Below are 72,089 nucleotides of genomic sequence, written 5' to 3' on the forward strand. Positions count from 1 at the left end.
GTCTCAGTAATATGACCAAGTCGATAATACCAAAGAAAGGTATTATTTATATCATCTCTTTTATGCTTTCTATTTTCATCAACATGAAAAATATTATCATTCAAACATAGAGTCAACAAACCATTGTTAAAAATGCCATGACAAATTATTTCATTAGAAAATTCAATCGAGCAACCATTGCTCGTTACATATATTTGATAACCTTGTTTTATCAACAAGGGCACAGATACAATATTTCTAATGATCTTAGATATGTAATAACAATTTGTTAGCTCTAAGATCTTCTCAGAAGGAAACTTCAAAGTATTTGTCTCTATAGCTTCTGCTTGGATGGACTCTCCTCCAACATTGTAGAGCTTAAAGTCTTCCTCCTTCAAACTTCTAATTTTCTGCAGCCCTTGCAATGATTTGTAGATATGAAAACCACAGGCGGTATCCAATACCCAAGAGTTTGATATGGAAGAATCCAATGATAATATTGTATGTATCTCATACATACCTTTTGGTGCATTATTTGCACCAGTCTTCACAGTTGCAAGGTAAGCCTTGCAATTCCTTTTCCAATGACCTGCCTTGCCACAGTGAAAGCAGGTCAACAGTTCGGAGGTCTTCTTTCCTTTCTTCCTCTTATTTATGCCACCTTTAGGGTTCAGCCTCCTTTTAGAACCCTTTTTGCCTGCCTTCTTCTTGGAGATCCCATCCAAAAGAAGAAGAGGAGCCTTATCCTACTTGATATGGCTCTCTGCTGTCTTGAGCATATTTAATAGCTCAGGCAAGGAAGTATTCAGTTTGTTCATGTTGTTGCCCAGCTATGCAACCCAAGAGGGGGGCTGAATTGGGTTTCTAAAAATTTTAAGCCCAACAAATAACTTATGAAGAACAAAATAATGGCTTTAAATCAATATTAATTACCTAAAGTAGTATTGCAAGGATATAATAAAGAAATAAGATAAAGCGATAAAGCACACCACAAACACAAGGATTTATAGTGGTTCGGTGCTAACCTTGCACCTACATCCACTCCCCAAGATCCCACTTGGGAATTTTAATCCACTATCCTTTGTATTCAACCCGAATACAAAACGTCGGAAACTCCGACACTAGCTATCCCAAGCTAGAATACAAGACGTCGGAAACTCCGACCCTAGCTATCCCAAGCTAGAACACTTATTTTCCGGGTACAAGCAAACCCAAAACACTCCGATTTCAGGTTCGGATCAACCTTTCCTTGTTTTGGAAATCCTCCAAAAACAAGAGCAAAAACTCACAAAGAGTAAGAATATTTAGAGCACAGATGAATACAATAACAGCTCCTTAAATGAGCAAATATAACAATAAAAGCTTTACTCAAATGAAGAACCCCTTTTTCAGATTTTCTCAAGATGAATGAACGGTTGAACGCTTGAGAAGAGGTTGATTGTTGATTGAAGATCTCTTGAAAGCTTTGAACGATCTCTAGATCAAGGTTGAAACGATAGGCGTGAAGAATTCTCTCCTTGAAAGATCTTCCTTTTCTCTTTCACAATCTCTCTGGTATATTGTGGATCCTCTCTCTTTTTCTCTATGGATATTTCGTTGATCTCAGACTTTTTCTTGCAAATTTTGGATCCTCTCTTCTGTTCTTCTCTTTTCCCTCCTTTTTCTCTTCTTCTTCTCTTCTTGTTTGATTTCACGTTTGATCCGCTATTTAATCTGCAATTTCTTTCATCAAATTAAGCATTTTGTAGCATTAGAAGCAAGAGAAAACAATTTAGGCAGATAAAGAGCCGTTAGAGGATTTTTAGAAAGCATAAATGACAATTAAAACAGGCAAAAAAATAGCCGTTGCTGACATTTCCCATCGCAGGGGTCGACTCATGAGTCGACTCATGCTTCAGGGGTCGACTCATGAGTCGACCTCTGTTGCAAAAACCAGAGAATGCTTTTCTGGAATTTCTTGGCTCAAATTAGCAGGGGTCGACTCATGAGTCGACTCATGCCTTGTGGGTCGACTCATGAGTCGACTCACAGGTCGTGCCAAGCCAGAAAACTAGCGTGCCAAGGAGAATTTTTGCATGCCAATCAGCTCACAGTGCCATGAGTTGACTCATGAGTCGACTCATGCACTTCAAACCTTCATAACATCAAAAATATAAGTCCAAACACAATGAAATTTTCACCAATAGATTTCAAATCATTTGTTCTACCAAATGGTACTATCAAATCAGGATTTCAGTGAAATTATGATTTTGCCCTTGAAGAGCATAAGGACTTTTTCATTTTAAAATATTGTATCCCTTCAATCTGCTTTGTAATCATCAAAATCAATCTAGGAGCAACAATCTCCCCCTTTTTGATGATGACAAAATATATGAACAAAAATATTTATGTTAAAGCATTAATTTCAAAAGAATCCATTATTGGTGTATATGCTTGAAAAGAGTATGATTCTTTTGGCATGTAATATAAATGCAAAAATAGTTTGTCCATTTTCTTAAAGATTTGAAAAGGGTATTAGATTATTTTGAGTTCAAGATATATCAGAGCAAGAGAAGATAAATAACTTTTTCTATGCATCAGAGCAAAAATAATTTTTACAATGATATCAGAAAAGATTTTATAATGTATCAAAGCAAGAAAATTTTTAATGTATCAGAGAAAATTTCATACAGTATCAGAGCAAATGTTATAATATATTAGAGAAACCTTCACACTGTATCGGATCAAATGTTATCATGTATCAGATCAAGTTGAAAGAAATTGTAGGATGTATCAGAGTAAAACAAATTTCTTATTGATGTATCAAGGTGAGTAAAATTTCAAAAGCAAGTTTGAATATCAGAGCTTATATATAAAAAAATATTTATTTGCATTGTACTCATGATTTTGCTTTTGATGGATAACTTTTTGTTAAAGTTCTGTCTGATACCAAATTTTGATACCAAAATTTCTCAAAGTTTTGTTTAATCTTTCAATCCTTGTTTTTGTCTAATTTCTCCAATATTTGTTTAATTTCTTCAATATTTATTTTAATTTAATTTCTCCCCCTTTTTCTCATAATTTACCCCCTTTTTCTCATAATTTAGGGTTTTGCTTTTTGTCTAATTTCAATTTTTGTTTAATTTTAATTTCTCCCCCTTTTTGACATCATCAAACATAGTTAACTCTTTCTTTTCTTTTTCTGAAATATTCTTTAATTTCTTCCTCTTTAGAGATTTTCACAGATGTTTGCTCCCCCTTAATATAGCAATTATCAATAGCAAACAACAACAAGGAGAAGATAATATTTCAATAGATGTATCAGAGATTGAAATATAACCAAAATATAATCATTACAAAGATATAGGTAAAAGATGATTTCATTAATATCATAATTGTTTCAATACATAAAATTCAACCAGCTAAATGTCAATACATGGCCCCAAGGTATAGATCCTAGAACAAGATACTAACTCCTAAGATCTAGATAAGTCAATGATCAGAGTCATCAGATATAGGGTGAGGAGATGATGGATCAGAAGTTCGTCCTCTACCCTGTCTGCCTCTGCCACGAGTAGGAGAACGAGATGAACTGGGTGGCTGAGAACGCTGAGATGCTAGGGACTGAACAGAAAGGGTGAGTCTGATAGAATCAAGTACGTTCAGTGCTCTGGAAACAGATTGAAGTAGAGCAGTGAACTGGGTGGTAGCATGCTCACTCGATCCTCTGATCTCTTTCCTCAGTAGCTCATATCCACCTTCTAATGCTCCTCTGAGCCTTCCAGCCTCTGCAGTGAGGTCTGTGACCTCAATAGTAGACTCCTGTGGCTGGGGATGGGCCAATGCAAGAACTTGCCCCTGCAAGTCAAGAACTCTGCCAGTAAGTCTCCAGACTGTATCCTCAAGCTGCTGTATCCTGACGGACTGATCTGAAATCATCTGAAATATAGTGGAGATGTGGGGAGTAATGGTCTGATCAGAAGAAGTAGCTCCAGGTGCAAAAGAAGTACTACTCCACTGGCTAGACAACAAAGAAGCCACACGCTGAGATATATGCTCGATCTGATCATCAGCCAGTCTGAACTCTGATGGAGGTGCTCTGCTCTCTGGCTGATACACTGGTGTGGGCATCCTAGTAAACTCAGAAGGGCCAGCCTCAGTATCAAGAATGAACTGGGTATCTGGTGAAGCTGCCCTGAAGTCATGTACAGGAGAAGATGGACCTTCTTCTTCTACTCTGCCTTCAGTTCTGTCTTCAGCTCTTTCCTCAGCTCTCTCCTCAGCTCTTTCTTCAGAGCCCTTGATCCAACCACCGACAGTCTTTGTAATTCCCATTCGGTGCAGGCTGTGTTGGTTGAAAGTGTCCATATGTGAGAGCTTGATAGGTGTCTCCCCCTCACAGCTAACTCCAAACCTCCTAAATACTCTAGTAAGGGCCATACCATAAGGCAAGTGTGCCTTGGATCTGTTCAAAGTTTCTCTCATGGCCTCTATCATAAGTGCAGGGAGGTTTAGGGGGGTCTGAGTGATGATATGAAACATGACACATACATCTCTGCCAGATAGTAAGTCATGTCTACCACTCCTAGGAAAGAATAGTTTTGTCATAATCTGATGCAGGACCCTCTTCTCAATGGACAGTAGCTTTGCTTCCAATCTGTTTAAACTTCCTGAAAAATCTTCTCCTAAGATAATTCTGATCCCTTCTTCTTTAATTGGGAGTTCCATATATGAGTATCCTTTACTAGGCAACTGAAGTATCTCTCTCAATATCCTAGAATCCAAACAGATGTCAATCCCCTTTACAGTTGAAGTCACAGACCCGTTTCCATAATTTAGGTTCTGGTAGAACTCTCTGACTAGATCAACATAGGTGACTTCCTTAAGAGAGTAATAAAGTTCCCATCCTTGATTTTTGATCTTGGTAGCAAAAGTAAAGCCTTCTTTCTCAAAGAACCGAAAATCTATATTTTTCCTAGTTTCTACTTTTCTATCAGAAAGAAGATTTACACTGGGGCTTATGGAGGATTGAGAGGGACCTTGAGCAGGTACTAAAACTGGATTGGGAACAGTGGAAGACTGAGCATGCCTTTTCTTTCGGACAATTTCCTCAGGCTCTCGGATTGATTTCCTCCTTTTGGGAAGTTTCATCTTTGGAGCCATATCCAATAAGGTAGCAGACAAGAAGACTTGAATTCAGTGGAGGAGGGATCACAAAAGAGTAAAGAAGAATTTTGGTGGAGAAAAGAAGTGGATTTTGAATGAACGGTGAAGTTCTAGGGCACGTTCCACCCGCGCCTATCACTGCGATAAAGCACAAAAAAGTCCTTTTCAAGGAGGCGATTTTTGGTGGAGAGAAGGAGGGAGAATTGCCTCGAAATTGATCCTTGGATTTGGAGAAAACAAAAGTTTGAGAGGACGGCTTTCGGAAGGAAGACGACGAGAAGATGAGTCGTCTCATAAACAAGGTTTCCCGTTTTAAAAAAAATAAACCCAATGGAAGTTGGTGGGATTTACAAGTTTGCCATTGAGTCGACTCATGGGGATCGACTCATGAAGTTCAGAAATTCAGAAAAAATGCAAATAAATTCCAGAAAAATTTGAAATTTTGGGAGAAAGAATTTTGCTCAATGATAAGTTTTTAGAGAGATAAACCTGAGCTTTTGGGACCAGGATAGATGTTAAAAATTGAGCTCTAAGAGTTTTTGACATCTATTCTTTGGAAATTGAGAAATTTCAGACAAATGGATCTAGAATTCCTAGATTTCTCCTAATTTCACAGAATCTTTCCTCACTAAGGGCCTTTGTAAAGATATCAGCTAATTGATTTTCAGTGCAAACATATTCAAGAATTATATTTTTATTTTGAACATGTTCTCTTATAAAATGATGTCTTATTTCAATATGTTTGGATCTTGAGTGTTGTATTGGATTTTTAGATAGATTTATGGCACTTGTATTGTCACATTTTATTGGAGTTTCATTAAGTTTGATTCCAAAATCTTCGAGTTGTTGCTTAATCCACAAGATTTGAGCACAACAACTTCCGGCTGCAATGTATTCGGCCTCAGCCGTAGACAGTGCCACCGAATTTTGTTTCTTGCTAAACCATGAGATTAGGTTAACTCCAAGAAATTGGCAAGTTCCACTTGTGCTTTTTCTATCTAATTTACATCCAGCAAAATCAGCATCAGAATATCCTAACAAATTAATTTGTGAGTCCTTAGAGTACCATAACCCTATAGTTTGTGTACCATTTAAGTATCTAAGGATTCTTTTAACAGCATTCAAATGAGATTCCGTAGGATTAGATTGATATCTTGCACATAAGCAAACACTAAACATGATATCAGGCCTACTTGCAGTTAGATATAATAATGAGCCAATCATACCTCTGTAGTATTTTAAGTCTATGCTTTTACCTTCATCATCCTTGTCAAGCTTACTTGAGGGACTCATTGGTGTGCCAATAGGTTTGCAGTTCTCCATTCCAAATCTTTTGAGTAGTTCCTTGGTGTACTTGCTTTGGGTGATGGAGATTCCCTCTTTTGATTGTTTGATTTGGAGTCCGAGAAAGAAAGTGAGTTCTCCCATCATGCTCATCTCAAACTCTCCCTGCATAAGCTTAGCAAAGTCTTGACAAAGGGATTCATTAGTAGACCCAAAAATTATGTCATCAACATAAATTTGTATAATTAGCATATCATTTTGGTTTCTTCTAATAAATAGGGTTGTGTCTACATTGCCTCTTGAGAAACCATTATTTAGTAGAAATTTGCTTAGCCTTTCATACCATGCTCTAGGTGCTTGTTTTAGACCATATAAAGCTTTATTTAATCTGAAGACATGATTGGGAAAAGCATGATTTTCAAATCCTGGGGGTTGTTCTACATATACTTCTTCAGAAATATATCCATTTAAAAATGCACTTTTAACATCCATTTGAAATAGTTTGAATTTCATAAAGCAAGCATAAGCAAGTAGAAGTCTAATGGCTTCTAATCTAGCAACAGGTGCAAAGGTTTCATCAAAATCAATTCCTTCTTCTTGATTATATCCCTTAGCAACCAGTCTTGCTTTATTTCTAATTACATTTCCATGCTCATCTAACTTGTTTCTAAAGACCCATTTTGTGCCAATTATTGAATAATCTTTAGGTCTTTTCACTAAGGTCCAAACATTATTTCTTTCAAATTGACTGAGTTCTTCTTGCATAGCATTAATCCAGTTATGATCATTTTCAGCTTCTTCAAAAGTTTTAGGTTCAAGTTGAGATACAAAAGCACAATGATTAAGTACATCTCTAAGTGAAGAACGTGTTTTTACCCCATGCATAGGATCACCGATAATTAATTCCTTAGGGTGGTTGTGAAGATACCTCCATTCCTTGGGTAAGTCATTTGTACCTTGAGGTTGTTCTTGAATTTCTTCACCTTTCTCATTTTGTTCATCTTCTTGATCCTTGTCTTCTGGAGTTGCTGAATCTTTCAGAGTGATCTCCTTCATACCTTCTATTAGTGGATCTGCATCATCAACACCCTCATTCTTCCTTGAAGGAGGATCGTTAGATTCATCAAAGACAACATGTATGGACTCCTCAACTACTAAGGTTCTTTTGTTGAACACTCTAAATGCTTTACTAGTGGAGGAGTAACCTATAAGGATTGCTTCATCTGATTTTGCATCAAATTTACCAAGTTTTTCTTTGCCATTATTTAATACAAAACATCGGCAACCAAAAACATGAAAATAGGCAATATTTGGTTTTCTTCCTTTCCAAAGTTCATAGGGGGTTTTCTTTAAAAATTGTCTTATTAAAGCACGATTTAAAATGTAACATGCTGTGTTAATAGCTTCCGCCCAAAAATATTTTGGAAAGTTGCTTTCACAGAGTATGGTACGGGCCATTTCTTCTAAGGTTCTATTTTTCCTTTCAACTACCCCATTCTGTTGGGGTGTCCTAGGAGCAGAGAAGTTGTGGCCAATTCCATTTTCATCACAAAAATTTTCAAAATCATGATTTTCAAATTCTGTTCCATGATCACTTCTAATATTTTGAATTGAAAACCCTTTTTCATTAGTGACTTTTCGATGAAATTTCGTGAAAATTTGAAAAGTTTCATTTTTGTGAGCTAAAAAGAAAACCCAAGTAAAACGAGAGTAATCATCAATTATTACAAATCCATATCGTTTTCCTCCTAGACTAGTGGTTTTAGTTGGTCCAAATAAATCCATATGTAAGAGCTCTAAAGGTCTAGAAGTTGAAATAGTGTATTTGGATTTAAATGATACTCTAGTTTGTTTACCTAATTGGCATGCATCACAAATTCTATCCTTTTCAAAATTTAATTTTGGCAAACCGAGAACTAAATCCTTTTTGATTAATTTTGAAAGAGAATGCATGCTAATATGTGCAAGTCTACGATGCCACAGCCAACTAGTCTCATTTATTTTAGCATTTAAGGAAACTAGGCATTGCATGTCTAATTTAGTTAAATCATTCAAGTCTACCATATAAACATTGCCATGCCTATGTCCTATAAATTTAATGCCATCGTTAATAGGACTCGTCACAATGCATACAGATGATTCAAAACTTACTTTATACCCTTTATCACAGAATTGACTAATGCTGAGTAAGTTATGCTTTAAACCTTTAACAAGTAAAACATTCTCAATGTATTTGGAGAGAGTGATACCAATGTTACCTATCCCGATGATCTTTCCTTTGCCATTATCTCCAAAGGTGACCATCCCTCCATCCTTAGCATCAAGCGTGATGAATTGTGATTCATCACCAGTCATGTGTCTCGAGCATCCGCTGTCAAGATACCATTTCCTGTTTCCTTCTTGGGATGCTAGACACACCTGCAAGCACAGATCAAGTTTCTGTCTTAGGTACCCAAGCTTTCTTGGGTCCTTTCAGGTTAGTCAGAATGGTTCCTTTTAGAATCCATATTTTCTTTGTGTTTGCATATTTGTTAATAAGACATGTGTATGATTTATGTCCTATTCTTCCACATTTAAAACAAGTAATATTTGTAGGCTTTTTGCTTGAATAATTTGCATAAATATTCTTCAAAAATTTTTGTTTCTTCAGGGGTTTATAACCAAGTCCAGCCTTATCATATATAGCTTTCTGATTATCAAGGATCATATTTAGCTTGTTTGAACTTAAGGTGAACTTATCTACTATAGATTTCAGCCTGTTAATTTCATCCTTAAAGTTTTGATTTTCTTGAATCAATGTGAATTTTTCAATTGAAAGAATTTCAGCTTGTTTCACTAAGGACTGATTTTCCAATTTCAGCTCTTTGTTTTTCTTCCCTAGTTTCTTTAATTCATCAATTGAATCATAGAATGCTTCATGCAATTCTTCAAAAGTAAATTCACTAGTGGATTCAGAAGTTACCTCATTTTCATGTGCCATCAGGCACAGATTGGCTTGTTCGGTTGAGGTTTCCTCGTCGGAGCTTGAGTCATCACTCGCACTCCAGGTCGCCATCATTGCCTTCTTTTTGAATTTCTTTGGACCTTTCTTCAATTGAGGACATTCGGATCTGAAATGTCCTGACTTCTTGTACTCGTAGCATATAGGGGTTTGATCTTTCTCCTTTTCTATGCTTTGATCCCCTTTTATGAATTTCTTTCTCATCCCCTGTTTCCTTTTTCTTAGAAACTTCTTGAATTTCCGGGTGATGAGAGCCATCTCCTCATCCTGATCTTCATCTTCAGAGTCATCTGTTTCATAATCAGGTGAAGTTGTGGATTTGAGGGCAATGGTTCTTTTCTTTTTGATTTCATCCTCTTGATGTTGCATCATGCTAAGTTCATGAGTCATCAAGGATCCAAGAAGCTCTTCTAGAGGTAGAGTGTTCAAGTCCTTTGCTTCTTGGATGGCAGTCACCTTGGCTTCCCAAGTTCTTGGCAGTGACCTGAGAATCTTTCTTACAAGTTCACTGTTAGTATAAGATTTGCCAAGACTCTTTAAACCATTGATTATATCAGTAAAATGAGTAAACATAGCAGTTATGGACTCATCATGCTCTATTTTGAATAATTCATATTTATGTATAAGCATGTTTATTTTAGACTCTTTTACTTAATTTGTTTCCTCATGGGTGACTTCTAACCTATTCCATATTTCTTTAGCAGATGCACAAGTAGAAATGCGATTAAATTCACTAGCATCTAGTGCACAATAAAGAACATTCATAGCTTTGGCATTTAATTGTGCCAATTTCTTGTCAACCTCATCCCATTCTTTCTCGGGTTTGGTTGACTCCTCACCATCTATAATCTTGGTGGGTGTGTGAGGACCATTCACTATGATACTCCACATATCATAGTCGAGTGCTTGTATGAAAATCTTTATCCGAGCTTTCCAATAGGTGTAATTAGACCCATTGAAAAGTGGAGGTCGGTTTGTTGATTGCCCCTCGGCTAGAGAAGTTCCAACATGGGTTGCCATAGATCTTTGGCTCTTTGATTGTTAGATCAAAGAAGGGCTAGAGCACTGGCTCTGATACCACCTGTTGCCCAGCTATGCAACCCAAGAGGGGGGGTGAATTGGGTTTCTAAAAATTTTAAGCCCAACAAATAACTTATGAAGAACAAAACAATGGCTTTAAATCAATATTAATTACCTAAAGTAGTATTGCAAGGATATAATAAAGAAATAAGATAAAGCGATAAAGCACACCACAAACACAAGGATTTATAGTGGTTCGGTGCTAACCTTGCACCTACATCCACTCCCCAAGATCCAACTTGAGAATTTCAATCCACTATCCCTTGTATTCAACCCGAATACAAAACGTCAGAAACTCCGACACTAGCTATCCCAAGCTAGAATACAAGACGTCAGAAACTCCGACCCTAGCTATCCCAAGCTAGAATACTTGTTTCCCGGGTACAAGCAAACCCAAAACACTCCGATTTCAGGTTCGGATCAACCTTTCCTTGTTTTGGAAATCCTCCAAAAACAAGAGCAAAAACTCACAAAGAGTAAGAATATTTAGAGCACAGATGAATACAATAACAGCTCCTTAAATGAGCAAATATAACAATAAAAGCTTTACTCAAATGAAGAACCCCTTTTTCAGATTTTCTCAAGATGAATGAACGGTTGAACGCTTGAGAAGAGGTTGATTGTTGATTGAAGATCTCTTGAAAGCTTTGAACGATCTCTAGATCAAGGTTGAAACGATAGGCGTGAAGAATTCTCTCCATGAAAGATCTTCCTTTTCTCTTTCACAATCTCTCTGGTATATTGTGGATCCTCTCTCTTTTTCTCTATGGATATTTCGTTGATCTCAGGCTTTTTCTTGCAAATTTCGGATCCTCTCTTCTGTTCTTCTCTTTTTCCTCCTTTTTCTCTTCTTCTTCTCTTCTTGTTTGATTTCACGTTTGATCCGCTATTTAATCTGCAATTTCTTTCATCAAATTAAGCATTTTGTAGCATTAGAAGCAAGAGAAAACAATTTAGGCAGATAAAGAGCCGTTAGAGGATTTTTAGGAAGCATAAATGGCAATTAAAATGGGCAAAAAAATAGCCGTTGCTGACATTTCCCATCGCAGGGGTCGACTCATGAGTCGACTCATGCTTCAGGGGTCGACTCATGAGTCGACCTCTGTTGCAAAAACCAGAGAATGCTTTTCTGGAATTTCTTGGCTCAAATTAGCAGGGGTCGACTCATGAGTCGACTCATGCCTTGTGGGTCGACTCATGAGTCGACTCACAGGTCGTGCCAAGCCAGAAAACTAGCGTGCCAAGGAGAATTTTTGCGTGCCAATCAGCTCACAGTGCCATGAGTTGACTCATGAGTCGACTCATGCACTTCAAACCTTCATAACTTCAAAAATATAAGTCCAAACACAATGAAATTTTTACCAATAGATTTCAAATCATTTGTTCTACCAAATGGTACTATCAAATCAGGATTTTAGTAAAATTATGATTTTGCCCTTGAAGAGCATAAGGACTTTTTCATTTTAAAATATTGTATCCCTTCAATCTGCTTTGTAATCATCAAAATCAATCTAGGAGCAACACATGTGATAGTTCACGACAAACTGAGAAAATGATTCTGAAAGTGATTGCAGGATCAGATCCTGACTCAACTCTCCATCCATAACAAAACCTAATTGACCTAATCGAGTGATCAGGTCAATTACCATCAAAACATGGTCTTGCACGAATGACCCTTCTGCCATTCTGACATGAAATAATTGCTTAGATATCTCATATCTAGCAGTCCTACTCTGCTCTCCATAAAGTTCTTTTAAATTGAGCAATATGGAATGAGTGTCCTGTTAGATGTGTGCCCTAGATGCCAGATCGGCTGACACATTCCTATACAGAACTAAGGGTAAATTTATAATTTTGACTATAAATGAATAAAAGAGTTATTCTTTTATCACATTATGTACATTGTGTCTGTGATATATCTGTTGAGTTAGTGAAAATGTTAATTCATATTTTCAAGAGTTAAAAATTTAAGGCATGAATTTACATAACTAACTCATAAACAGCTCCTGACCATAGGATCATCACGAAGATGGTGATCGATCTGGAAGGTTGGTGTACGATCGCTTCCTTAGGATAGATGAGTCTTGAGTCTACGGTGTGGAGACACCAGAGCGAGAGTACAGATATTCATTGAGAACGAGAGTATTGAGCGTGACCACCTCGAGCAGTCATAAGGAAGTCTACCTTCTCGTCGATGACTAGCTCGATGCTGCAGTTGTGAGTCTAGTTCTTTGATCTGAGATGCATTGTCAGTTTATCTTGAGTGTGTTATAGTTTAACTACACCATAACTCGATCTCCTAGCCATTCGGAACCCTGAGATGTATGTTGGCTGTAGCATATTCATTATAGGAATCAGATCGTACCAAGATGGGATCTATCAACCTTGGTAGATGAGAGGAGTAGTCCTATGGTGATCGAAAGATCGAGTCCTTAAGCCCATAGCCATGGCAGAGTGAAATAATGAAAAAGAGTTTTCCATTGGATTTCACATCGAACTCGGATCGATCGATTGATTCATATGACTGATGTTGGGTTTGACGAGTTCACCTTAACCCTAATTCAGTCGAGACTCATGATAGAGGAACTCAATCACACAGGTAGCTGCACCAAGAGGTTCATCTTCAGTTCTGATGGGTTGCCACCATATACTGCTAGGTGTCACTGGTGGATTTTGGGAGCAATTAGAATGATTTTGATGATCAATCATTCTAATTATCTGAATCAGAAGAGTTCTGGTCCATCGAAAGGAGTTTTAATGATGTCGATGATGAGATCATGACATGTCTCATTACCATACAGAATTGAACCTAAATGGATCACACAAATAAGGATTAGGGTTTAGATGTCATCAATTGGGCTACCCCAATTGATTTGGATAAGATCCAATTAGGTTCAAGAAAATTGTGCTAGCACTCGATTGAGCCTAACTTTCTCCTCGTATAATCTTTTCTGTCTCTACTGAGCCAAATGTGATCTGGCTCATCCAGAGAACCTTGGGAAGGTTTCTCTTAGTCTAATTGAAGCTTGTCCAGCTTAAAAAAGGCTTGTCTTAATTCATGAGATGAATTTAGTACAACACCTGCTAATTTTTAGTACCTACCAATTTAATTTTAGGACATCTGTCAAAAGTTGACATATGGGTCTTAAATTGAAGAGGATTCATTGGGGAATTTTTGTGGAGTGTCCACATATCCAAACCACTTCGAATTGGGTGCCATGATCAGATTATGGCGTGAGCTCAATTGGATTTAAGTGGGCACCCCAAATGGATAAGAACCAAAGAGTCTTGATAAACTTGGACTCTTTGGTGTCACCTTATTTGTGCTTATCCAATGTTGGCGCCAACATAGGAGAGAGCATGGGAATTCTTATCTCATGTGATCAGATGACATCACTTCACCAATCAAAATTTTTACAAAATTTATTGGAATTTTTTGATTGGTCGAATGATATGGCACTGCGCAGCATATAGGGTCTATATAAACCCTGCTGCACCTAGGGTTTCGAAGATAGAACTTGTTTTATGCAAAAAGCTCATTAACTGCCACCCCATCTCCTCTTCTCTACATCCTCCCTGCTCTCCTTTCTCCCCTCTTCACATCCAAGAAGTTGGATGTTCATCTGGCAAAGGTACAAGGCATGGTGATGCCTGCAACAGAAGGCTGCAGGACATCTTCGACAGGCTGCTGCTCCAACTTCAGAAGGAGTTCTGAAGTATTTTCAAATCAGATATTGATATGATTTTTGGAGCATAGAATCGCAAGGAGAAGATGTTCTAGATCCTACCTGAGTGGATACTGATAGAGGCCAGGTACTTGCATGGCTACATCAGAACCTCAGGCAGTACTGTGATCATCTACAGGGTAATTAGATTACCCTTGAGGTATGTCTATATTTCTCATACTTTTGAATTTAATTTTAGATTTTAAATATAAGATAATAAAATTAGATCTAATAGACATTAGATCTGAAATAGCGTAGGATAAAGATTTTAATTTATTCCATCCCAGATTTGATGAAATCTGGAAGATCCTACACAGGAAAAAGGCGATTTTTCCTTCAAGTGGTATCAGAGCCAAGTTTCGATCCTCGGACCTGTGGGTTATGGAATGAGTGTCCATGCTATCATGCTGCCTCTGCAATTCATTTGTCATGGAGGCCAGTATGATACACTTGACAGTTAATGAATCATTTTGTCACATCCTATATGTGGGTTTTTCTTCCTCTGTGGCATCCTCCCCAATTGGTTCAAGGTCAGGGGTATCGAGAATGTAAGAAAGTTTCTCTTGGTTGAGTACTATTTTAAGATTTCTCAACCAATCCACATAGTTTGGACAAGTCAATTTATTTGTATCCAAAATGGAGCGAAGTGAAAGTGAAAAAGCTATTTAATCTACATAATAAAGAACATTACATAAGCAAACAACTCAAGATGATATGCACAATTAAATTAGGACTTTAATTTAATTATGTTTCCCACTATTTTATCAGACATCATGACCCTCTAGTATGATGATCGAGAAAATCCTAAATGATTTTCTTAGTGGGATTGAGACCCTAATTGCTTATAAAAGATCTTGTGGTTGCACAACAAACCTTTTATAAGTTTAAAGGTAGGAAACTCTTTCCAATTGCATCTTATGCAATTCTCAATATAATCCTGGTCTCTAAAACATTAATAGCCTTGTGTTTGCACAACAAACCATAATATTTTAGTTAAGTAGGACCCTTCATTTCAATACAGTCAAAATAGAATATAACTGCTCTTGTGGTTACACAACAAAGCAGTATACTCAAAAATGCTGTAAGCATCTTAATGCACTAAAACAATATTACATCAGTTCTCATAATTGGTCTTATGGTTTCACAACAAACCTAATATGGTTCATGACATAATAATGTCCTAGCATGAAGGAAGGCCTTAATGTAGTGAATACAATACTAAACAACCCAGCCAAGAATTAAATTAATCTAATCAGCCAGGTAAGTGGGAGAGAGGTGAGGGTCCCTCCGTTGCTTTCCTTAGACATCAATAAATTGGTCAGATCAGACAACGGAACTAATTAGAAACCACGTTCTCTTTACCAATCATGAACCACTTTCCTAGACACCGATAGATGACATCTAGACTGGTTCTGCTATTGGTTAATTACACTACAACTTAATATCATTTTAATAGAGGGCTTTCCAGGTCTCAATGCACATTTAATTTCTAAATCATACTTAATACATGAATAAACCAATCATGTTATATCAACATGTATGATTAAAATAAACAAGCATCATAGTGAACACAATTCAATATGACGGGGTAACATTCCATAATTATAAACATCATAATTTAACTATGAAATAATGAATATGAACTTATCATATTAATTATCATGCAAACATTATAAAATATGATCATATCATATTTATAATATTGCCATTAAATCATAAACATAACATCATATGATTTAATCTAACAAGCTTGCTCTGATACCATTGTAGGGTTTTGGTGCACAGAGCAGAAGTACGGATTTCAAAGCATTTAATATGAAATCATAAACCAAAACCTAACTCCAGGAACACCTTATTAGAATTTAAACCATATTAATATGCATTAATATCAGAATATAAGGTATAGAAACATACCTACAATCGCTAAACCCTTATTTGTGCTCGATTGCAGGCAGCAGTCCGTCAGGGTTTCCACCAGGTGCCCATGTGTTCACCCTCCAACGTTGATCCACACAGAGACTCGATCAACCCTCTAGCACCTTTTAAATTTTTTCTACAATTAAATTCTTATTTTTCAGAATTTAATTTCTATTTGGGCAGAACCTCTTTTCTTGGCTTTGCTGTCACCCTATTGAACCTTTCCTTGCCTTTCTTTCTTGCTCCTTGTCACCTTAATTTTTATTCTAATTCTCTAAGCCTTTTGGAAGAATTCTTGTCCTCTATCAGGACCTTGTCTAGGCTAGAGAAGAAGAATAAGAAAAATTGGACAAGAGGAGCCTATTCTAAAAAAAAAAAAGGAGAATTGGATGTCTTGGACACTAGGTGTGCACCCCTATTTATATTGCACGTAGGGGTGAAAACCAAGCATCCCACGCCCACACACAAAGCATCTCATGCCTCCCCCCATTTTCTCACGCCCCATCAGAGTATAGAATGCCATATGTACATGAAAGTTGGGTTGAAGAGGTGCCTTGAGGCAGAAGGACTCTTCATACTCAACTTACGGTGTTCACATGAGAAGTCGCAATGCTTCTCTTATTGGCACCATTTCTCATAGCCTTTGGATCTGGAAGGAAGCCCATCCAATGGCCAAGAGAGAGGGTGCCAACATCAGGGTGGGCACATGAGAGAGGAGGGCGTGGAAAAGTCAAAACTATCTCTCCATTTGACTTGGTCCAAGGGGCGCTTCCAAGGGGTGGCACATGGGATTTCATCCTTATCTCTTCCCACAAATATTCTACGGAGTGTTTTAGATACAGAAAAACTCTTAGGTGCCTTCTAAGAGATCTGAAAGCCTCGTAGAATAAAAAAAACATGAAAGAAAAATGGATAATTCCAAGCAAGGGGTGCCAACACTCATCCATGCACCATGTGTCACATGCGCATGGACCAAAAACTCATGCACCAAGAGAGAGAGTCTCAGGCGCATGGGTTTGAAATTAAAAATAGCCAAGTGTTAAGTAATTAAACAAAAGGTTAACCCAATTAACTAGCTAAATTTAATTTGACTATAATTGGATCTAATTAGCCCAAATCAAAAATTGATTCGAATTCGATTCGAATCTAGATGCTAGGGTTTGCAACATGTGCTAGCATGTTCAACTTGCAAACATGGTTTAATCCAATTAAACCCATGATCAATTTTCTTTGTGTGTGACCCATTGGGTTCCACATCTAGCTAGCAGTGAGTCCGGGTGTAATTTAACCTAATCTAGTTAGAACACAATCGAGCCAATTTAGGTCAAATCGAGCTGACCCATTTTGATCAATCAGAACAACTTCTAATTGACGATCGTATTAAACTCTTTAATCCGATCGAACTCACAAGACATGATTGACGTCTAGCAACGTATCATGTCTATCTGAAAGATATAAAATTTTGATGAAAATATCAAAAATATCCTTTAGTGGGAAGTTACCGTGCAACTTGATCTTACGATCATCCAGCAACCCGAATATAACTTTGGGTATGGAAAAATATCAAACCCAATTTTATATTCATATTTCTCTCGATCAAATAATGATGATTCAATTCATAAAATATTAGAAACCATTTCTAATATTTTATCATGCTTTGATCAAAGTCTTCCTGAATCACCATTCGATCGAAGCAGATAGGATGCGATCTCCTCTTACTAGGAGTGATCGTTTCCATATTGACCTACTCACAACCTTCATAAGCAATCCATCATATCCAGAACACCCTGTATATGATTAAATCATGAATGAGTATGATCCAAAATATGGATTCATGCATATAAGATTCTATGGCAGTCTTAGGTCAAAAAATTTACATGCACAACTCCCACTAAGAGAAACATCTGTCGACATGTAGATAAGACTCTATCAGATGTTCTCTAATTGGATCAATTTAGTGAACTCATTCTCTAATGAGTACTTACATCCTTGTATTAGTGTCATACACAAGTAATTATGAGATCAATTACCCTCTCCACTAAGCATACACAGGATGTACCAGTATTACCGAAAATATTGATCCCCTACTCAATGTTCCATCGACTAGGAATATTTAAAATTAGGGTTTTAAGATTTTAGGTCTCACTGGTATGATCGCATCATAATCCTAAAACCATAGCCCTAATTTATGGGGTTCATCATAATCTTAAAATTAAATAAGATGCAGCATATGATGAAATAAATGTCTTTATTTAAAAAATCAATACATGAGTTATTGGGAGACAAAAGAATATCCATCAAATTACATATTTTGATTGGCTTATAGGGCATACTCCTTTCAAAAGGGATCATGCCTAAAATTAGTAATTGGGCTTGTGAAGTGTCAATTGGGTTTAGAGAAATTCATTGGGTTCATGGTAACCTTGCTAGCACATGGTTGGATCCAATTCTTCTTCAGTTAGGATTACTTATTTGATAAGTTAATTCTAACTTAATTATTTACTAATCACCTACATGAATAAAATTTATGAGACTTCAATTATTGGGTGTCTAAGGTTATGGATCACATAAATTAAGGGTGCAAGTCCCTTATGAATCTCTTTGATAGTTATTATGGGGCGCCACTTTGATTTGATCAATTTAAGTATGTCCATTAATTAGAGGGCCTTTGATTTTCATATGAGGTGTCTCTTGGGTGCAAAAAAGGTGTCTAACTATGGGTGCAATGGCTCCAATAGTTATCACCTAATGGGCTTTCTAATATAAGTTGGATAACTTAAGTTAATAGGAATCCTAATGCAAGTAGAACTTGTATTATAAGATTGAATAGGATCCAATCTTTGTACCTATAAAAGGAGACCTCCCCTAAAGTCCTAAGATCATCTAAGCCAGCCCCTCTCCACCCTAAGAGAACCTCCCATGCCCACTCTTTCTCCCTCTTTCTCTTCTCCTTAGGCGTCCCCACGCCATACCACTTGGGACGCACGTCCCAAGTGTTGCACACACCTAAGGTGTTGGGCAGCCCTTCATCTACTGGTTGTTGGTCTCTCATAGTACTACAAGGTAAGAAGAAAGGCTAGAGAGAAAGAAAAGATAAGGATCAAGAAAAAAGATCAAATGTTGATCATGATCCAGGCTTCGTTTAGATTCAGCTGGCTAAATTTTAGAGAATCAAAATTCAAATCTTAGAGGGCTATTCCAGACTGATCTTGTATAGATACTCATAGAGGTTGGATACTTATGTAGCTAATAGAGAGTCTCATCTTTTTCAAATCTAGATTTGAAGAAAGAGATTGCGAAAAAGGTATGTGATTTGATCATAATTTAAATTTCAGCATATATCAATTTCAGCAAATGAAAAAGATACATGTGCTTTTATATTTTTATACATATAAAATTTAAATTAAAATTATTTTAATCTTATTCTTGACTGTAGTGTTTAGAAAATTAAGTTTAGAAATATATATATGCATGTTTGAAACTCCAAATTCCAACAGTGGTATCAGAGTCACGAATTTTTATATGCTAAATTTTGATATACATATTTTTAAAAATATTTCAAAATTATTTTTTTTAATACATAAGATATATGGATAGATTTTTAAATCTAAAATATAATTTTAGATTTAGTTTTAGAATATATAATTGATATGTTGTTGCATGCATAGATCTGAATTTTGATCTAGAAAGAGTTCTAGTTAATGTTCATATAAAATATAGATGCATGCATGAAATCTGAAATTTTTCTATGATCTGAATTTTGATACATATATGTGATATATGATTGCATATTTAGATCATAAATTTATTTTTAATCTTCTTCATGATTAGTATATGAGATATATGATATTATGTTTAGATCTGAAATTTTATTTAGATCTAATTATACATGCATATATATGATATATATTTGTATGTTAAAATCTAAAAGTTATTTTTATATTTTAAAATTTATTTTAATATAAAAAATTTAAATCTGAGATATAATTTTAGAATCTAAAATTTATATTTATGCATGAGAGTTTTGATCATGAAAAAATCAAAAATTAGGTCATGTAATAGGATTACATCTAAGATTTTTGATTTGAGTCATATGGATCTAATTCGATTGAATAATTGATCAAACTGAGTCAAGTGTTGAATTGAGTTAGATCAATTAAGTTAATAATTATATAATTATTGTTGATCAAATCGATTGAGTAATAAATGTAGAATTGATTAACCTAAGGACCTAATTTGGCTCGTTGGTTTGAGCTCGATTCTTTTGAGCTAACCAATTTTGATCAATCGATCTATTGATGCCTAAGATAAGTTAATGAGATGTGGTTATTTAATTGATTCTGTTAGCTGACCTGGCCAATTCATTGATGTCTACGGAAGGCAACGGGGGGACCCCCACCGTTCTCCACTTATCTAGCCATTTGGAAGATTAGGTCTTAAATTAGGTTGTGTAGCATTTTGGTTTAGTCCATGCCAGTTAGATCAGTTATATGATGACTGATTAGATGAGACCTAAACCCAAATCATTCCATAAATATTAAATCCATAGGTCTTCCATCGTTGTAGATGTGCAGGCGTGTTACTGACGTTGATTGTTCTCGATTGGTCATAATGGTTTAGTTGCATCAAAAACACGCAACTACTCTATTAGCAAAGAGTTGCTCCAGGATAAGGATGGAGTTGGGTCCAATAACTATTAGGTGAGGGATCCAATGATAGCCTTGCACCTGCTTGTGAACGGTGGGTCAGGCTTAACTAAAAAATATGGACAATAATTGTTAGGTGAGCCCACATGACTTAAAGACTAAGTAGCTGCAATATACTTAATGAAGCATCTGGGCAAAGAGTTGCCCACGCATCAGTGTGCATGTTACCAATAACTGTTAGGTGAGGTACATATCGTCGATGGGACCGCAGCACCCACTAGGAATTTTTTGTCACGTTAGGATTTTTGTTTCTTTTTTGAGGAGTGGAGGGATTCAAAAAATTAGTGAGAGTCATTATTTACATCTTAAAGTTCTTAGAAGTAAATTAAAAAAATTAAGTACAAAAGTCTAACTTAAATCTTTACTCTTGCAGTTAAACCATTATGCCAGCCTCAAATCCTCTAGCTCGCATCCTTGAAACCAATCGTTTGACTGGTAATAATTTTAAAGACTGGCTCAAAAATCTCGAGATTACCCTGACTTCAGAAAAGTTAAGTCATGTTCTCGATCAAGATCTCGTTGTATTGTCAAACCATCCTACTGCTGAGCAGAGAGCTACTTTTGAGAAGTGGATGGATGAAGATAGTTGGGTTAGGTGCTATGTGCTAGCGTCACATAAGAAGGTGGCATTGGTGTTCGTTGCTTGTCTGAGGTGGGGGATGCCTTTACTTTTAAGAGGTGCTGGTCTCTAGTCCAAAAGGTATCACTTTGGAGTGATTACCTATCCTCCAAATATTTTCCAAACAGCTCCTTCTCTACAGCTACTCTCAACTCAGGTTGCTCTCGTGCATGGGAAAATCTGATTAGAGTATGCCCCCACTTTGAGAAGACGTCTCAGATAATGCTTGGTGATGGTTCATCTGATTTTTCTGTAAAGCCAGCACAAGCATATGCCCACTGCCCGGGCCATGATTACTCACCTACAAGAGTTGTATGGTGAGCAGAGCCATACTGCGTACTTCAAAGTGTCCAAGAGATTCTTCAACTTGAAAATACACGAAGGACAGTTTGTCCATGAGAACTGTATGACAATGATCAAAGACATTGAGGAGCTTGGAAAGCTTGGGCTGGATATGCAAAGGAATTACAGATGGATCTGATCCTTCAATCCCTTACCAGTTCATATAGTCAATTCATCATGAATTTTCATATGAATAAATTTGACTGCACTATTCTTGAACTTATCAATATGTTGGTCATAACGAAGGTACCTTGAAGAGTTCAAGAGGCTCTGTTCTTACTGTGGAGCGGACTTCTTCTTCCAAGAGAAAATCTTCTGGAAGAAAGAAGGCTAAATCTATGAAGAAATAGAAGAGAGAGAGCAAGCCAAAGAAGGATGGTCCAAAAATGACTGAGGTAAAGAAAAAGTGTTTCCACTGTCATGCTGAAGGCCACTAGAGAAGAAATTATCCTAAATACCTAGAGAGCCTAAAGACCAAAAAGGGTGATAAACGTTCTGAAGGTATGCTCGTAATTGAATCTAACCTTACAGTTTCTTCTACTTCTAGTTAGGTATTGGACTCTAACTCGAGTGCTCATATATGTACCTCAATGCAGGATCTAATAGAAAGTAGGAGGTTGAGGAAAGGTGACATGATCCATTGGATCAGCAATGGAGCAAAGGTTGCTGCAGAGGCCATTGGCACTTACACTCTTCGATTACCATCTGGTATTAGATTAGATTTCAAAGACTGTTATTATGTTCTTGTAGCTAGTCAAAATTTGATTTCTGTGTCTGTGCTAGTACAGAAAGATTTTTGAAATTAGTTTCAATAAAGACTTTTGTTTCATTTATTTTCAAAATAAATTAGTTGCACGAGGTCTTTTTGAAGGAAAAACCACCTTTTTCCTTTGGGGCAGAATAATTTAAAAATTTTATCCTACACTATTTCAGATCTAATGTCTGTTAGATCTAATTTTATTATCTAATATTTAAAATCTAAAATTAAATCTAAAAGTATGAGAAATATAGACAAAACTCAAGGGTAATCTGATTACCCTGTAGATGATCTTAGCAAAGCCCGAGGTTTTGATGTAGCCATGCAAGCGCCTGGCCTCTATTAGTATCCACTTAGGTAGGACATAGAATGTCTTCTCCTCACAAATCTATGCTCCAAAAATTAGATCTTTATCTGATTTGGAACTGCTTCAGAACTCCTTCTGAAGTTGGAGCAGTAGCCTGTCAAAGATGTCCTGCAGCCTTCCTGTTCCAGGCATCACCATGCCTTTTTCTTACACCAGATGAATGTCTAACTCCTTGGACGTGAAGAGGGGAGATAGGAGAGCAGGAAGGATGTGGAGAAGAAGGGAGGGGGCAGCAACTATTGGGTTTGGTATATAAAATAACTTCTGCCTAAAACCCTAGGCGCAGAACGATTTATATAGACCGTGTATGCTGCGCAGTGCCACATCATTCAACCAATCAAAAAATTTCAATAAATTTTGAAAAAATTTTGATTGGTTGCTTGAAATCATCTGATCACATCAGATAAGAACCCAAGCCTCTATCTCAAAGTTGGCACCAACACTGGATAAGGACAAAGAGAGGTTGGTGCCAAAGAGTCCAATGTTATCATGACTCTCCAACCTTATCCACTTGGGGCGCCCACTTAATCCAATTGGGCTCATGCCATAATCTGATTATGGCACCCAATTTGATGTGGTTTAGCTCCACAAAAATCTTCCAACAAGCTCTTGCCAAGTGGCCTTCAATTTAAGACCCATATGTCAACTTTTGACAAATATCCTAAAATGAAATTGGCAGGTGACAGGAATTAGCAGGTACTTGTCTTAAATTCATCTCATGAATTAAGACAAGCCTTTTCTGAGCTGGACAAACTTTATTTAGACTGAGAAAAATCTTTTCTAGGTTCTTTGGATAAGTCAAATCATATTTGGCTCAGTAGAGATAGAAAAGATTACACGAGGAGAAAGTTAGGCTCAATCGTGTGCTAGCACGATTTCCTTGAACCTAATTGGATCTTATCCAAATCAATTGGGTTAGCCCAATTGATGACATCCAGACCCTAACCTTTATTTGTGTGACCCAGTTAGGTTCAATTTCGTATGGTAATGAGACATGTCATGATCTCATCATTGACATCATCGAAACTCTTTTCGATAGATCAGAACTCTTCTGATTCAGACAATTAGAATGATCGATCATCAATATCATTCTAATTGCTCCCAAAATCAACCAGTGACACCTAACAGTATATGGTGGCAATCCATCAGAATTGAAGATGAACCTCTTGGTGCAGCTACCTGTGTGATTGATTTCCTCTATCATGAGTCCCGACTGAATTAGGATTAAGGTGAACTCGTCAAACCCAACATCAGTCATATGAATCAATTGATCTATCCGAGTCTGATGTGAAATCTTAATGAAAAACTCTTTTCCATTATTTTACTCTGCCATGGCCATGGGCTTAAGGACTTGATCTTTTGATCATCATAGGACTACTCCTTTCATCTACCGAGGTTGATAGATCCCATCTTGGTGCGACCTAGTTCTTACAATGAATATGCTACAAGCAACATACACCTCAGGGTTCCAAATGGCTAGGAGATCGAGTTATGGTGTAGTCAAACTATAACACACACAAGGTGAACTGTTGATGCATCTCAGGTCAAAGAACTAGACATACAATTGCAGCATCGAGCTAGTCATCGACGAGAAGGTAGACTTCTTTATGACTGCTCGATATAGTCACGCTCAGTACTCTCATTCTCAATGAATACTTGTACTCTCGCTCCGATGTCTCCATACCATAGACTCAAGACACATCTATCCTAAAGAAGTGATCATACACCAACCTTCCGGATCGATCACCATTCTCGTGATGATCCTATGGTCAGGAGTTGTTTATGAGTTAGTTATGTAAATTCATGCCTTAAATTTTCAACTCTTGAAAATATGAATTGACATTCCTACTAACTCAAAGGATGTATCACAGACACAATGTACACAATGTGATAGAAAAATAACCCATTTATTGATTTATAGTCAAAATTATAAATTTGCCCTTAGATTTGTATAGGAATGTGTCAGCTAATCTGGCATCTAGGGCACACATCTAACAAACTCTCACTTGACCTAATGCCAATTGGCTACATATCTAAGTCCCAACTTCTCAAGGTGGGCTTCGATCTTTTGCTGGTCCAATGGCTTAGTTAGTGGGTCTGCCACATTGTCTGTGGAGTCGACTCTCTTGACCTTGACATAATCCTTTTTGAGGTAATCACGGATCAAATGGAATCGCCGCTCGATGTGCTTGGACTTCTGGTGAGACCTTGGCTTCTTTGTAGGGCTATGGCGTCATTATTATCATAGTAAAGAGGTATGGCATTCAATGATATCACTCCAAGCTCTGCAGCAAACTTCTTGTACCAGAATACCTCTTTCACAGCTTCCGATGCAGCAATGTACTCTACCTTCATGGTGGAATTAGCAATCACTGTCTACTTTGAAATCTTCCAGCTGACTGCACCACCATTGCAAATAAACAGACTCCCAGATGTCGACTTTCGATCATCTATATCAGACATAAAGTCTGAGTCTATTTATCCCTGAATCTGGAGTTCTCCATTCCCAAAGACTAGAAACATATCCTTAGTCCTTCTCAAGTACTTAAGGATATATTTCACAGAAGTCCAGTGCTCTTCGTTTGGATTCGACTGATATCTGCTTGTGACACTCACAGCATGGGCTATATCAGGTCGTGTACATAGTATGATATATATGAGACTCCCTATTGTCGAAGCATAAGGGATCTTGCTCATGCGTTCAATCTCCTCAGGTGTGCTAGGGCACATCTTCTTGGAGAGATGAATGCCATGTCTAAAAGGTACTAAACCTCTTTGAGTTTTTCATGCTAAACCTTTTTAGCACCTCCTCTATGTACATCTTCTATGAAAGTCTGAGCATCCTATTTGGTCTATCTCTATAGACCTTAATATCCAGTGTAAAGGATGCCTCTCCTAGATCTTTCATAGAGAACTCCTTATACAACCATACTTTGACTGAGGTCAATATGGAAATGTCATTCCCAATTAGGAGGATGTCATCTATGTACAATACGAGGAAGACAACCGCGCTCCCACTGATCTTTTTGAACACACATGGTTCCTCCTCGTTCTTGATGAAACCAAATGTTTTGATCACATCATTGAAATGAGTATTCTAACTCCGAGATGCTTGCTTAAGTCCATAAATGGACCTTTGCAGCTTGCAGACCTTGTGATCATCATCACTGGATGTGAAACCAAGTGGCTGTTCCATATAGATATCTTCCTCAAGATGTCCATTTAAGAATGCCGTTTTCACATCCATCTGCCATATTTCATAATCGAAATAGGCTACAACAGCAAGCAATGTGTGGATGGATTTTAGCATGGCTACGGGCGAGAAGGTATCCTGATAGTCAATGCCTTCGCGCTGACTATAATCTTTCGCTACGAGTCTAGTCTTGAATGTCTCCACATTCTCATCTGCACCTATCTTCTCTTGAAGATCCATTTACACCTAATAGGTACAATACCTTCAGGTAGATCTACCAAGGTCTAGACTTGGTTTGAGTGCATCGAGTCAATTTCTGATCTCATTGCCTCTAACCATTTCTCAGAGTCGATATCTAATATCACCTCATCATAGGTCTTGGGATCATTACCATGAACCCCATTTTTTGTGAGAAATATTTTCTCTACATCCTCTTGTATGGTACCTAAGTACCTTTTAGGAAGACGGAAAATTCTAATCGATCTACGAGGTGGAAGAGGTTGTGTTAGGACTAGTTCTGATTGATTTGGTTCCTCAGGTTCTTTAGCTCATTGCTCTTAGGAGGCATTCTCCTTGAGCTTAATTATTCTTCCGATGCCACCATCTTGAATAAACTATTTTTCAAGAAAAATAGTATTTCGACTCACAATCACATTGTGGTCTTCTGGAATATAAAAATAGTATCCTAATAAGCTCTAAAAGATCTGAACTCTAACTTGTTCGTCTGGTGTCTCTTGACATGAGCTGGATAACTTCAAATTCTGAGATGATTCAGACTTGGCTTCTTACCATGCCATATCTCATATGGTGTGGTAGGAATGGTTTTAGATGGAACCCTATTCAATACATATATTGCTGTCATGAGACAATATCTTCAAAAAAATTCAGGGAGGTCTGTGAAGCTCATCATGGAACGGACCATATCTAATAGAGTTCGATTTTTCTGTTCTGAAACCCCGTTGAGTTGAGGCATTCCAGGTGGAGTCCATTGAAAGACTATACTATTGTCCTTAAGATAGTCTAGAAATTTCTGACTAAAGTATTCACCTCTTCGATCTGATCGAAGAACCTTAACGGGCTTTCCTGTTTATTTTTCTACCTCATGTCTGAATTCTTTGAACCTTTCAAAAGCTTCAGACTTGTGTTTCATTAGAAGCACATACCCGTACCTAGACATATCATCGATAAAGGTAATGAAGTAGACGTAGTTGCCTCTAGTCGGCACATCAAATGGGCCACACACATTTGTATGTACTAGGGCAAGTAGGTCTGTGGCCCTTTCCCCATGTCCCACAAAAGGAAGCTTGGTCATTTTGTCTTGAAGGCATGATTCACAAACTGGATATGACTCAGAAGTCAACGGACTCAATAGCTCTGATTTCTTCAATTTGTTAATCCTGTCTTCCGCTATATGACCTAGCCTTAGGTGCCACAGATACCTATTATTTAGACTATTTCTAGCCCTTTTAATTTCTATGGCATTCATATTTTGCTCGATATTATATATAGATACATCAACATGTAACTGATAGAGACCGTTAATGACAAAACTATTTGCAACTTTATTATTTTCATACAAAATGTTACAATGGTCCTTATGAAAACTAATCACATAGCCTTCTTGTGCTAAACATGAAACAGAAATCAAATTCCTGCTTGCTGCAGGCACATAATAATAGTCTCTTAAAACTAAATCTAATCCTAACGATAATCGTAAATGGTAGGTTCCCACGGCCATAGCAGCAACTCTTATTCCGTTTCCGACACGTAGGATCATCTCTCCATCCCTTAGTCTCCTGCTCTCCTCAAGACCCTACATAGAAGTGCACAAATGAGCACTAGAACCAGAGTCAAGCACCCAACTGGATGCAGAAGAAACTGTAAGGTTAGATTTTAAAATGAGCATACCTCCAGAAGGACCATCCTTCTTGTTCTTTAGGGTGGCCCGATACTGAGGATAGTTTTGCTTCTAATGGTCGTCTGATTGGCAGTGGAAATATTTTCCCTTATCAGCAGTCTTCTTCTTTGATTCTGTCTTCTTCTTCTTGCCATCCACCTTCTGCTTCTTCGCAGACTTCTTTTTCTTTCCAAAAGACTTTCTCTTGGAAAAAATCTGCTCCATAGTAAGAACTGAGCCTTTTGAACCCTTCATTGAAAGCTCAGCCGTAACCAGCATGTTTATTAACTCAGCCAAGGTACACTGCATCTTATGCATATGAAAGTTCATGATGGACTGACCATATGTATCGGACAAGGACTGAAGGATCACATTAATCTGAAAATTTTTGTCTAAGATGATACCGAGTTTTTCAAGCTCCTCAAGATCCTTGATCATTGTCAAACAATGATCTTGGACTGACTGCCCATCATGCATCTTGGCCTTAAAAAGTCTTTGACAGACTTGATATTTAGCCGCGTGACTCTGTTCACCAAACAACTCTTGTAGGTGAGCCAATATTTGGCAGGTAGTTAAAATATTTTCATGTTGGCGCTGCAAGTTATCAGACATTGCACCCAACATGTAGTACCTTACTTTGTTATCATCATCCGTCCACTTTTCCAGAGACACTCTCTGTTCAGCAGTCGGACGTGCTGGCATAGCAGGTGGGTCTTGTTCCAAGACATGAGTCAATTTTTTAAAATCCAGAATAATTCTGTAGTTTCTCAACCAGTCCTTGAAATTGAGTCCAGTCAATCTGTGAGTATCTAGTATTTTGGTCAGGGTGTTAGAGGTAGATATGTTTCCTGTAGAGAGTCAAAAATTTCTAGTTAGATTTTGTAATCAGACTTAACCAATTTGTTTAGGGGTTTCATTTTTAAACAAATTAGGCTCCCACTATTTTCTCAGATCCCTACACTCCCTTGGCAGAGATGTAAAAATCATCATAATCAGTGATTTCTAGTGGGTGGTGTGGTCTCACCAACTGGCTCATCACCTCACCTAACAATTGTTGGTGATGGGTCAACCGATGAGTGGACAACTCTTGTCTAATGATTCTCTAATCATAGTGCACCCAAAATTTGGTCTCTAATTTATGAAACTCACCATATCCAGAATATTGCTCCAATCCTTAGTTAAGTTAGACCAACTATTTGCATGAACTAGATTCCTGATTGGATCCCTCACCATATCCAAAATATTGAGCCCAACCCATCCTCTAATTCGTAGCATCCAATGTCTAATGGATATGGTTGCATCTTTCTGGTGCAACTGAGCCACTGTAACCAGTCAAGAACAATCAACCTCGAGAAGGGCCTACACATCCACAATGATGGAAGACTTAGACTTAATATTTTTTTAGGAAGATTTGATTTAGGTCTCATTAAACTTGACTTGACATAGTCATAACAATTATGACTAACCTAGTGGCATGGGTTAGCTCGAATTGTTAGCCACCTTTAATCAGAATTGGATCGACACATATGGCCAAGTAAGTGAGACCGATGGAAGGGATATGCCATTAACTCGACAAGAACGCATTCGAGTCGAGTAGCTCGCAATTAAAAATCAGTTGGTCACATCTGCCCAACTTACCTTAGATACCAAATTATCGAACCAGAATCAATTGGGTTAGCCTACAATCCAGACTCTAACTACTGAGCCAAATTAGGTCTTAACTTGATTGAGTCACATCTAAATATGATTCGACCTTGATCTAGACTTAATCCTATTAGGTTGGTCAATTATTAGCTTTCATGATCCTACCTAACCAACTCTTGATTCGATTTGATCAATCGCTAGACCTAATTGAGCTACCCAAGCCCGAACCCAATTTTATGATAATGTCTTAGATCTAAAATTTTCAATTTCAGACCAAATTGATTTCATAAACTTAATTCATTAATAAAGTTTGGGTTCATAAACAAAATATGTAAAATAAATTCTAGGGTTTCAGGATCTAGAATTTTGCAGAAAAGTAAGTTTTGATTTTTGATTAAAGATGAACGCGCAGCACCCCTACACATCATAAGAACACCCCATTGAATGAAAAGAGAGGGTCTTAAAATTTTACTTCATTCTTATGACTGAACGGCCATGAGGAACACCTTAATAAAAAATATAAATTTAACTATAAAACTAGTTAGATCTAAATTTACATATCTTATATACAATTTAAGATCTAACTAATACATGCTTTGCATACATCTCATGTATCAAAAATTGATCTAATTAACATGCTTTCAGATCTAATACATCACATGTAATATCTAAAAAATAAGATTTAAATTAAACTATTCAAAATTAAATCTATTCTAGACAAGTTACTGAAATAATTCTACAACTAGTCTAGGCATGCAACAAATCAATTTTATGAAAAAATTAAAATTTTATTTTATATTTTTTGATCTAATTATAATACTTATAACATCAAAAAAATAAAAAATAAATTAGATTTAATTCATATTTTAATCATATTAAAATATAAAACTTAAGACTGTTCATTGATTCAACTAATCCTAGTCTAGTCATGCATCTCATGCATGTTAGATCATCTTAGATTTAATTTTAAATATTTTGATTTCAGATCTTATCATATCTGATATGATATCTAAAATCTTTTAAATATTAGATAAATAAATATAAAAAATTAGATCTAAATTAGATCTGAAATAGAGCCAAAAACTTGGCTCTGATATCGGTTGAAGAAAAAATCATCTTTTTCCTTTGTAGGATCTTCCAAAATTTCATTAAATCTGGGATAAAATAATTTAAAAATTTTATCCTATACTATTTTAGATCTAATATCTATTAGATCTAATTTTATTATCTAATATTTAAAATCTAAAATTAAATTTAAAAGTATGAGAAGTATAGACATACCTTAAGGGTAATCTGATTACACTGTAGATGATCTCAGCACAGCCCAAGGTTTTGATGTAGCCACACAAGCACCTGACCTCTACCGGTATTCACTCAGGTAGGATCTAGAATGTCTTCTCCTCATAAATCTATGCTCCAAAAATCAGATCTCTATCTGATTTGAAACTGCTTCAGAACTCCTTCTGAAGTTGGAACAGCAGCCTGTCGAAGATGTCCTGCAGCCTTCCTGTTCCAGGCGTCACCATGCCTTTTTCTTGCACCAGATGAATGTCCAACTTCTTGGACATGAAGAGGGGAGATAGGAGAGTAGGGAGGATGTGGAGAAGAAGGGAGCGGGTGGCAGCTATTGGGTTTGGTGCATAAAACAACTTCTGCCTAAAACCCTAGGCGCAGAAGGGTTTATATAGACCCTGTATGCTGCGCAATGCCACATCATTCAACCAATAAGAAAATTCCAATAAATTCTAAAAAAAATTTGATTGGTTTTTTGATGTCATTTGATCACATCAGATAAGAACCCAAGCTTCTATCTCAAAGTTGGCGCCAACACTGGATAAGGACAAAGAGAGGTTGGCGCCAAAGAGTCCAATCTTATCAAGACTCTCCAACCTTATCCACTTGGGGTGCCCACTTAATCCAATTGGGCTAGCACCATAATCTAATTATGGTGCCCAATTTGATATAGTTTGGCTCCACAAAAATCCTCCAATAAGCACTTGCCAAGTGGCCTTCAATTTAAGACCCATATGTCAACTTTTGACAAATATCCTAAAATAAAATTGACAAGTGACAGGAATTAGCAGGTGCTTGTCTTAAATTCATCTCATGAATTAAGACAAGCCTTTTTTGAGCTAGACAAGCTTAATTTAGAATAAGAGAAACCTTTCCTAGGTTCTCTGGATGAGTCAAATCATATTTGGCTCAATAGAGACAGAAAAGATTACATGAGGAGAAAGTTAGGCTCAATCGTGTGCTAGCATGATTTCCTTGAACCTAATTGGATCTTATCCAAATCAATTGGGTTAGCCCAATTTATGACATCCAAACCCTAACTCTTGTTTGTGTGATCCAGTTAGATTCAATTCCATATGGTAATGAGATATGTCGTGATCTCATCATCGACATCATCGAAACTTCTTTTGATGGACCAGAACTCTTCTTATTCAGATAATTAGAATGATTGATCATCAATATCATTCTAATTGCTCCAAAAATCCATCAGTGATACCTAGCAGTATGTGGTGGCAACCCATCAGAACTGAAGACGAACCTCTCGATGCAGCTACCTGTGTGATTGAGTCCTCTATCATGAGTCCCGACTGAATTAGGGTTAAGGTGAACTCGTCAAACCCAACATCAGTCATATGAATCAATCGATCGATCTGAGTCTGATGTGAAATCCTAATAAAAAATTCTTTTTCATTATTTCACTCTACCATGGCCATGGGCTTAAGGACTCGATCTTTCGATCATCATAGGACTACTCCTTTCATCTACCGAGGTTGATAGATCCCATCTTGGTGCGACCTAATTCCTACAATGAATATGCTACAGCCAACATACACTTCAAAATTTTGAATGGCTAGGAGATCGAGTTATGATGTAGTCAAACTATAACACACACAAGGTGAACTGTCAATGCACCTCAGGTCAAAGAACTAGATACACAACTACAGCATCGAGCTAGTCATCGATGAGAAGGTAGATTTCCTTATGACTGCTCGATATGATCATGCTCAGTACTCTTATTCTCAATGAATACCTGTACTCTCACTCTGGTATCTCCATACCATAGACTCAAGACACATCTACCCTAAGGAAGTGATCGTACACCAACTTTCCAGATCAATCACCATCCTCGTGATGATCCTATGGTCAGGAGCTGTTTATGAGTTAGTTATGTAAATTCATGCCTTAAATTTTCAACTCTTGAAAATATGAATTGACATTCCTACTAACTCAAAGGATGTATCACAGACATAATGTACATAATGTGATAGAAAAATAACCCATTTATTGATTTATAGTTAAAATTATAAATTTGTCCTTAGATTTATACAGAAATATGTTAGCCAATCTGACATCTAGGGCACACATCTAACACTTTTAATTGATAGTCTTTATCACTTGCATGTTGATGCGAATGTGAACCTAAACGAGCAAATAGCGAATGCCGTAGGCCAAAAGAGATCCAGAGATGAAATTAATCAGAAGTACTTATGGCATCATAGACTAGGCCATATTGGAGAGGACAGGATAAACAAACTAAAAAAAGATGGGATCCTTGGCTCTCTTTGCCCAGAGCCATATCCAGCTAGTGAATCTTGCCTTCAAAGAAAGATGGCTAAGTTATCCTTTGTAGGATATAGAAAAAGGGCCACAGAGTTACTTGCTCTGGTACACACCGACGTGTGTGGGCCATTTAATGTGCAGGTCAGGGGTGGTTACACTTACTTTATTATCTTTACCGATGATTTGTCTAGGTATGAGTATGTGTATCTAATGAAACACAAGTTTGAGGCCTTTGAAAAGTTTAAGGAATTTAGGTATAAAGTAGAAAAGAAGACAAGTAAGTCCGTTAAGGTTCTTCGATCTGATCAAGGAGGTGAATACCTTAGTTAAAAATTTTTGAGATATCTTAAGGATAACGGCATAGTCTCTCAGTAGACCTCTCTTGGAACACCTCAGCTCAATGGGGTATCCAAAAAGAGGACTAGGACTCTATTGGATATGATCCGATCCATAATGAGCTTCATTGATCTATCTTTATTTTTTTTGAGGATATGCCTTATTAACTGCCATTCACTTGTTGAATAAGGTTCCTTCAAAGTCCGTTCCTACCACACCATATGAGATATAGTTCGATAAGAAGTCAAGTCTGGATTATCTGAAGACCTAGGGATGTCCGACCTATGTCAAGAGACAGATGGAGAAAAAATTGAAGTATAGATCTATTATAGCTCATTTTATAGGGTACCTAAAAGAATCTATAGGATACTACTTCTACTTTTCACAAGATCACAATGTAATTGTGAGTCGAAATACCGTATTCCTAAAAAAATAGTTTATCTAGGATGGCGGCAGTGGGAGGTTAGTGGAGCTCGAAGAGGTCTCTGAAGAGCCCAGAGCTATAGTCCTCAGGAACTTGTAATTCATGAGCCAGTAGTTGATATTCCTCTACCACCTCGTAGATCTAGCAAGGTCTCTTGACCTCCTAAAAAGTACATGGGTATGCTTATGGAGGAAGTGAAGGAAATGTTCTTTATTGGAGATAGGGGTCATATTGATGACCCTAATACCTTTGATGAGGTGATGTCTGACATTGATTTTGAGAAGTGGTTAGATGCAATGAAGTCAGAAATTGACTCAATGCACTCGAACCAAGTCTGAACTTTAGTGGATCTACCTGAGGGTATTGTACCTATTGGATGTAAATGGATCTACAAAAGGAAGATAGGTGCCGATGGTAAGGTAGAGACCTATAAAGCTAGGCTTGTGGCTAAAGGTTATAGTCAGCATGAAGGTATTGACTATCAAAAAATCTTCTCGTCCGTAACCATACTAAAATCCTTCCGCACTCTGCATGCTGTTACAGCTTATTATGATTATCAAATCTGATAGATGGATATGAAAACTGCCTTCCTGAATGGATATCTTGAAGAAGATATCTATATGGAGTAGCCTATGGATTTCACATCCGATGATAGTGATCACAGAGTCTACAAGCTGCAAAGGTACATATACGAATTAAAGCAGACTTCTCAAAGTTAAAACCATCATTTTGATGAGACAATCAAATCATTTTATTTCATCAAAAATGAAGAGGAACCTTGTGTATACAAGAGGATCAGCAGGAGCGCGATCACCTTCCTCGTATTATACGTAGATGATATTCTCCTTATTGGAAATGACATTCCCATGCTGACCATGGTCAAAAGATGGTTGTCCAAAAAATTCTCCATGAAAGATCTAAGAGAAGCATCCTATATTCTCAAAATAAAGGTCTATAGGGATAGACCTAGACGGATGCTTAGCCTGTCATAAAAGCTGTATATTGAGAAGATGCTGAAGAAGTTCAGCATAAAAAACTCCAAAAAAAGTCTTTTACCTCTCAGGCATGGTATTCGTCTCTCCAAGATAATGTGTCCGACCACATCTGAGGAGGTTCAGTGCATGAGTAAAATTTCTTATGCTTCAGTAATAGAAAGCCTCACATATGTCATGCTATGTATCCGACCTGATATTGCCCTTACCATGAGTGTCACGAGCAGATATCAGTCGAATCCAAATGAAGAGCACTGGACAGCTACGAAGAACATCCTTAAGTACTTTAAAAGGACTAAGGATTTGTTCTTGGTCTTTGGAGGAGACTCTGAGTTATGAGTTGAGAGATATATTGATTCAAACTTCAGATCTGATCCTGATGATAGAAAGTCTACATCAGGATATGTGTTCATTTGCAATGGTGGTACAGTCAGCTAAAAAAATTCCAAGCAATCCATCATAGCAGATTCGACCACGGAGGATGAATATGTCGCTGCTTCGGATGCTGCAAAGAAAGACTTCTGATTCAAAAAGTTTGTTGCAGAACTTGAGGTCATCATATCGGATGCCATACCACTGTACTGTGACAATAATGGAGCCATAGCACTTACTAAGTAGCCGAGGTCTCATCAGAAATCAAAGCACATCGAGTGGCATTATCATATCATACGTTACTTCTCGATAAGAAATATGTAGAGGTGTGAAGAGTAGACTCCGTGGATAATATGGTAGACCTACTGACTAAACAGCTGAGCCAACCAAAAGTGAAAGTCCATCTTGAAAAGATGGGACTTAGATTTATGGTCAATTGGCTTTAGTGTAAGTAGGAGATTGTTAGATGTATGTCCTAGAAACCAATATGGCTGACACATTGTAATTAATCTAGAACAAAATTTTATACTTAATATATTGATATGATCAATAAAAGGATAATTTTTTTTTTATTCAAGTGTAATGTGTCCTTGAATCATCCATAGAATTAGTTTCAATACATACTCTCAAGGTGTTGAGAATTAGAAATATATATTTCATTCCTAAAGGCTCTCGGTCATAGGATCATTATGAGGATGGTGATAAATCCAGATAGACTGGCACACAAATTACTTCTTTCGAGATAGATGGGTCTCTAATATACTATGTAGAGACATAGGGCAACGAGTACGGGTGGTTGTTAGAGAACAACTAGTACTGAGCGTGACCATACGAGAGATCATTTGAATTTTTATTCAATCGTCAGTGATTGTCTCGATGCTGTAGTTATTTATCTGGTCTTTTAATTTTAGATAGTACTACTGCTCGCAGTGAGGCTGCTAGAGTTTGATTGACACATAAATATGGGTCTCAATGAGCCCTTGTAGTGGATATTGGCGACAGTTGGTCCACTATAGGAGTAGGGTGCATATCAAGATAAGATCTATCAACCTTGATAGAGAGGAGTAGTCCTATGAGATTTGAGAAGCTAAGTTCATGAATCTATAGTCATAGTAGTATGATTGATAGAAAAGAGTTTTCATACACATCACATCTGGACTTGAGCTAATCAAATCTATCATATGACTGATGTTGAGGTTTGACGATTTATCCATGACCTGCTATCTAGTCGAGACTCATGATAGAGGGACTAAATCACATGTTAACTACATCTAGAGATTCATTTCAGTTCTACTAGGTTGTCACTATATACTGCTAGGTGTCACTGATGAATTGTGAGAGCTCACTAGGATTATTTTGGATCAATAATCTTTGATTGAGTTAAAGTAGAATTATTTCGATCCATTGAAAATAATTTCAATGATATAATGATATAGATCATTGTATGTCTTACTACCAGATAGAATTAAACCTATGAGATACACAACAAAGGGATCATACCTGAAATTAGTAATTGAGTTTATGAAGTGTCAATTGGGTTTAGAGAAATCAATTGGGTTCATGGTAACTTTGCTAGCACATGATTGGACCTAATTTTTCTTTATGTTAAGATTACTTGTTTGATAAGTTAATTTTAACTTAATTATCTACTAATTATCTACATGAATAAAGTTCATAAGACTCTAATTATTGGGTGTCTAAGGTTATGGATCACATAAATTAAGGGTGCAAGTCGCTTATGAATCTCCTTGATAGTTATTATGGGGTGCCACTTTGATTTGATCAATTTGGGCGTGTCCATTAATTAGAGGGCCTTTGATTTTTATATGAGGTGTCTCTTGGGTGTAAAAGAGGGTGTCTAATTATGAGTGCAATGGCTCTAATAGTTGGTACCTAATAGGCTTCCTAATGTAAGTTGGATAACTTAAGTTAATAGAAATCCTAATGCAAGTAGGACTTGTATTATATGATTGAATAGGATTCAATCTTTGTTCCTATAAAAAGGGACCTCCCCTAAAGTCCTAAGATCATCCAAGCTAGCCCCTTTCCACCCTAAGAGAACCTCCCATGCCCTCTCTTCCTCCCTCTTTCTCTTCTCCTTAGGCATCCCCATGCCATACCACTTGGGATGCATGTCCCAAGTGTTGCACATGCCCAAGGTGTTGGGCGGCCCTTTATCTGCTGGTTGTTGGTCTCTCGTAGCACTACAAGGCAAGGAGAAAGGCTAGAGAGGAAGAAAAGATAAGGATCAAGGAAAAATATCAAATGTTGATCGTGATCCAGGCTTCATTCAGATTCAGCAGGCTGAATTTTGAAGAATCAAAATTCAGATCTTAGAGGGCTATTCCAGACTGATCCCAAGTGGATACTCGTAGAGGTCGGACACTTGTACGGCTAATAGAGAACCTCATCTCTTACAGATCCAGATTTAAAGAAAGAGATTGCGAAAAAGGTATGTAATTTGATCATAATATAAATTTCAGCATATATCAATTTCAGCATATGAAATAGATCTATATGCTTTTATATTTTTATGCATGCAAAATTCAGATTAAAATTATTTTAATCTTATTCTCCACTACGGTGTTTAGAAAATTAAGTTTAGAAACACATATGTATGCTTCAAACCTCAAATTTCAATACTTATCAGACCCCATCGTCAGTCATATGGTAGATTGGCTCAACTCAAATTCTCTTGTGAATCTCATGGAAACTCCTTTTCAATATTCTCACTTGCTTTGGTTAAAGACTTTCTGAACTCAATCTCATAAATCACATAGGACTTCTCCTTTTCTACCAAGATCGATAGATTTTATCTAAGTACATTCTACTCCTAACAGTGAATCTGAACCTATTGTAGCTAATATATATAGCAAGATCTCAAATGGATAGGGATTAAGAAAATATACAGTCAAACTTAGTAGTCTCGCTGCAAATAATCGATGACATCACAGGTCAAAGGACCACTCATACTACTACAGTATCGAGACAACCACTAACATATGACTAGACATCCAAGTAATTTTTCATATTGGTCACACTCAGTGCAAGTTATTCTCTAACAACCGTCTGCACTCTCACCCCAGTATCCCTACACTACAGATCCGAGATGAAGAAAAAGTAGGACAGTACTATGCATGTAATTTTAAAATTTTTTATAGCAGATATATTAGATTAAATAATTTAATTTATTTTATATGTATAAGATCTAATCTAGACTACCATGCTAAGATCTATGATATGATTTAAGATGACATAAAGATCTAAAAATAAAAATCTGCATCGATCTAATCGATACTGCAGACTAGATCTAACCCTTAGATGTGTCAAAGCTAGTCTAAGAAGTTCAAAACTCGTTACCAGATTATGGATTGCTAATCTCCATAAGTATCTCACATAGGAGAGAGTTCCCATAGGTTGCTTACAGCTGCACGAAGAAGTCCGGCCTCTACAGATCATCCACACGAAGATTGGTGAAGATCAGGCTCTTCAGAAGTGTTAGCTCATAAGGATCTTCGAAGGCTGAACTGTTTCTTCTTCTCTTGATCTGTTGGATGCTCCAAAGGAGAGGAGGAATTAGAAGAGGAAGAGAGGAATGAGAAAGGCTATGGAGAAGAAATAAAACTTCAATTGGGAACCATACGAGGCATCAACTATTGGAGCCTCCCTTTTATAACAAGGGATTAAGGTTTCGGGTCAAAGGGGAGGGCACCAAAGACTCCACTTCAATTCCAATATTGGCATCCCAAATTTCCAAAAAATGAGTGATGGTGTGAGAAAGAGATCTAGTATTTTCCATACCTAAAAATACTTCAAAGAAAATGAGGAAAAAAGCAATTGACGCCATCCTTCTTTCCAAACATAAAAAATCTCTTTCCTTCTTATCTCCTTATCTCTAATTTGAATCACATTCAAATTAGGCAAGAGATAAGACCATGACTCATCATGCTTTGCCGCCCACCCTCTTTATGCCCTCTCTCTTCATGCCCAAAATTCACATGCCAAAACCCTTTTGGCATTGAGAAGAGAGGCATGGGTCCAGGGTGGCGCAAGAGAGAAGGATAGAGTCCCTGCTGATTGGGACTCCTCATTTTCAATTTAATTCTAGACCAAATCAAATTTGGTTTGAACCCAATGAGAGAAATGAACCTAATCTAATTAGGAGCCTAATCATCTCAATAAATTTCTAACCCAATTAAGAATTAGCTGAGCCCAAGTCCTGATCTAATCAGGAATAAATTTCTCTTGCAATTAGGCTTGATCATATCAAACCCAAACTAAGTCAAACTAAATCTAATTCAATTAGACTTGATCTAAAGCTCTTTGCTCAGTCAAATCAAGTTAATTAGCAATCTAATTGCTAATAAATCCTCTATTAATATTAGAGTCTCAGTTCAGTGGGACTCTCCTCCAGAGTCTCAATCTAGTGGGACTCTAGTCTCAATCCAGTGGGACTCTACACTATAGTCCCAATCCAATTAGACTCTTCAGCCATCTGATCAAATCAAATCTTCTAATGTGTGTGATCCTATAGATTCAAACCTAAGTCGGTAGTATAGAAATAAATTTTCATACTGTTGCCCAGCTATGCAACCCAAGAGGGGGGGTGAATTGGGTTTCTAAAAATTTTAAGCCCAACAGATAACTTATGAAGAACAAAACAATGGCTTTAAATCAATATTAGTTACCTAAAGCAGTATTGCAAGGATATAATAAAGAAATAAGATAAAGCGATAAAGCACACCACAAACACAAGGATTTATAGTGGTTCGGTACTAACCTTGCACCTACATCCACTCTCCAAGATCCCACTTGGGAATTTCAATCCACTATCCTTTGTATTCAACCCGAATACAAAACGTCGGAAACTCCGACACTAGCTATCCCAAGCTAGAATACAAGACGTCGGAAACTCCGACACTAGCTATCCCAAGCTAGATCACTTGTTTCCCGGGTACAAGTAAACACAAAACACTCCGATTTCAGGTTCGGATCAACCTTTCTTTGTTTTGGAAATCCTCCAAAAATAAGAGCAAAAACTCACAAAGAGCAAGAATATTTAGAGCACAGATTAATACAATAACAGCTCCTTAAATGAGCAAATATAACAATAAAAGCTTTACTCAAATGAAGAACCCCTTTTTCAGATTTTCTCAAGATGAATGAACGGTTGAACGAATGCTTGAGAAGAGGTTGATCGTTGATTGAAGATCTCTTGAAAGCTTTGAACGATCTCTAGATCAAGGTTGAAACGATAGGCGTGAAGAATTCTCTCCTTGAAAGATCTAGCTTTTCTCTTTCATAATCTCTCTAGTATATTGTGGATCCTCTCTCTTTTTCTCTTTGGATTTTTCGTTGATCTCAGGCTTTTTCTTGCAAATTTTGGATCCTCTCTTCTGTTCTTCTCTTTTTCCTCTTTTTCTCTTCACACTTGATTTCACGTTTGATCCGCTATTTAATCTGCAATTTCTTTCATCATTTAAAGTATTTTGTAGCATTAGAAGCAAGAGAAAACAATTTAGGCAGATAAAGAGCCGTTAGAGGATTTTTAGAAAGCATAAATGGCAATTAAAACGGGCAAAAAAATAGCCGTTGCTGATATTTCCCGTCGCAGGGGTCGACTCATGAGTCGACTCATGCTTCAGGGGTCGACTCATGAGTCGACCTCTGTTGCAAAAACCAGAGAATGCTTTTCTGGAATTTCTTGGCTCAAATTAGCAGGGGTCGACTCATGAGTCGACTCATGCCTTGTGGGTCGACTCATGAGTCGACTCACAGGTCGTGCCAAGCCAGAAAACTAGCGTGCCAAGGAGAATTTTTGCGTGCCAATCAGCTCACAGTGCCATGAGTTGACTCATGAGTCGACTCATGCACTTCAAACCTTCATAACTTCAAAAATATAAGTCCAAACACAATAAAATTTTCACCATTAGTTTACAAATCATTTGTTCTATCAAATGATACTATCAAATCAGGATTTTAGTGAAATTACGATTTTGCCCTTGAAGAGCATAAGGACTTTTTCATTTTAAAATTATTTGTATCCCTTCAATCTGCTTTGTAATCATCAAAATCAATCTAGGAGCAATACATACTAATTGATGTAACCATCTAGCAATAGAACCCGACGTTCAGATAGGTCGAAAAATTGCAAAGCAACATTCTAGAACCTACTAACGTATGGTTACCAAATAATTCATCCCTTTGACCCTAATACTCAAGATGACTTAGGATTTGATTGTCAACCCTAAAATAGTCAACCATATTATATTTCAATCTTTTAAATCCATCACATGGATTATCCTGATCAAGATTTTACTAAATTAAAATATACTGATGCATATTTTCTACTTATTCAGAGGGGTTAATTTCATCTTAACTCACTCATCGACTTGATAAGTACTTGACTGCATCCAGTAACCTTTCATCACTGAATTAAAAATTTAGATAGTTCAGTATTAAAGTATAGTGAGTTACTTACAAGTTACCGTGGTGATCTCAAGTTGGAGGAATACTTATACCCATATCCTTCATGAGCTATTCTTGACAGCAAAGTGCTCGACAAATAGTCACGTTCGGTGCAAATGTACTCCTACATTCCACTTGCATATCATACTAGTATCTCCACACTCCTTGTTAAGAGGACAATCAATCCATATAGCACACAACAATCTATACTTGATATTGCTATCGTCCTATTAACAGCATATCATTTAGTCATGAACATATTTTAAGGACTAAACGACAAATCCTCTTTCGTCGATAAAATATAGTCTTAAGGACTTCATCACAACACAGGAGTTCAAATAAGATGAAAAAATATGATAAAAAATTAAATAATTTTTATTAATAAAAAGTCATATATATTTACAAATATGAGCATAATTATTAATAGACTGACGATTGACTTTGGAACATAATTCCTAACAACTCTTACTTGGACTAAAGCTAATCGGTATAGTATTGTACATCCATCTTTGACTTGTGATCATTGAACTCCTTGATTATGAGAGCTTTAGTAAATGGGTCGGTCAAATTTTTTTTTCCATCAATCTTCTGAATGTTGACATCATCTCGATCCATGATCTCTCGAATAAGATGGTAGCGGTGCAGAATATGCTTGAACACTGATGAAACTTCTACTCTTTGGCTTAAGCAATGACTCCAATGCTGTCACAGTATAACAGAGCAGGACCATCGATGGAAGGTGCCACTCTGAGCTCGTCGATAAACTTTCACAACCATATAGCTTCCTTCACAGCATTGGATGCCGTGATATACTCCATCTCGTAAACAAAGTCAGCCACAATATGCTGTTTGAAATTTTTTTAGCAAATTACTCCATCGCTCAGGATAAAAATATAACCTGATATACTCTTGCTATTGTCATGATCTGACTGAAAGTTGGAGTCGGTGAACTCCACTAGTTTCAAGTCAGTTTCACCATAAACAAGCCACTGATCCTTAGTATTTCTCAAATACTTAAGGATGGTCTTTACGACCTTCTAGTGATTCTCTCCTAGATCAGACTGGTATCTACTCACTACCTCTAGTGAGTATGCCACGTCTAATCTTGTACATGTCATGGCGTACATTATAAAATCCACTGTCAAAGCATATGAAATTTTACTCATACGTTCTCTCTCTTGAGGAGTTGTCGGACAATCTTTCTTTGAGAGAAAAATTTCATGGCTTATCAGGAGATAGCCTTTTTTGAAATTCTCTATGCTGAACCATTTCAGCACAGTATTTATGTACATAGACTGGGACAATCCAAATAATCTTTTCAATCTATCTCTATAGATCTCCATCCCAAGGATGTAGGATGCTTCTCCTAGGTCCTTCATAGAGAACTGAGACGATAACCAGATCTTTATCCTTATAATACAGGGATGTTATTTTTGATTAAGAGAATATCATCTACATATAAAATAAGAAATACAACCATAGAGTTGTTTATTCATTTGTAAATACAAGATTTTTTTTCATTCCTAACGAAGCCATATGTTCTGATAACCTTATCAAAATGCATATTCTAACTCCTAGATGCCTACTTCAATCCATAGATAGATCTCTGAAGCTTGCACACTTTGGACTCATCTGTGGATGTGAAACCTTTAAACTATATCATATACACCTCTTATTCTAGCTATCCATTTAGAAAAACTATTTTTACATCTATTTGTCAGATTTCATAGTCCATGTATGCCGCTATTGTAAGCATAATCCGAATAGATTTGAGCAATGCCATAGGAGAAAACATCATATCATAGTCAATACCATAATGCTGACGATAATCTTTGGCAACCAAATAGATTTTATAGGTCTCTACCTTCTCATCTGTAGCCTCTTCCTTTTGAAGACCCACTTACACCCTATGGGTTTAATCCCTTCAGGTTGGTCAACTAATGTTCACACATCATTGACCTTCATGGACTCTATTTCGAATTTTATGACTTTAAGCCATTTATTAGAGTCGGACCTTTGTATTGCATCCATATAGGTGATCGAATTCTCATTGTTCTCATCGAGTTCAACAGAATCTCCATCTCGGATCAAAAAACTGTAGTATCATTTGGTTGACGCAATACTCTATCGGATCTCCTTAATGGTGCTGCTTCAATAGGTTTTAGGTTTGACATCATTAAATTTGGTTCTATGGGTTCACTAAACTGTGTCGGTTCTACCTGTTGAACTTCATCAAGTTCAACCTTAGAGGCATTAATTCCTTCTTCAAATTTTTTTTTTTCAAAAAGACTGCCCTAAGACTGACAAACACCTTTTGTTCATCAGAAAGATAAAAATAATACCTCTTAGTTTCTTTGGGATACCCTACAAAAATATATTTATCTGACCTGACTCCAAGTTTGTCCATTTTCAAACATTTGACATAAGCCAGACACCCCCAAATCCTAAGGTGAGAGAGCCCTGGCTTATGTCCTGTCCATATCTCATATGGTGTTTTACTTACAGATTTACTAGGAATGCTATTAAGCACATAACAAGTCAATTCAAGTGCATATCCCTAAAAGGATATCGGTAGACTAGAAAAGTCCATCATAGATCGAGCTATGTCCAACAGGGTTCGATTTTTTCTTTCCGACACACCATTGTGTTGTGGTATTTCAGGAGGTGTCTATTGAGTGAGAATTCTATTCTCCTTAAAATATATCAGAAATTCATCAAAAAGATATTCACCTCCTCAATTTGATCGAAGAGTTTTAATATTTTTTTCAGTTTATTTTTCTACCTCATTATGGAATCGTTTGAATATTTCAAATGATTTGGACTTATGTTTCATCAAGTAGACATATCCATACCTAGATAGATCATCTGTGAACATAATAAAATAGTGATATCTTCCTCTGACACTAGTGCTCATGGGTCTACATACATCAGTATGTACAAGATCTAGAACATCATTGGCTCGTTCATCTTTTTCAATAAAAGGTGACTTGGTCATCTTTTCAAGTAAACAAAACTTAGTCTGATAATGATTCATAACCATTGTCATCAAGAATTTCTTCTTGAGCTAACTTATTCATCCTGTTCTTGTTATAATGACCTAACCTATAATGCCAAAGGTAGGCATTCATGACATCGACTATTCTAGGACGTTTAATACAACATAAATATCATTGTTCAACTATCCATGCATTATAGTAATACCATTCAAAATAATATCATAAAAGCTTTTTTTATTGAAATTTCATAATTCGCTTTGGCCAAAAGACCTACAGAAATAACATTTAATAGAAAACTAAGACACTAATGACAATCATTAAGAATAATAAAATAAGAATTGAATATAAGCTTGATAATTTTTGAAGCTAGAACTGGATCTGATCTTCAATCTTCAATGTTCAGGAGTCTCTCACCATCTCTAAATCTCTTACTGACCTGAAGTCCCTGCAATGAATTACAAATATTAATAGGACTACCAGTATCCAATACCTAGGTCATTGTATAAAAAATTGAGAAGTTATAAGGTGTTATCATATAATTACCTTGTCCAGCAACCGATTGCTTCTTCTTCTTTGGCCTGTTTGGGTCAAGAAAAGTTATATATTGAGGATAGTTCCTCTTTCAGTGACCCTGCTTCTTATAGTAGAAGCACTCTATCTGACTTTGGTCGGTCTTGAACTTGGGCTTGTGGGTCTAACTCTCAGCACTTTGCACCTTCTATTTTTTTTTTCTCTTTCCTTTCTTAAAGGGATGATGACCATCCGAAGAAGATCCTTTCATTACATTCACTGTCTCCTTGTGGAGCTGGTGATCCTTCTCAAAAGTCTGCAGCAATCCCAATAGATGGTGGTAGTTGACTATAAACTTTATCATTCTAAAATGACTGAGAAACAACAGATAGGATTTGGATAGGGAGTTCAGGATCGCATCCTTCCCAAGCTGTTCATGCAAGAAAAAATCAAGCTTGCTCAATCGCTCGATCTATTTGATCATGTATAATACATGATCGGTGATCGATGCTCCCTCCCTTATCCGAGCATTGAAAATGGCACAACTAGTCTTATGCCGCTCAACATCATCAAGAGTACCAAAAGATTCTCTCAACACCTTGAGCATATCCTCTGGCTGAGCCTCTTCAAGCTTTCGACTGAACTCATCATTTATCGAAGCCCGCATTATACAATGAACCATTGTGCGGTTGTTGAGCCACTTCTAGTAAGTATCTCGAATCATGCCACAGACATTGAGAGTAGGCTCTTCAGATATCGAATCTATAATAACATACAAGATCTGCTCATACTCCAAGATAATTTTTAGTTTTTAATACCAGTTATCAAAATTGGATCCCAACAACTTTTTACTATCCAACAGTGATCGAAGTGATAAGTTTGAGACCATATATGCATAAAAAAAATTAAAATCTAATCAATATATAAATTAATTAAGCTTAAAGATCTAGATTTTAGTCTAAAGGTTCTTCCACTATTTCATACAAATTAGTAGCCTCTACCTCCAATTTGAAGAATTACTTTAATTCCTTAGTGGATGAAGGGAAGAAAAATAGTTTCTCTTCGAAAGGTCCAGGTTGCATCTAAATTTTTTTTTATTTATTTACATGATTAAGAATCAAATCTTTATCTACTTAGTAGTGGAACTAGAGATTAAATCTCAAATAATCTAATATAAACCTTCAAAGGTTTGGATGTGCAGACCCTCTACTTTGCATGCACGTCAGACACTACAAGAAAGCAGGATGAACTTCAAACCAATCACCTTCGCAACCCAATCAAATAAGGGAGGAGATGTGTTGGTGTGACACCCAAAGGATGCCCAAGAAGGATCCACACCCAAGGGAAGAGGGGCGGCACCAAAAGGGAAGAGACCAAGGGAAGAAGAAGGATCTTCTCTTCTCATGCCTCTCTCTCTCTTTCTCTCTTCTGTTAATCTAATTTGTTTGCTATGCATCCATAGGTAGAGATCCTCTCTATTTATAGATAAATTTCATGTCTCAATAACTATAGGAGTCCTAACTTAAATTTAATTTGAATTAGTTCAATACTCATGAAAGAAGGATTCCTATATGAGATAAAATTGCCACACATATGATAACCAATTTGCACCCACTCTGTCACCCACATGGGATGCCCCAAACTAGCACCATTCCAAGTGTTGGTCAGCCCACATGAGAGGAAATCTCAATGCAAGTGAAAATTCTCATATTTCATCAAAATAGATCCGATTCGAATCCAATTCGGAGCTGGTTCGAAACTATTTCAAAAGGCCGTCAATTCCAAACTCTTTAAAATTTTTATACCAAGTCTAACTTAGATTTTGTATCCAATTAAGTTAAATTAATTTAGATCTAATCTAAATTTAATTAGTATTTAAATTCAATCACTCATATATTCCATAGATCATGGATCAGAAACTGTTCATCTTCGAGATTGAACCTGAACCTCATGTGTAATGCTAGCTAGACATAGTCAAATCTTCAATCTCATTTAACCCATAACTTACTTTTCAATCAAGTTAGCTTATATATTCAATCAAGTCAAGTACTTCCAAATTAGACATATAAACATAGGTCAATTCCTTCCTACTTTGTCTGACTTGAGTGCATGACCATAGGTTCAAACACTAAGCGAGTAGCATAGGATCCAATTCTTGCATTAATCGAGATACCATCTAGCAATAGTTTTCAATATCCAGATAGCTTGAATTATCGTAAAAGAATATTTTAGAATCCATACACATGGTTACCGCATAATTCATCCTTTTGATCCTAAATATTCTAGGATGTTCTCAGATTAACTGTCAATCAAGATTGCTTCATCTGCATTATATTTCAATCTTTCAAATCCATCTCATTGATTATCCTGACCAAGGCTTTGCTAAATTAAAATATAGTGATACATCAACTCCTATAATCTGGAGGGATCAATCCCATCTTGATCCACACACAGACTTTGCAAGTACTTGACTGTACCCAATAATCTTCCGTCACTGCATTAAAAATTTAGATAGTCCAGCACCAAAGCACAGTGAATTGCTTGCAAGTCACTATAGTTATCTCAGATTTGAAGGACACTTATATCCATGTATTTCGTGAGTAGTTCTTGACAGCAGAATGCTCAGTAGGTGAGTCACTTATTCAGTGATGATGTATCCTTACATCTCATCTGTATGCCATACCAGTGTCACCACACTCTTTGGTTAAAAGGACAACCAATCCATATGGTACACAATGACCTCCACTCGATAAACATCATCATCTTGTAATGACATATCATTTGATCGCGAATATGTTTAAGAACTATATGATAAATCCTCTCTTTATCATACACCAGCATAGTTCTAAGGATTTTATCACAGCACAAGAGTTTAAGGAAGATGTTACTTTGTGATGAAAAATATCAGAATAATTTTTATTCATTAATCAACAACTCGTATATAAAGAGAAACTCAATCATCACATGATTGATTTTAGGACATAATTCCCAACAACTTGCACTTGGACTAACGCCAATCGGAGAAATATCTTATGCCTATTTTTTATTTGAAATCATCGAACTCTTTAATCTCGAGAGCTTTAGTGAAGGAGTTAGCTAAGTTCTCCTTTCCGTTGATCTTCTGAAGCTCGACGTCACCTTGGTTCATGATCTCTCACATCAGGTGATAGCGGTGCAGAACATGCTTGGTGCGATGGTGAAACTTAAGTTCTTTTCCCTGAGCTATGGTACTAGAGCAGTCACAGTATAGTAGGACAGGACCATCAATGAAAGGTATAACTTTCAGCTCATTGATGAACTTTCAGAACCACACCACCTTCTTTGCAGCATTCGATGCAGCAATGTATTTTGCTTCGCATACAGAAGCAGCCACAATATATTGCTTAAAACTGTTCCAGCAAATAGCTCCTCCATTCAGAGTAAATATGTAATCCGACACACTTCTACTATCATCACAATCTGACTGAAAATTAAAAATAGTATATCCTATAAGTTTCAGGTCAGTGTCTCCATAGATAAGCCATTGGGGTTTAGTATTTCTCAAAATACTTAAGAATTATTTTTGCAATCTTTCAATGCTTCTCATCTGGATCAGACTGGTACCTACTCACTACTCCTAATGAATAGATCACATTCAGTCTCGTACATGTCATAGCATACATGATAGATCCCACTGCTGAAGCATATGATATTTACTCATGCACTCTCTTTTCTTAAGAGTTGTCGAACAATCTTTTTTGAAAAGAGTAATCCCATGGCCTATCGTAAGATAGTCTTTCTTGAAATTATCCATATTGAACCACTTCAACAAGGTATGGATGTACGATGATTGGGATAATCCAAGCAACCTTCTAGATCTATCCCTATAAATCTTTATCTCAAGGATGTAGGATGCTTCTCCTAAGTCCTTCATGGAGAATTATGATGATAACCACAACTTCACACTCTGCAAAGTTGGGATGTCATTTTCTAGTAACAGTAAGTCATCCACATACAGCATAAGGAAGATGACTACAAAATTAGAAGCCTACTTGTAGATGCAATGCTCTTCTTCATTCCTAATGAAACCATTCATTTTGATCACCTTATCAAAATGCATGTTCCAACTCCTAGACGCTTACTTAAGTCTATAAATAGACCCATTTAGCTTGCACACTTTTGACTCATCTGTGGATATGAACCCTTCAGGTTGTATCATATACACCTCTTCTTCAAGCTCTCCATTGAGAAAAGTGACTTTGACATCCATCTACCATATCTCATAATCTAAGTGTGCAACGACAGCAAGCATAATCTGGATGGACTTGAGCATTGTCATAGGAGAGAATATCTCATCATAGTCAGTACCATAATGCTGATGGTATCTCTTGGCAATTAGACAGTATCTCTTCTCGTCCGCTCCTCTTTTTCTCTTAAAGATCTATTTACATCCTATGAGTTTTATCCCTTCGGATGGATCAACTAATGTCCATACACTATTGATCTCCAAAAATTTCATCTCGGATTTCATGGCCTTAAGTCATTTTTAAGAATCGGTCCTTTACATGACCTCTATATAGGTGATCGGATCCTCATCATTCTCATCAAGTTCGATGGGATCACCATCTTGGATCAAAAAATCATAGTATCTATCTGACTGATATGATACTCTATCGGATCTCCTTAATGGCACCTCGACTGGCTCTGAATTTGATTCACCAATCAAATCTAATTCTATGTGTGTCGGTCCTTCCACCTCATAAATTTCATCAAGTTTAATTTTATAGGCATTAGCTCCTTTACTAAGAAACTCCTTTTCCAAAAAGACTGTCTGGCTACTGACAAATACCTTTTATTCTACAGTGAGGTAGAAGTAGTACTCTTTAGTTTCCTTGGGTATTCTACGAACAAGCATCTATCGAACTTCAATCAAAGCTTATCTATCTTTAAATGCTTGACATAAGCTGGACATCCCTAGACCCTAAGGTGTGAGAGCACCGACTTATGCCCAATCCATATCTTATATGGAGTTTTATCAATAGACTTGCTCGGCATCTTATTCAAAATATAGTAGGTAGTTTCTAGAGCATATTCCTAAAAGAAAATTGAGAGACTCACAAAGCCCATCATGGATCAGACTATATCTAACAAGGTTCAATTTATCCTCTCCAACACTCCATTATGTTGTGGTGTTCTAAGAGGGATCCACTGTGAGAGAATCTTATTCTCTTTTAGATATATCAAAAATATACTGGTGAGGTATTCACCTCCTCGATCTGATCGAAGGATTTTAATACTCTTTTCAGTTTGTTTCTCTACTTTAATATAAAATCGTTTGAATATTTCAAATGATTCTGACTTATACTTTATAAGATAGATGTACCCATACCTCGATAGGTCATCTGTAAATGTAATGAAGTAGTAGTGTCCTCCTCTGGCATTTATGTTCATAGGCCCGCATACATTAGTATATGTTGGTGCAAAATTCCACCGATGTCGGAGAAGCTGGAGTCGAGGGGATCACGGCCGCCATCGGGACCTACAAGGAAAGTCTAAACCAGAGTTGAGGGTGCTCCGACAAGATCCTTCGATGCTCAAGTCAGTACTCTGCTTCAACAAAAATAGAGCACTCGAATGGAATTTTAGCAAAGTTTAGAGATAGTGCTTAGAGCTTAGAGGAGAATGTATCTGGGGGGTCTCTTTTATAGATGGGAGAGCATAACCGATTGATAGCGACATCTGTAACTGCCTGGTAGTGGGCCGTTCAGAGCCACATGGAGTTTGTTACAGAGAGTAGTGGTGTTCGTTGTCGTGACTTACCGGAGAGTGGTGGGGCCATGTGGAGTTTGTTACAAAGAGTGGAGTGGTGTCCGTTGTCGTGACTTACCAGGGAGTTTGGGTCGGATGGCTGAAGCTCAGTTGGGACATCTGGTGGAGCAGAATAGCTCTCCATCTCAGTAATCTAAGAGAAGCTCGGATGTTTTCGAGGTTGCTGATGGGTTAACTATTGTTGGGTGCCTTAGGCGTTGATGCTGCAGACGAAAGTCATCTGCTGTAGAAGCTCGGATGAAAACTTTTTATTGGAGAAATCCGACTGGAGTTTGATTGCTAAAGAAGTCCATCTGGAATTTGTCTGATGTAGAAGCTTGTCTGAAGACTGTCTGCTGGAGAGGTCCGGTTACATGAAGAATCTGACAGAAGGTCGACCAATAGTGAAATTCAGAAGGCGCTATAAAAGGTTGACCGATAGAAGAGTCCGAAAGGTGTTGTGGAAGTTTGTCCACTGAAGGAGTCTGGAGGACACTGTGGAAGGTCGACCGCTGGAGGGGTCCGAAGAGAATTTATCCGTTGGAGGGGTCTGGTTGGCACTGTTGAAGTCTGATTGGCGCTGTTGAAGGTTGATGGCTGGAGAGGTATGGAAGACACTGGAGACAGTCGGTCACTGTGGAAATCCGACCGCTGGAGTTCGTTCGTTATAGAAGTTCATCTGGAATCCATCTGCTATAGAAGTTCGGACGGAGTCTGATTCTTGCAGAAGTCCAGAAGGAAGCCGCTTACTGTAGAAGCTTGGATAGAGACCAGTTGTCGTGGAAACCCGGATGGAGACCGCTTATTGAGAAGCTCAGATGGAGATCGATTACCATGGAAGCCCGGATGGAGATCGCTTATTGTAGAAGCTCGGCTAAAGTCTGCTTGCAATAGAAGTTTGGATGGAATTCACTTACTGTAGAAGCTCGGATGAAATTCGAAAGGTGGTCGACCACTGTAGAAACTTGGATGGAGTCTAATTACTGTAGAAGTCCTACAGCTGGAGAAGCTGAGACATTGACAAAAATCTGGAAGAAGCTCAGAGTAAAGTCGATCGTGATGGGAGGAAGTCTGGAAGAGATTTGGAGAGTAGTCGATCACTATAGAAAATCGACTGATAGTGAAGCCTAGAGAGCATTTGGAGCAGTCCGATAAATGACTGAAGGAGCTCATTATTAGAGAAGTCTGGAGGGTATGATAGGAGTTTGTCCATCGAAGGAATCTAGAGGACACTGTGGAAGGTCGACTGCTGGAGAAGTTCAGATGGTACTATGAAAGCTCAGACGGTCGGGGGAGTTCAGAAAGACGCCGCACAAGGTCAGAAGCCGTAAGAGTCTTGGGAGGGTTGGCCTCTTACGAACTTCGATTGGAGTTATTTTATACCCAACACTAGTCCCCCTACTTTCGTGTTTGGATTTCAAATGAAGGAAGTACAGAGAAATTTTCACAGCCGAAGTTGCCCCTCTTGATTTGAAAATTTAGCTGACCTATGAGCAGCAAGCGGTCAAGGATACTGAAGCAGAGTCTGAAGTTCTGAGGAAGAGGCTTCGGAAATCGGAGGATGAAAGCCGACAGTTTCACCAAATGTATCGGTAGAAGCTGCTAAGAAAGAAGAAACTGGAAGAAGAAGTTGAGAACTTAAAGCAATCCCTAATAATGGCTGGAACCAAGAGTTTGAAGTCTGAAGAAGCCGAGCTTCCTTAGAGCTTCTTTTACCTTTTGTTCCATGTATTCTTTTCTCTTTTTTTTTATTTTTTTTTGGCCTTCAAAGGCTTTTGTAATGCTCTCTTTACTAATGAAATGAAAAAAAATTTTCTCATTATCTTGTCTATTCTTGCTCTGAGTTGTCGTTTATCGAGCTTTTCTTGTCTTTTGTCTTTTTCGATGTTGACATTGTTTGAAGGTTCCTGGTCATCACCGCGTTGATTCGTCTTTTTTGTTCATGATCGAAGGTCTTTTCGAGGCCATTCGAATTTGACGCTTTCTCTTGGTGTTCGAGCTTGGGGCCCGAACTTCTCGTTACTTTGAGGAAGTCTATTTTCTCCTGCTAGTGTTGGGTTCCTCCTTAGAGACTGAGGATTTTTGACAAGAGTTTTCTTCCTCGTTGAGATGAGGTCTCTTGTGTCTTAGATGTAGTTCATTTTTTTCTTATCTCTGACGTAGCTCATCACTTTTTCTTTTTCTCTCCCCTTTTTTTTTATGTTTGGGCCAGGGTTTTTTCTCTGCTCCTAACGGGATTGTAGGGGTGTAGAGGAGCCATTGAGGAGGCTTTTTTTCTCATCTGGTCTTAAACGATTAGGTCTTCATTTGTGTCAGAACGAGGTTCTTCTCCTGTTCCCGACACAGTCAATTTTAGCTCATGTTAGGGTGAGGTTTTTCTCTTATTTCTAACAAGATTGTGGGAGCACATAAGGGCCGTTGCGAGGGTCTCTCCCCCCATCCGGTCTCTTAATAATCGGATCTTCGACTTTGCTCATGTTAGGACAAGGTTCTCCTCCTGTTTCTAACATGGCTGTGGGGGTGCATAAGGGCCGTTGCGAGGGCCTCTCCCTCCATCCGGTCTCTTAATAATTGGATCTTTGACTTTGCTCATGTTAGAATGAGGTTCTCCTCCTGTTCCTAACATGGCTGTGGGGGTGCATAAGGGTCGTTGCGAGAGCCTCTCCCCCCATCCGATCTCTTAATAACCAGGTCTTCGACTTTGCTCATGTTAGGATGAGATTCTCCTCCTGTTCCTAACATGACTGTGAGGGCGCATAAGGGCTGTTGCGAGGGCCTCTCCCCTCATCCGGTCTCTTAATAACTGGGTCTTCAACTTTGCTCATATTAGGATGAGGTTCTCCTCCTATTCCTAACATGGCTGTGGGGGTGCATAAGGGCCATTAAGAGGGCCTCTCCTCCCATTCGGTCTCTTAATAATCGAGTTTTTGACTTTGCTCATGTTAGGACGAGGTTCTCCTCCTGTTCTTAACATGGCTATGGGGGTATATAAAGGCCATTGCGAGGGCCTCTCCCCCCATCTGGTCTCTTAAAAATTGGGTCTTCGACTTTGCTCATGTTAAGATGAGGTTCTCCTCCTATTCCTAACATGACTGTGGGGGTGCATAAGGGCCGTTGTGAGGGCCTTTCTCCCCATCCGATCTCTTAATAATCGAGCCTTCGTTTGTATCAGAACGAGGTTCTCCTCTTGTTCCTAACACGCTTAGTTTCGATTGTCTGAAGGAGCTACTCCCTGTTGTTATAAGCTCATGCCAAAAGAAAAGATATGCGAATATGAAACTTTTATTTAAGGCAAAGTTATCGATAATACATTCGTGAATTTTTCGAATTTCATGGTCGCAGAAGGTCCTCTCCTCCGAGCTCTTTTAGATAGTATGTCCCGGGCCAGACTACCTCCCTGACTTCATATAGGCCTTCCCAGTTGGGGGCAAGTTTCTCTTAGTTCTGAGGTTGTGAAACAGCGGCTCGCCAAAGTACTAAGTCCCCCTCTCTGAAGGCTTTGCTCTTGACCCGGGAGTTGTAGTAGCGGGCTGCTTTCTGCTTGTAGGCTACCATCCAAACTTGAGCGGTCTCCCACTTTTCTTCTAACAAGTCGAGGTTGGCCTTGAGATCCTATGAGTTGTGCTGCTCGTCGAATGCCATGACTCACGCCGATGGAAGTTTGAGTTCAATCGGGATAACGGCTTCTATTCCGAAGGCTAAGGCAAAGGGGGTCTCCCCCATGGGCAGTCTTTGGGTAGTTCGGTATGCCCATAACATATGATAAAGCTTGTCTGCCCAAGTTCCCTTTGCTTTTTTAAGTCTCGCCTTGATTCCTTGCAACAGAGTCCTGTTGGTCACTTTGGCTTCACCATTTGCCTGCAGATGAGCTACTGACATGAAGTTATGGGAGATGTTTAAGTCCTCACAAAATTCAGCAAACTTTGCTCCAGCAAATTATCGTCCATTATCAGTAATGAGTATTCTGGATAAGCGGAACCTATAAATGATTGACTTCCAGATGAAGTCCTACACTTTAGCTTTTGTGATTTTTGCTAAAGGTTCTGCTTCGATCCACTTGGTGAAATAGTCAATAGCCACCAGGAGGAACTTTCACTGCCTGAACACCATGGAAAAAGGTCCAAGGATATCCATCCCCCATTATGCAAACGACCATGGGGCACTCAATGGTGTAAGTTCAGAGGCGGACTGTCTTTGGATATTCGCATATCTCTGACATCGATCACACTTTCTGACATATTCAATAGAGTCATGGTACATTGTAGGCCAGTAATAACCTTGTCGGAGCAGTTTGTGAGATAAAGATCTGGCCCCCAAGTGACTTCCACAGACTCCTTCATGTGAAGGAGGAAAATCGCTTTTCCTCGTAGGATCTTTTAGATTTCACCAAATCTGAGGTGGAATAAATTTAAAATTTTTATCCTACATGTATTTTAGATTTAAATATCTAGATCTAATTTTATAATCTGATATTTTAAATCTAAAATTAAATCTAAAACTATGATGAAAGAAGAAATACCTCAAGGGTAATCTGATTACCCTGTAGATGATCTCTGCACAGCCCGAGGTTTTGATGTAGCCACGCAAGCGCCTGGCCTCTACCAGTATCCACTTAGGTAGGAACTAGAATGTCTTCTCCTCATGAATCTATGCTCCAAAAATTAGATCTAAATCTGATTAGGAAGATCTTCAAAAGTCTTCCTGAAGTTGGAGCAGCAGCCTGTCGAAGAAGTCCTGCAGCCTTTTGTTCCAGGCATCACCACGCCTTGGATCTTTGCCAGATGGATGTCCAACTCTTTGGACATGAATAGGGGAGGAAGGAGAGCAGGGAGGACATAGAGAAGAGGGGAGGGGGTGGCAGCTATTGGGTTTTATGCATAGAATAACTTCTTCCTCGAAACCCTAGGGGCAGCAGGGTTTATATAGACCCTGTATGCTGCGCAGTGCCACATCATTCAACCAATCAAAAAATTTTAATAAATTTAGAAAAAATTTTGATTGGTGGAGTGATGTCATCTGATCACATTAGATAAGAACTCCACCCTCTCTCCTAAGTTGGCACCATCATTGGATAAGCTCAATCAAGGTGGCGCCAAAGAGTCCATGTTTATCAGGACTCTTTGGTTCTTATCCATTTGGGGAGCCCACTTTAATCCAATTGGGCTTGCATCATAATCTGATTATGGCACCTAATTTAATTGGGTTTTAGAATGTAGACACTCCACAAAAATCTTTCAATGAGCCCTCTTCAGTTTAAGACCCATATGTCAACTTTTGACAGATGTCCTAAAATGAAATTGACAGGTGCTAGAAATTAGCAGGTGTTGTCTTAAATTCATCTCATGAATTAAGACAAGTCTTTTCTGAGTAGGATAAGCTTCATTTAGACTAAGAGAAATCTTTCTAAAGTTTTTTGGATGAGTTAAATCACATTTGGCTCAGTAAAGATAGAAAAGATTACATGAGGAGATAGTTAGGCTCAATCATGTGCTAGCACGATTTCCTTGAACCTAATTGGATCTTATCCAAATCAATTGGGTTAGCCCAATTGATGACATCCAGATCCTAACCCTTATTTATATGACCTAGTTAGGTTCAATTCTATATGGTAATGAGACATATCATGATCTCATCATCGATATCATCGAAACTCCTTTCGATAGACCAGAACTCTTCTGATTCAGATAATTAGAATGATCGATCATCAATATCATTCTAATTGCTCCCAAAATCTATCAGTGACACCTAGCAGTATGTGGTGGCAACCCATCAGAACTAAAGATGAACCTCTCAGTGCAGCTACCTGTGTGATTGAGTTCCTCTATTATGAGTCCCGACTGAATTAGGGTTAAGGTGAACTCGTCAAACCCAACATCAGTCAAATGAGTTAATCGATCAATCTGAGTCCAATGTGAAACCTTAATGGAAAACTCTTTTCCATTATTTCACTCTACCATGGCCATGGGCTTAAGGACTCGATCTTTCAATTATCAAAGGACTACTCCTCTTATCTATCGAGGTTGATAGAACCCATCTTGGTGCGACCTAGTTCCTACAATGAATATGCTACAGCCAACATACACCTCAGGGTTTTGAATGGCTAGGAGACCGAGTTATGATGTAGTCAAACTATAACACACTCAAGGTGAACTATCGATGCACCTCAGGTCATAGAACTAGACACACAACTGCAGCATTGAGCTAGTCATCGACAAGAAGGTAAACTTCCTTATGACTGCTCAAATTGGTCACGCTCAGTACTCTCGTTCTCAACGAATACCTGTACTCTCGCTCTGGTGTCTCCACATCATAGACTCAAGACACATCTACCCTAAGAAAGCAATCGTACACCAACCTTTCGGATCGATCACCATCCTCATGATGATCCTATGGTCAGGAGCTGTTTATGAATTGTTATGTAAATTTATGCCTTAAATTTTCAACTCTTGAAAATATGAATTTACATTCCTACTAACTCAAAGGATGTATCACAAACACAATGTACACAATGTGATAGAAGAATAATCCTTTTGTTCATTTATAGTCAAAATTATAAATTTGTCCTTAGATTTGTACAGGAATGTGTCAGCCGTCTGGCATCCAGGGCACACATCTAACAAACTCCCACTTGACCTAATGCCAATTGGCTACATATCTAAGTCCCATCTTCTCAAGGTGGGCTTCGATCTTCTATTGGCCCAATCGCTTAGTCAGCGGGTCTGTCACATTATCTGTGAAGTCGACTCTCATAACCTCGACATAACTTTTTTTGAGGTAATCACGGATCAGATTGAATCACCGCTTGATGTGCTTGGACTTCTGATAAGACTTTGGCTCCTTAGCTAGGGTTATGGCACCATTATTGTCGCAGTAAAGAGGTATGACATCCGATGACATCACTCCAAGCTCTGCGGCAAACTTCTTATACCAGAATGCTTCCTTTGCAGCTTCTGATGCAGCAATGTATTCTGCCTTCATGGTGGAATCAGCAATCACCGTCTGCTTGGAACTCTTCCAGCTAACTGCACCACCATTGTAAATGAACAGACTCCCGATGTCGACTTTCGATCATCTATATCAGATATAAAGTCTGAGTCTGTATATCCCTGAATCTGGAGTTCTCCATTCTCAAAGACTAGAAATATATCCATAGTCCTTCTCAAGTACTTAAGGATACATTTCATAGAAGTCCAATACTCTTCATCTAGATTCGACTGATATCTGCTTGTGACACTCACAGCATGGGCTATATCAGGTCGTGTACATAGCATGACATACATGAGGCTCCCTATTGCCGAAGCATAAGGGATCTTACTCATGCGTTCAATCTCCTCAGGTATGCTAGGGCATATCTTCTTGGAGAGATGAATGTCATGTCTAAAAGGTAATAAACCTCTTTTGGAATTTTTCATGCTAAACTTTTTTAGCACCTCCTCTATGTACATCTTCTGTGAAAGTCTTAGCATCCTATTTGGTCTATCTCTATAGACCTTAATACCCAGTATAAAGGATGCCTCTCCTAGATCTTTCATAGAGAACTCCTTAGACAACCATACTTTGACTGAGGTCAACATGGGAATGTCATTCCCAATTAGGAGGATGTCATCTACGTACAGTACGAGGAAGATAACTGCTCTCCCACTGACCTTTTTGAACACACATGGTTCCTCCTCATTCTAGATTAAACCAAATGTTTTGATCACATCATTAAAACGAGTATTCCAACTCCGAGATGCTTGCTTAAGTCAATAAATGGACCTTTACAGCTTGCAGATCCTGTGATCATCATCACTGGATGTAAAACCAAGCGGCTGTTCCATATAGATATCTTTCTCAAGATGTCTATTTAAGAACATCATTTTCACATCCATCTACCATATTTCATAATAGAAATAGGCTGCAACAGCAAGCAATTGAAGTAAATTTCAATGCAGGGGTAAAATGGTAATTTTAAAATTTTTTCAAAATTATAATTTTATAGTGAAAAATATTAATTAATATAATTAATTAATATATATTTATCCTACATTAGGATCTAAATATGATATATAGCATGCATTTAAATTTGAAATTCAAACTTCTACAGTAAATAATTTACTGTTATGTGTTCAGAACATATTACCTTCGTGCAGGCAGTCGATCGCTGCAATCTGATCATTATCTGAAAGATCTGATCATTGCAATATAGCCATACAGTGTGTCTGACCTTCACGAATCATCCACATGAAGCTCCCGATCTGATCGGCTCCTCATGAATGCTAGTTCGTTGTAGAGCCCTTTCGACGGTCGATGCTGATCGAACTCCTTCAATCGATGTCTGTCGATTCCTCGGATACTCTGAATAATTAGCAAAGATGGTAGAGAGGTTGATGAATTTCTTCCTGAAGTTTGGTGGGCTCACGACACTCGTAGCTCACCTTCTCACTTCCTGAACCCCAGGCAAAAACCCTAGGTTACTCACTGAAAACCCTACACCCACTCTTGTTTCTTTTCTTTCATTTTCTCTCGAAAGTTTTTCAACTTCCTACTCATGCACAAGGCTTCCTGACGCCCACTATTCTTTCTCAAAAAATTTCTACGCACGCCCCACCTCTCTTTCTCTTTTAAAACAGTGCAAGACGTGTCTTATCCACGTGAAAGGATAAAGATAAGTGGTTGCACACTTGAATTCAAATTGAATTTGAATTCAAATGCAAACCAACTCATCCTTATCCACTCTGGGTGTGAGAAGAGAGGAGGCGTGGCTTCTTTGTGCATAGAGAGTTTACACGAGAAACTCTTTCTCGTGTAAAGCAAGGGACACACAAGATAAGGTGGGTGGCGCATGGATTAGTTGGTTGCCCATTCAAATTCAAACATCCTTTGAATTTGAATGGCCAACTAACTTATTTTTATCCAGATAATTAGCACACAAGGGTGGGCGTGGGATGCCTTATACATGGGAGAAAATTTATGAGAAGTTGCTTCTCGTGATTTCAAATGGGCGCAGAGAAGTGAGGTGGCGCAGGGAGTTGAATTCAAAAGGTGGTTTGATCTTAATTGAACCAACCTAATCAAAATAGGTTAAGCACAATTAGACTAAGTTAAACCCAACTTAATTAGGCTTATTTAGACTCAATAAAATCTTAATCAAATAAAAAATTGACTAAGCCCAACCCCTGATCAGATCAGGGACCAAAACACCTTAGCGATTTGGTCAACACTTAACCTAATCGGGTCAAACCCAACTGAATCCAATTCAATTGGACTTGATTCAAAAATAATTACTCAATCAAATTGAGTTAATTAGTGATCAAATCATTAATTAAACCTCTCATAAATACTGAGTCCAAATCCGATGGGCAATCAGAATCAGAATTCATCGATATGAAACCCTGATCGAAAAGTCCCAAACCAGTGGGACTTTTGACCCCGGTACCCAAAATGTGTGAAACTCATGATTAGAGAATCTTGATTCTTGATCACAGAATTTCAAACACTTAGGACTCTTCATCAGCCATCAAATCAGATAGAAACTTCTAATGTGTGTGACCCCGCAGGTTCGATCCTAAGCTGGTAGCACAGGAACTAATTCCTGTACTAATCGAAGTGACCATCTAGCAATGGTACCCGACATCCGGATAAGTCGAATAGTCACAATCGCAACACTCAGAACCTATGTGAATATGGTTACTGTATAATTCATCCTTTTGACCCCTGTGTTTAGGATGACTCAAGGTTAAACTATCAATCCTGATCAGATCATCCGAATCGTGCTCAACTCAAACAGTCCTGTGACTCCTCATTAGGACTACCCTGACCAAGATTTTGCTAAATTGAAACATGACTATACATAGCTCCTGAACTGGAGTGGTCAATCCCATCTTGACACACGCACCGACAAGTCAAGTACTTGACTACACCCAGCAGCCTTCCGTCACTGAATTAGAAATTCAGGTAGTCCAGTGCCTATGTGCAGTAAGTTGCTTATAAGTCACCGTGGCGGTCTCAGGTTGGAGGGACAGTTATACCCATATCCCATCGGAGCAAATCTTGACAGCAGAAAAGGCTCCCAAGTCGGTCACGTTCAGTGCAGATGTACCCTTATATCTCACCTGTATGCTATACCAGTGTCTCCACACTCCATGGTTAAGAGAACAACCAACCCATATGGCACACAATGACCTATGCTTGATAAATATTGTTGTCCTTGGTAACAACGTATCATTTGATCATGAACAGGTTTAAGGACTAAACGACAAATCCTCCTTTGTCAAGTCTAAATAGTCCTAAGGACTTCACCACAACATAAGAGTTCATTAAAAGATGAAACAATTTATGATGAAAAATGTCAAAATAACTTTTATTAATTTATAATTCATATACTAATACAAGAAAGAGCACAACCATCAACAGGCTGACAATTGGCTTTGAGACACTATTTCCAACAATCTTCCACTTGGCCTAAAGCCAATCGGTGCAGTATCTAATACCCATCTTCGACTTGAAGTCATCGAACTCCTTCACCATAATGGCTTTAGTGAATGGATCGGTCAGGTTCTCCTTTCCATCGATCTTCTGAAGGTCGATGTCACCTCAATCCACGATTTCCAGGATGAGATGGTAGCGGTGCAGAATATGCTTCGTCCACTGGTGTGCGTTTGGTTCCTTCGCCTGAGCAATGGCTCCAGAGCTATCACAGTAGAGCAGAACTGGACCAATAAGGGAGGGTGCTACTCCGAGCTCAGTGATGAATTTTCTCAGCCACACCGCTTCTTTGGTAGCATCTGATGCAGCGACATACTCTGCCTCGCAAACTGAATCAGCCACTATGTGCTGCTTGGAACTCTTCCAGCAGACAGCCCCACCATTAAGGGTAAAAATAAATTCCGACACACTCTTGCTGTCATCATGATCAGACTGGAAACTAGAGTCTGTAAACCCTATAAGTCTCAAGTCCGATTCACCATAAACAAGCCACTAGTTCTTAGTATTTCTTAAATACTTCAGGATGGTTTTAACAACCTTCCAGTGATTCTTCCCTGGATCAGATTGGTATCTACTCACTACCCCTAGTGAGTATGCCACATCTGGTCGTGTACATGTCATGGCGTACATGATAGATCCAACTGTCGAAGTATATGAAATTCTACCCATACGCTCTCTCTCTTGAGGTTTTGTCAGACAATCCCTCTTCGAGAGAGAAATTCCATGGCCTATCGGTAGATAGCCTTTCTTGAAATTCTCCATGCTAAACCTCTTCAACATAGTATCAATGTATGTGGACTGAGATAAGCCAAGCAACCTTTTAGATCTATCCCTATAGATCCTCATCCCTAGGATGTAGGAAGCTTCTCCCAGATCCTTCATGGAGAACTGTGACGACAGCCAAATCTTTATTCCCTGTAATGTAGGGACATCATTCCCAATTAAGAGAATGTCATCCACATACAATACAAGAAATATCATTACTGGACCATTAGCCCACTTATAAATGCAAGGCTCTTCTCTGTTCTTAATGAAGCCATACGTCTTGATCGTCCTATCAAAACCTATGTTCCAACTCCGGGATGCCTGCTTAAGTCCATAAATGGACCTCTATAGCCTGCACACCTTAGACTCATCTGTGGATGTGAATCCTTCAGGTTGTATCATATACACCTCTTCGTCCAGCTTTCCATTTAGGAAAGCTGTCTTCACATCCATCTGCCAGATTTCATAGTCCAGATGGGCAGCTATCGCAAGTATAATCCGAATGGATTTGAGCATTGCCACAGGAGAAAATATCTCGTCATAGTCTATACCATAATGTTGATGATATCCCTTAGCAACCAGACGGGTTTTATAGGTTTCCACATTTCTGTCTGCACCCCTCTTCCTCTTGAAGACCCACTTACACCCTATGGGTTTTACTCCTTCGGGTGAATCAACCAATATCCACACATCGTTGACCTTCATGGACTTCATTTCGGATTTCATGGTCTCTAGCCATTTCTCAGAGTCAGGTCTCTGCATTGCATCCATATAGGTGATCGGATCCTCATCGTTTTCATCAAGTTCGACAAGATCGCTGTCCCGGACCAAGAAATCATAGTATTTGTCCAGTTGATGTGGTACTCTACCAGACCGCCTTAAGGGTGTAGGAACAATGGGCTCCGAATCTGATCTAACCAAATTTGGTTCAGGTTCAGTAACTTGTGTCGATTTTTCCACCAAAAAGATTGCCTTAAGGCTGACAAACACCTTTTGCTGATCAACTAGGTAGAAATAATACCCTTTGGTCTCTTTTGGGTACCCTATGAAATTACACTTGTCAGACCTAGGTCTAAGCTTGTCCGTAATTAAACGTTTAACATAAGTCGGACACCCCAAAACCCTAAGGTGCGAGAGTACTGACTTACGTCCTATCCATATCTCATATGGTGTTTTAGTTACAGACTTACTCAGAATCCTATTGAGAAGGTAACAAGCCGATTCGAGCACATATCCCCAGAGGGAGATCGGCAGACCAGCAAACCCTGTCATGGATCGAACCATGTCCAATAAGGTTCGATTCCTCCTTTCAGATACACCATTATGCTGTGGTGTTCCAGGAGGAGTCCACTGAGAGAGAATCCCATTCTCCCCAAGATATGTTAGAAACTCATTGGAAAAGTATTCACCTCCTCGATCAGATCGAAGAGTTTTAATACACTTCTCAGTTTATTTTTCTACCTCATTTCAGAATAGTTTGAACATTTCAAATGACTCCGACTTATGCTTCATTCAATAGATATACCCATACCTCGATAGGTCGTCTGTGAAGATTATGAAGTAAAAATATCCACCTCTTGCACTTGAGCTCATGGGTCCACATACATCAGAATGTACCAGACCCAAGAGTTCACTGACTCGCTCACCTTTTCCAGTAAAAGGTGACTTGGTCATCTTCCCAAGAAGACAGGACTCACAGGTTGGAAGTGATTCACAATCACCAACTTCAAGAATTCCTTCTTGAGCCAACCTGTTTATCCGGTTCTTATTGATATGACCTAGCCTACAGTGCCAAAGGTAGACTTCTGACACATTATCTATTCTAGAGCATTTATCGAAGGTTTGAACCATATTAACAGGCTGTGATAGTAAGTAAATTTTATTATTTAGTTGTCCAACAAACATTGTAATACTATTCAAAATGATATTGTAAATATTTTTTTTTATTAAAAATTCATAACCGTACATGGCCAAAAGGCCTACAAAAATAATATTTAATAAAAAGCTTAGACAATAGTGACATTCACTCAAAATTACATTACGAGAATTGATTACAAGGTTCATGATTCCTAAAGCTAGAACTGAAACTTTGCTTCCATCTCCAACGTTCAGGAACCTCTCACCTTCATCAAATCTCCTACTGATCTGCAGACCCTGCATCGAATTACAGATATGATAAGGGCTTCCGGTATCCAATATCCAGGCAGTAGTATCACAAATAAAAAAGTTGCAAGGTGTTATCATATAATTGCCTTACTTCTTCTTCGGCCTGTTCGGGTCCAGGGAGGCAATGTATAGAGGACAGTTCCTCTTTCAGTGCCCCTACTTCTTACAAAAGAAGCACTCCGCCTGGCTCTGGTCGGGCTTGCGCTTCTTGGTCTGACCCTGTGCATACATCCCAGCATGTGACTGTACCTTCTTATTCTTCTTCTTCTTGTTCTTCTTCCCTTTCTTAAAGGGTCGATGACCAGAAGAAGACCCTCCCACAACATTCACCGACTCCTTTTGGAGCTGGTGGTCCTTCTCAAAGTTCTGCAGCAACCCCAACAAGCCGTGGTAGTTCACTACAGGCTTTGTCATCCGAAAATGAGTAAGGAAGGGGAGGAAGGACTTGGGCAAAGAATTAAGGATCGCATCCTTACCGAGCTGCTCGTGCAAGGGAAAGCCCAGTTTACTTAGGCGCTCAATCAATTCGATCATGTACAATACATGATCGATGACTGAGGCCCCATCCCTCATCCAAGCATTAAAAATGGAACAACTAGTTTTGTACCTTTCAACATCGTCAGGTGTGCCAAAGGAGTCATTCAACATTTGAAGCATCTCCTGCGGCTGGGTATTCTCGAATCTGTGGCTGAACTCATCATTCATTGCCGCCAGCATTATACACCGAACAGTGGTGCGATCGTTGAGCCACTTCTGGTAAGTGTCTCAGACCGTCCCTCTAGCATTCGGGGCTGGCTCCTCAGGTGTCGGATCCGTTACTACATAAAGGATCTGCTCATGCTCAAAGACAATTTTCAATTTTCGATACCAGCTATCAAAATTAGGTCCCATGAGCTTGTCATTATCTAATAATAATCAGAGCGACAGGGTAGTGGCCATAGCTGCATAAAGGAAAACTAGACCTCTATTAGTATATAAATTATTAATACTAAAGACTTGGACTTTAGTCTAAAGTTTCTCCCAGTATTTTTACGAACTGGTAGCCTCAACCTCCAATTCGAAGAATTACTTTAATTCCTTAGTGGGTACTAGAATCCACACAGACCACACACGAGCCTAACTTTGGTTGGTCAACCCATGTGCATCTATGGGTAGGTTCATAACCAGTTATTTCTCTAAACAACTTCTAGTAATTAATTTTGCCCCAGAACCTAATCAGTAGGCTTTGGCCTCCACTGAAAAGATCTGGTTAGGTCCAACCATTAACATGATTTGATTTGGTGAATCAAACCAATAAATGATCAGGCCCAACTTTGATCGGTCAACCTGACCACCATCAAAAAGACTCAACCAAATTATCATACTATGAATGATAATTCCATTAGTCAATAAGCACCAGGCCTTTGGGCCTTCAATGATTATTAAACTAATGGACTCAGTATCACTCACTTAATGGGAGGCAATGACTTAGTTATCACTATAACTTAATCATTTTTAGGGACCTAATAATTTTTGAGGATTTTATTAAAGGATAGAAGAGAAAAAATTAACCAGCCAATTTCAATTCTCCCACTGACTTCACCAAGTCAGATTAAAATAGATTTAATTAAAGCCGGCATTAGGAGCACCTAAATCAGTCACACTGATTTATCTAATGACATGGATGATTCTTAATCACCAAGTGATCTAATCAAAACCTAACTCACCAGATTGGCCAGATAAGTGAGATCAGTGGTGGGGATAAGCCATTAACTTGTCAGAGATTGAATCAATGCGAGTAGCTCCCACTTAAAAACCACTGATCAAACTGTCGAACTTACCTTAGACACCAACCAGTTCATTAGTTTTAATTTGATCAACTTAGTAAATAGGATTCTATCGCGTAGCCATGAATTAAGTACATCTTGGTCTAGTTAAAGACATGGACCCATTCAACTACAACTATTGGAGTTGAGTCTAGAGTGTCCTTGACCTAATCTAATTCAACTTTTAATTAGATTTGATCAATTACTCTAATTTAGTCCATTTCTTTAAACTAACCTTAGGTCTAACCCAATTATGGACCTAATTCATCTAGCCCATTGACCCATAAGTTTATGCAATTGTCTTAGATCTTAATTCATAATTCTAGACCAACTTGACAACACTTAATTCTTTTAATTATGTATTTGGGCTGATGGATTAGGGTTTGATATTTTAAAAATAATTTTTAAATTTGAAAGATTTTATTTTCTATTCACCAAATGTATTGACTCATTTCGCAAATAGATCAGCATATTTCATAAACAGCAATCCTATTGCTAATAACAGAAAATAACTCAATCAAAATAAATCATGAATATTCCTTTAGATCTAATCTAACACATTCATGCTAAATTTCACAATCGAACCTTTATAATTAATTCCTTTCGCTGCTTCATCTGTATGGGATATAATTGCAGCAGCACCCCTACCGCCATAAGAGAACCCCATCGAATGGGAGAAGAGAGCCTTTAAACCCTACTTTTCTCCTATGACCGGACAACCATGGCAACCAACCCAATTAGATTACTTGCAACTTGGATCAAGTATATCTAAATATACCAATTTTAAAATTTAAATTTCAAATTTTGAATTTCAAATTTCAAATTTCAAATTTTGAATTTCAAATTTTAAACAAATTTCAAATTTTTTGAATTTCAAATTTTGAATTTTAAATTTTGAATTTCAAATTTGAAATTTCAACCAAATTTTGAATTTTAAATTTCAAATTTTAAATTTCAAAATTTTAAATTTTGAATTTCAAACTTTAAATTTTAAAATTTAAATTTTAAATTTTGAATTTCAAATTTTTGAATTTTAAATTTTGAATAAATTTTAAATTTTAAATTTTTGAATTTTAAATTTCAAATTTAAACTATTAGATTACAACTTAATCTACGTATGCAAATATATATCATATTTTAGAACCTTCTCTGATACCATTTGAAGTGAATTTCAGTGCAGGGGTAAAATGATAATTTTAAAACTTTTTCAAAATTATAATTTTATAGTAAAAAATATTAATTAATTTAATTAATTAATATGTGTTTATCCTACACTATGATCTAAATATGATATATAGCATGCATTTAAATTTGAAATTCAAACTTCTACAATAAATAATTTACTGTTATGTGTTCAGAACATATTACCTTCGTACAGGTAGTCGATCACTACAATCTGATCACCGTCTGGAAGGTCTGGTCATTGTAATGCAGCCACACAGTATGTTTGACCTCCATAGATCATCCACACGAAGCTCCCGATCTGATCGTCTCCTCACGAATGCTAGTTCGTTGTAGAGCCCTTTCGACGGCCGATGCTGATCGAACTCCTTCGATCGATGTCTGTCGACTCTTCAGATACTTTAGATCATCAACAAAGATGGTAAAGAGATTGATGAAGCTCTCCCTAAAGTTTGGTAGGCTCACGACACTCGTAGCTCACCTTCTCACTTCCCGAACCCCAGGCAAAAATCTTAGGTTACTCACTGAAAACCCTACGCCCACTCTTGTTTCTTTTCTTTCTTTTTCTCTCAGAAGTTTTTGAACTTCCTACTCACGCACAAGGCTTCCTCACACCCACTATTTTTTCTCAAAAAACTTTTACGCATGCCCCACCTCCCTTTCTCTTTTAAAATAGTGCAAGACGTGTCTTATCCGCGTGAAAGGATAAAGATAAGTGGTTGCACACTTGAATTCAAATCGAATTTGAATTCAAATGCAAATCAACTCATCCTTATCCACTCTGGGTGTGAGAAGAGAGGAGGCATGGCTTTTTTGTGTGTGGAGAGTTTACATAAGAAACTCTTTCTCGTGTAAATCAAGGGGCACAAAAGAGAAGGTGGGTGGCGCATGGATTAGTTGGTTGCCCATTCAAATTCAAACATCCTTTGAATTTGAATGGCCAACTAACTTATTTTTATCCAGATAATTGGTGCACAAGGGTGGGTGTGGGATTCCTTTTACGTGGGAGAAACTTCATGAGAAGTTGTTTCTCGTGAATTCAAATGGGCACAGAGAAGTGAGGTGGCACAGCGAGTTGAATTCAAAAGGTGGTTTGATCATAATTGAACCAACCTAATCAAAGTAGGTTAAGCACAATTAGACTAAGTTAAACCAAACTTAATTAAGCTTATTTAGGCTCAATAAAATACTAATCAAATCAAAAATTGACTAAGCCCAACTCCTGATCAGATCAAAGACCAAAACACCTTAGCGATTAGGTCAACACTTAACCTAATCAGGTCAAACCCAACTAAATCCAATTCAATTGGACTTGATCCAAAAATAATTACTCCATAAAATTAAGTTAATTAGTCATCAAATCACTAATTAAACCTTTCATAAATATTGAATCCAAATCTGATGGGCAATCAGGCATCAAAATTCATCGATATGAAATCCTGATCGAAAAGTTCCAAACCAGTGGGACTTTTGACCCCGATACCCAAAATGTGTGGAACTCATGATCAGAGAATCCTGATTCTCGATCATAGAATCTCAGACACTTAGGACTCTTCACCAGCCATCAGATCAGATAGAAATCTTTAATGTGTGTGACCCCATAGGTTCGATCCTAAGCCGATAGCACAGGAACCAATTTTTGTACTAATCGAAGTGACCATCTAGCAATGATACCCGACGTCCGGATAGGTCGAATAGTCGCAATTGCAACACTCAGAACCTCAGTGAATATGGTTACTATATAATTCATCCTTTTGACCCCAGTGTTTAGGATGACTCAGGGTTAAACTGTCAACCCTGATCAGATCATCCGAATCATGCTCAACTCAAATAGTCCTGTGACTCCTCACTAGGACTACCCTGGCCAAGATTTTGCTAAATTGAAACATGACTATATACAGCTCCTAAACTAGAGTAGTCAATCTCATCTTGACACATGCACCAACAAGTCAAGTACTTGACTATACCTAGTAGCCTTCTATCACTGAATTAAAAATTCAGGTAGTCCAGTGCCTAAGTGCAGTGAGTTGTTTGCAAGTCACCGTGGTGGTCTCAGGTCAGAGGGACAGTTATACCCATATCCCATCGGAGTAAATCTTGACCATAGAAAATGCTTCGGAGTCGGTCACATTCAGTGCAGATGTACCCTTACATCTCACCTGTATGCCATACCAGTATCTCCACACTCCTTAGTTAAGAGGACAACCAACCCATATGGCACACAACGACCTATGCTTGATAAATGTTGTTGTCCTTGGTAACAATGTATCATTTGGTCACGAACAGGTTTAAGGACTAAACGATAAATCCTCTTTTGTCGAGTCTAAATAGTCCTAAAGACTTCACTACAACACAGGAGTTCATTAGAAGATGAAATAATTTGTGATGAAAAATGTCAAAATAACTTTTATTAATTTATAATTCATATACTAATACAAGAAAGAGCACAACCATCAGCAGGCTGACGATTGGCTTTGAGACACTATTTCCAATAGCAATGTGCCGATGGATTTTAGCATGGATACGGGCGAGAAGGTATCCTGATAGTCAATGCCTTCACACTGACTATAACCTTTCGCTACGAGCTTAGCCTTGAATGTCTCCACATTCCCATCTGCACCTATCTTTCTCTTGAAGATCCATTTACACCCAATAGGTATAATACCTTCAGGTGGATCTACCATGATCCAGACTTAGTTTGAGTGCATCGAGTCAATTTTTGATCTCATTGCCTCTAACCATTTTTCGAAGTTGATATCTAATATCGCCTCATCATAGGTCTTGGGGTCATCACCATAAGCCCCATTTTTCATGAGGAACATTTCCTCTACTTCCTCTTGTATGGTACCTAAGTACCTTTCAGGAGGACGGGAAATTCTAGTCGATCTACGAGGTGGAAGAGGTTGTGTTGGGACTAGTTCTGATTGATTAGGTTCCTCAGGTTCTTGAGCTCGTTGCTCTTGGGAGACATTCTTCTTGAGCTTAGCTATTCTTCCGATGCCACCATCTTGAATAAACTATTTTTCAAGAAAAATTATATTTCGACTCATAATCACATTGTGGTCTTCTGGAATATAGAAATAATATCCTATTGACTCTTTAGGATATCCTATGAATCGAGCTCTAAAAGACCTGAACTCTAACTTGTCCACCTGCTGTCTCTTGACATGAGCTGGACAACTCCAAATTCTGAGATGATTCAGACTTGGCTTCTTACCATGCCATATCTCATATGGTGTAGTAAGAACGGTTTTAGAGAAAATCCTATTCAATACATAAATTGTTGTCATGAGACAATATCCCCAAAGAAATTTGGGGAGGTCTGTGAAGCTCATCATGGAACGGACCATATCTAATAGGGTCCGATTTCTCCATTCTGAAACCCCGTTGAGTTGAGGCATTCTAGGTGGAGTCCATTGAGAGACTATGCCATTGTCCTTTAGATAGTCTAGGAACTCCTGACTAAGGTATTCATCTCCTCGATTTGATCGAAGAACCTTAATGGGCTTTTCTGTTTGTTTTTCTACCACATGTCTAAATTCTTTGAACCTTTCAAAAGCTTCAGACTTGTATTTCATTAGAAACACATACCCGTACCTAGACATATCATCGGTAAAGGTAATGAAGTAGATGTAATTGCCTCTAGCCGGCACATCAAATGGGCCGCACACATCCGTATGTACTAGGGCAAGTAGGTCTGTGGCCCTTTCCCCATGTCCCATAAAAGGAAGCTTGGTCATTTTGCCTTGAAGGCATGATTCATAAACTGGATATGACTCGAAAGTCAACGGACTCAATAGCTCAGATTTTTCCAATTTGTTAACCCTGTCTTCCGCTATATGACCTAGCCTTAGGTGCCACAGATACTTATCATTTAGACTATCTCCAGGCCTTTTAATTCCTATGACATTCACATTTTGCTCAATATTAAATACAGATACATCAATATGTAGTTGATAGAGACTGTTAATAAGAAAATCATCTGTAACTTTATTATTTTCATAAAAAATATTACAATGGTCCTTATGAAAGCTAATCACATAGCCTTCTTGTGCTAAACATGAAACAGAAATCAAATTTCTGCTTGCTGCAGGCACATAATAACATTCTCTTAAAACTAAATCTAATTCTAATGGTAATCGCAGAGGGTAGGTTCCCATGGCCACAACAGCAACTCTTGCTCTATTTCTGATACATAGGATCATCTGTCCATCCCTCAGCCTCCTGCTCTCCTCAAGATCCTGCATAAAAGTGCACAAATGAGCACTAGAACCAGAGTCAAGCACCCAATTGGATGCAGAAGAAACCATAAGATTAGACTTTAAAATGAGCATACCTCCAGAAGGACCATCCTTATTCTTCAGGGTCGCCAGGTACTGAGGATAGTTTCGTTTCCAATGGCCGTCTGATTGGCAGTGAAAATATTTTTTCTTATCAGCAGCCTTCTTTTTCAATTCTATCTTCTTCTTCTTCTTGTCATCCACCTTCTGCATCTTTGCAGACTTCTTTTTCTTTCCAAAAGACTTTTTTTTGGAAGAAGTCCACTCCACAGTAAGAACTGAGCCTTTTGAACCCTTCATAGAAAGCTCA

The sequence above is a fragment of the Elaeis guineensis genome, chromosome 6 (assembly GCF_000442705.2).
Source record: "Elaeis guineensis isolate ETL-2024a chromosome 6, EG11, whole genome shotgun sequence".
In the NCBI taxonomy this organism is placed as follows: domain Eukaryota; kingdom Viridiplantae; phylum Streptophyta; class Magnoliopsida; order Arecales; family Arecaceae; genus Elaeis; species Elaeis guineensis.